Source organism: Notamacropus eugenii, chromosome 4 (genome assembly GCF_028372415.1).
Source record: "Notamacropus eugenii isolate mMacEug1 chromosome 4, mMacEug1.pri_v2, whole genome shotgun sequence".
NCBI classification, from domain to species: Eukaryota; Metazoa; Chordata; class Mammalia; order Diprotodontia; family Macropodidae; genus Notamacropus; species Notamacropus eugenii.
Window position 1 is genome coordinate 129,696,144 of NC_092875.1, and position 72,089 is coordinate 129,768,232.

At 36.8% G+C, this 72,089-nt stretch overlaps 1 long non-coding RNA gene across 1 annotated transcript; it reads right to left on the minus strand.

Annotated features, from left to right (window-relative positions):
- Nucleotides 1-11,773: 11,773 nt before the first annotated feature.
- On the minus strand, nt 11,774-51,594 carry LOC140498252 (uncharacterized). The gene is made up of 4 exons (XR_011965039.1): nt 51,415-51,594; nt 23,928-24,063; nt 20,852-20,959; nt 11,774-11,904 (listed from the first exon to the last, which is right to left on the minus strand). It is a non-coding gene; the product is annotated as an uncharacterized lncRNA (long non-coding RNA).
- Nucleotides 51,595-72,089: the final 20,495 nt, after the last annotated feature.

Genomic DNA, 72,089 nt, shown 5'->3' on the forward strand with positions numbered 1-72,089 from the left:
CCAGTTCATATCCTCCCATAACTCTTCTACTGTGGGGCTACTCAATTATTTACAGGAAACTTTAGATTATCTGGAAACCAGTCTTCCAGAACCCCCAAGCATCTGGAACTGCTTTGAACATGAAGTCTGATGGAAGAGAAGCAGGCCCTAAGGAGCAAGCAAAAGTGAAAACTACCAGGAATTGTTGAAGACCCAAAAGATTTTACTCAGTGGGCTATGATAAGTCAGTTTAAAGAGGAGCTAGCAAGAGGACAGTTTTCATGAGATTAACTAAACTGAGAAGTATGAAAAGAGTGGGAAGTAAAAGATATTTGGGAATCAGTAAAATGAATTCTCACATTGGCCATGTCCAAAAAAAGTCTTTTATTGTGAAGATTCAGTCCATCATATCTGTATCAGGAGGTGAATAATCTTCTTCATCATTGGTCCTCTGGAGTAATGGTTGTTAAAAAGAAGTCTATAAAATCTGTTTAAAATTTAACATTTCTTAAATGTCATATCCTCACTTATTTTGACAACTTATTTATCCAGGTGATTCCCTGGCAATGTCAGATAACAGATATTTGACTCTATTTATTACAGTGTGCCCATTATTTATTACTAGTATAGCAAGAAAAGTATGGGAAATATACTCTAGGAAATGCACACAGGGATGGGGATACTTTTTCTTCTGTTTAAGCCATTAAGGTTCCAGCCTTGTGAAATTTATACTATTGTGAATTTTATATACTACACACATGCAAATAATATGAGAAAGAGAAAAATACATGTGGGCCAGTTTATCATCTAAGACATCTCTGAATAAATGGTATGGAAGGTGGATGGTGACACAAACATGGATATCCTGCAAATAGAAAAATACCATACAAATAAATGGAAAGATGACTTATGGAGGTGCTGTAAGTGTGGGAAACACTTCACATATGGCTCTGGAGACATAATGCAAACCATCAGAAGAACACTTGCTTGCTTTGTGTGGTCCTTGAAACTCAAAAGATGTGTATGGTGAGCTCCATTCTTAATTTTCATGGGTTTTATGATGACAGATTTTTTTATTAAAATCAGGCAAATATTCCCCACCACCCATCCATAGGTTTATTTTTACATGAGATTAAGTTTGTTTTAAGAACACAAGGAAAACAGACAGAAAAATGAATGTTTTTAGTTTATTTTAAATTCAAAGCTTTTCAAAATCAAATGGAAATTATTGGGGTTGGGAGCCATTGTGTGCATGTGATTAAGGCAGCCAGAAACTTTGCTTTAATTTTGATATAGCTCCACAGAATTCTCTTCCTTTCCATTCCTTTTTGACCTTTGGCGTTAGGTTTAGTGCCTTTATTCAGCTACATCATCACATCAGTATGAGCTCATCTAGATTTTCCCACCATGCAGATGGCGTATTTTTTGTGCTTGCACAGCCCTCCTTCACTTCAGTCCAATTCACTTGCAAGTCATAGCATCACCTTCACAATGTCATGGTCCTCTTCAATAATGAAGGACAAACACCAGCAACTCAAAGACAACATTATCAACAGTGATCACTGTCTATGTATATGGCATATATGTATTTATTACAGCAAGAAAGTTTTGAAAGTGGAGCCTTTGATGGTGAAGGAAGTTGCCTTTGAACAGCAAGCAGCAATGGAAAAAAAACAAGGCTCCCATACCCAACAGTGATTCTTTACATGTTCTGATTGGCTAGTTGGCTAAACCCAAAAGAGTATGATCTATGATTGGCTGATGATTTCTATAAAGGGCCAATCATATGGAAAGTGCTTTCATAAGGAGAGCAGAAATATCAACACATTCTCTTCTATGCCATGTGTCTGACTCACAAAACTCATTGAATGACAACATAACCCAGGAATTTGTAGACTATTTAGTTCAACTTCCTCACTTTATAGATGAGCAAACTAAAGTAAAGAGTTGTCCATGATCATGAAGTATTTGGTTGGCAGAACCAGGAGATGGCTATCCCCTAATGTTTTGACTCTCCTCTGACATTAAGCTGTAGTCACTTTGAGCAGAGCTTGACACTATTTGTAACTCTATTTCCTTGATGCACTGTGTTCCTGAAGTAATTTCCCTTAATACAGCAGACCTTCTCCTGAGTGTTAAATGCCAGAATTATCTTTCTACCTCTTGGGGATAATGACATGAAGTTTTCCCTGTTTATTATTGACAGTTTGATACCATTAGTAATTAACTAATTAAGATATTTTTGGTTAACTCAGAGTATTTACTCAGATGAAACAGTTTATTCCATGATGACAGCCACAATGATCATTTGCAATACTTTGACAACATATAAGTGCTTTTTTGAAGGTAAGTTTCATTTCTGACAGTGAAGTCTTTTGGATTTTCTAGTTTGCAGATGGCATTATGTGGACAACGCAAGCACTGAAATACTACAGGACTCCCTCTAGGAGGACTTTCAAGAGATGGAGCTAACAATTCATGCAAGAACAAGAAAATGGGTGGGGAATGTCTATTGCTTGGACTATGACATGTGCTTGTATGGGCATTCCATTGACTTGGCACCCTAATACATACATTCACCTTAGAAAATATACATTGAATATATAAAGTGAAGTTGACCAGTAAATGAATAGGATGAGGACAATCTGTGACTTGCAATTTGAGAAATTTTCTCATATTTAGTAAATCTGAAATATTCATTGGCATATCTCCTAGCTCCTTCCCCCAACCTCCTTTGTGTTTTTGAAACTGGGTTTCCCGCTTCATCCAGGGGGAAAGTTCAATGGACACTCAATCTTGTAACTGATCAGTGTGGAAGCTTTGATTTGCAGTTTCTGATCTGGATCAGTTTATTCCTCCTTAGGCCACCTGGTGATTCCCCTACTCCTGAGAGCTCCCCACATTGATGCCAGATTTTGTACTGCTACCTAATCAGTTTAGCCCCATTATGGCTAAGTACTCTTGAGGGCAGGTGATCCACTCAATTTAGCTTCCTTAGTAATAGAGATTATAGGTATGTGCCATCAGGTGCAGCAAAAACACACACAAACATTTTTAATACGAGTATTCTTCCAATGATACTATCTAGCTATGAATTCTAGAGCGCCACCATGTCTGGAGCATCAAAATTGTAGGAGACTCAAAGGGACATGGAGAGACACATGGAGAAGGTAAGGATGCTAAAGTATATTAGCAATGATTACTTGCACACTATGAGTGGTAATCAATTCAATTAAATCAATAAACATTTGTTAAGTACCTACTTTGCAAGGGGATGAAAAGACAAAAATGCAAAGAGTGCTTCACTTCAAGGAATTGGCATTATACTGGGAGAGGACAACAGTACAAAAGCAAATAAATACCCATTATATATAATGTTAGTCAGGAAGCTAACAAGTATTAATAATAACTTACTATGTACCAGGTTCTGTGCTAAGCACTGGGAATAGAGAGAGAGACAAAAATCGTCATGCTGTCAAGGAGCTCAAATTATAATGAGTGAGATAAGATGCAAACAATCGTGTACATACAAGATATACACAGTGTACATGGAAGATTACCTCAGATACACCAGCAGTATGGTGGACGTGGAAGAAGTCTTTCTAGAGAAGTTTGAAATTGAGTTCAGTCTCGAAGGAAATCAGAGGAGCTTAGCAGTAAAGACGAGGAAGGAAATTATTCCAGGAATGAGAGTCAGTCATTAAAAAGGCTTGTGGTTGATAGATGGAGTATTGTGTTCAGGGAGAGTGAGTAGTGTCAAAATCACTGGATCATAGAATACATGAATGGGAGAGAAATTGAAAAGGATTATAAAGATATAAAGAGGCTATGTTATGAATGTTGTGAAAGTCTTTAGATGTAAAAAAGTCATTTTATATTTTATCCTGGACATATTAGGAAGCCACCGGAGTTTATTAGAAGAGAAAGATGAATCAGATCTGGACTTTAGGATCAATCAATCAATATTTATTAAGTGCCTATTACTATGTGCCAGACACTGTGCTAAGTGCTGAAGGTACCAAAAGAGGTAAAAGATAGTCCCTCTCCTCAGGGAGCTTACAATCTAATGGGGGAGACAACATGTAATAAAATACATTGAAAAGCAAATTATACAGAGGATAAATAGGAAATATACAGAATAAATAGGAAACAATTAGCAGAGAAAGCTCTAGAATTAAGATGGGAATTGAGAAGGCTTCTATTAGGAAGATGACTTTGGAAGATATGTGGAGAATGGGTGGGAGTAGGGAGAATTTTGAGGCAGGAAGACCCACTGGAAAGAAGGCAATTGTCTAGGCATTAGATGATGAGGGCCTGCACCATGGCTATGTGAAGAAAGAAAAGAGGGTGTATAAGAGAGACGACCAGTCACTGAGTTGATCAGAGTTTTGAAGTCTAACAACACTTTTATTTTATATTATTGGTGTCATTGTACAGATTATTGCTTGGATTCTGCTTCCTTTATTTGGAATATTTTGTATAAGTTTTCCTGAGTTTCCATGAAATTTTTCTATGCATTATTTCTTAGGGAGTGATAATATTTCAGCCATATTTGTTCAGATGTTTCTCCATCAGTGGACACTGACTTTCATGACAATTCTTGCTACTACAAAAATACTACTATAAATATTTTTGTATACAAGAAATTTTTCATATGTTTTCACTTCCTTTGGCAATATACTTAGTCATACTGTCATGAAGTCAAAGTGACATGGCATTTATATAGCATAATTACAAATTGTTTTCAAGAATGGTTGGACTAATTCGAAGTTTTGCCAATAGGACATTAATGTGCCTGTCTCCTCACAGCTCATAAAAAGTTGAGCATTTTCATCTTTTCTTATGTTTGCCTATCTGATGGGTATGAAATACAATCCCAGAGCCGTTTTGCTTTAAATATCTCTTATTTGAAATTTGAATCATTTGTTTATATGGTTATTAAAAGTTTATTTCTTCTTTTGAAAAATGTCCATTTATATCCTTTAACAACTAACCTATTGGGGAATGATGGTTCTTGTTCTATGTATATATTTCAATTCCTTGTATGTCTTGAATATCAGACCTGTGTCAAAGATATTTGCTACAGAGATTTCCTCCAATGAATCACTATTGTTTTTATTCTAGCTACATTGATTTTTCATCCAAAAAGCTTTTAAATTTTATGCCATCAAAATAGTCTTTTATTTTTTATAACCACCTTTATGACTTCTTTAGTAAGGAATTATCATCCTAAACATCATTGTGCATGAGCTGCTATAAATATTTTTGTACATTTTAGTTTCTTTTCCTTTTTCTTTGATCTCTTTTGGTATACAGACCTAGTGGTGGTAGTATTGGGTCAAAAGGTACACATTTTAATAGCCCTTTAAACATAGTGCCAAATTGCTATCTGGAATGGTTGAATCAGTTCACAAATCTACCAACAGTGTATTTAGTGTGCCAAGTTTTACACATTTCCTCTAACATTTGTCATTTTCCTTTTCTGTCATATTATCCAATTTAATAGGTATGGGGTTGTTTGTGATTTTAATTTGCATTTATTCTAATCAGTAGTGATTTAGAGCATTTTCATATGATTATAGATAGTTTTGATTTTTTTCATCTGAAAACTTCCTATTCATATCATATTCTTTGATTATTTATCAACTGGGAAAAAACTTGTATTCTCATAAATTTGACTAACATTCTTCATATATTTAAGAAATAAGGGCTTTATCAGAAAATCTTGTAAAAATTTTTCCACCAGTTTTCTTCTTTTCTTCTCATCTTGACTGCATTGGTTTTGTTTATGTAAGACCTTTTTTTAAATTTAAGGTAATCAAAATTATCCATTTAATATACCGTGATACTTTCTATCTCTTTTTGCTCATAAATTCCTCCTTATCCATTGATGGAATACCTAAATGGCACAGTGAATATGGTGCCAGCCCTGAAGTCAGGAAGACTCATCTTTGTTAGTTTATATTTGATCTCAGATACTTATTAGCTGTGTGATCCTGGGCAAGTCATTTAATCCTGTTTGCCTCAGTTTCTTCAACTGTGAAATGAACTGGAGAAGGAAATGGCAAACTAATTCAGTATCTTTGCCAAGAAAACACCAAATGGGGTCATGAAGAGTTGGACATGACTGAAATAACTGAACAAGTCCATAAATCTGACAAGTAAAATATTCCATGCTCCCCTAATTTACTTAGATTACCCTTTATTTCTAAATAATATACCCTTGACTTTCTCTTGGTATATGATGTGAGATGTTGGTAGTTTCTGAGACTTCCCTAAATGTCAACATCTTGTACTTTTGCACTACAAGAATATAATAATAGAAAAAATAAACATTTATTAATCATCACTTGTAAAGTCTCATTCTAGATTTTTAGAAACACCTTCTGGGACATTGCTGACAGGATAATTTCTGCAACGCTCCTCCCTCTTCACCTTTTTAGCTTCCTTTTACGTGTTTTTTCCTTCATTAGAATGTTAATTTCTTGAGGTCAGGGAGTATCTGTTTTAGTATATCTAACACTTAGCACAGTACCTGACATATAGTAAGCAATTAATCAGTTCTTATTGACCAACTGACTGAGACTGCTTCCCCTATACTGAGTAGGAAACTAGGCTGACTCATTACTCTGGATTTGTCTTCAGGTTGATTGTTAAAAAATAAAACTGGTTAGGGCTTGTAGAGAGCTGATTACATTAAATAATGAAAAAAATACTTTCCATTATTTCTGCTAATTTTAAGACCATCACATTTCAATGGATTTGTAATTTTATTGTGGTAGGTATTCCTTTGATTGAAAAAAACTTTTAATTTGATATTGGAAAATGAAAATGCAATAATTATGTGCGCAGAGCTCTGTGACTTCAGACTCAGCAGGAAAGCAATTTTCATTAAGTTTTGCCAAACTGGCCAATGACAAGAGACTTAACAACAAAAAATGATCTGGGCACAAAGTTAATCTTGGAAGAACTTCTTAGCACCTTGGTTGTTCTTTTATATGGATTATGTGTTTGCAATACTTTCGTAACTATATAAAATACACACTTTTCCCAGGAATCTTCTTTCCAAGGATATTCATCCTCCTGGAGGCAGGGGGTTGGACTAAAGTATCTCAAAGATCTTTGGAGTCCTGAAATCCTGGGTTTCTATAATTCAGCCTGTATTCAGATTATCAGGAAGCATTTCTTTGGATTCCTCTCTTGAAGGTTCCCCTGGGCAAACCATCAGAGTGCCACATTCTGTGGGACACCTTCCAGTATGTATAGAACAACACAGAATATAGCTCAGTGTCCAAGGTGGAATGATGAAACTGAAGGAGCTGAGAACAGCTTTGTGAAATGTCAGTCCCCCCATCATTCAGTGAGTACTTACTGATATGCCTACCATTGTGCTAGGCACTGTGGGAAGACTGAAAGAGGAATAAATAGAGCCTCCATCTTTGATGAGTTAAAACTTTGTAAGAAAGACACATCAAACAATTGAAGCATAAGATAGCACATTTTACACAAATGCTTGATTATGTGATTCAAAATATAGACACTGAAGGAATTCAGAGAAGGGAGACATCAATGTAATCTGTAGCTAGAAGGGCTTTACACAGTGGCTGGGTCTTGAGGTTGGTCCTGAAGTATGAGTAGAACTTGCATTGGTGGAGATGAAGTAACAGGATATTCCAGAACCAGTGTAGTATTTAATCTTTTAAAGGTATGGATGTCATCACTAGAATGAACCATGTAACTGCGCAATTCTATGAAATGCAAGAGAATGTTTGGATTTGGAATCAAGAAGACTTGAGTTTGAATTTTGCCCCAGATACTTCCTAGCTGGATGAACCTGGGCAAATCACTTAACTTCAGTTTCCTTATCTGTAAAATGGGGATAACAACAGCTCCTACCTCCTACAGTGGTTGTTAGGATCAAATAAGATAACCTATGTAAAGTGCTTTGTAAAACTTAATGTACTATGTAAATGCTAGCTGTTCTAATAGGAATTCATATTTGAAAGAGTTAGGAACACTATACTTCACATGTGGAATATGATTAGCTTGTAGGAGTGTTTTAGTCCCTAAAGAAGGATTCAAGTTAATAGTGTCCTGTGAGATTCACAGCCTTAAGCTTGGCAGAGTTCTTAAACCAGCTGCAATTGTCCTGACTGTGTGGTCCTTTGCCATCTTTTTACTCTTTTTCTTTCCCTCTCCCCCCACCCCCAACTTTATAATCAGTCCTCAATCTTCATCTGGCCACCAAATTTTCATGTGGATCTGTGTGTGTTGGTGTGTCAGTTTCTGGCAAATGGATGGTGAATGCTTTATGTGGCTGTATCCAGGAAATAAATGCAGAGTGGTGAGAGAACAAAGGACTTTTTAAACCTGGGATACCAATTCCTGTTCTGAGCTATACTATTGTCTTTTCCTGCTCAAAATCTACAATGACCTGATTGAGCACTCGTGATCTGAGTCAGTTTCCTATTCTTCAGCTTTTCTATTTGCAGACTGGCCGTGTAGTATTGTACAGTGGATAAAGTGCTGGACCTGGAGTCGAGCAGATCTGAGTTCAAATACTGTCTCAAACCTTTATTAGATGTGTTACTCTGGGCAAACCACTTAAACTCTCTTAACATGAGTTTTCTCACCTGTAAAGCTGGAATAATAATAGCTCCTATCTCCCATGATTGTTGTGAGGATCAAATGAGAAAACACATGTAAAACACTTTGCAAACTTAAAGTGCTGCATAAACTAGATATAATTAATGTTTTCTTCTCTTCCTTTCTCATTCCTCTTCCTCTTTCTTTTCATCCTCCTATTTTTATTTCTCCTCCTCCTCCTCCTCTTCCTCCTCCTCCTCCTCCTCCTCCTCCTCCTCCTCCTCCTCCTCCTCCTCCTCCTCCTCCTCCTCCTCCTTCTTCTTCTTCTTCTTCTTCTTCTTCTTCTTCTTCTTCTTCTTCTTCTTCTTCTTCTTCTTCCTCCTCCTCCTCCTCTTCCTCTTCTTTCTCCTTTAGTAGAAAGACCTTAGAATTACAAAGCTTCAGAAGTAGTCCAATCCATACATGAAAAAAGAACACCTCTAACATATTCGTGAGAAAGAATCATTTTGTATTTTCTTGAAGAGCTCCAATTAGGAAGAATCAGTGAGTAGTTACCTACTGAGTAAACCTGTTCTCCTTTGGAAGAGTATTACTTGTTAGGAAGTTTTTCCTTTCTTCTTCTTTTTTTTAATTGAGCCTCTGGCTTTGCAAATTTCTACTCATTGTTCATTGGAATGGGAGTTAGGAAAAAATATATATATAGTTATGATATATATATATATACATATATATAATAGTCATGATTCTGCACCCTGGTCTATTTGATCTTGGGCAAGTCACTCCTCTTTTCTGTACCTCGGTTGGCTCACCTGTGAAATGAGAATGAGGTTGATCTGTCTAGATAACAGGATGTTAGAACAATAAAGGACCATAGAGATTACTTAGTATAACCACCTCAATAGAATATAAACTTTGTGAGGAAAGGAACTGTAAAATTTTTATTGATGTATTCTTAGGTCATAGCACAATTCCTGGCACATAGTAGGTGCCAACAGCTAATAAATGGCTATTGGATTGAATTTAATCCTTTCAGTATACAAATAAAGAAACTAAGGCTTAGAGAAGGAAAGCTCCTTGAGTAAGTGACAGAGCCCAGGTTCAAGGTAGATCTTTTGACTACAAGTCCATAGTCCTTGACAGTCGTAACACTTGGTGATTCTTTTGAAATAGCAGTTTTTTGTTAAAAAAAAAAACTTAACCGAAAGTAGTGCTGAACTGCAAAGCCAAAAGCTTCTCATTGCTATGTTAATTTATGCAACATTGTAACATACGTTGTAATTTAATTACTAGTTAGGTTTCTAAATGTAGACTGTAATTTAATAAAATATCTGTAATGTAGGCAAGCTAATATAACTAAATACCCTTGACATTTGCTTATACATATTTTATACATATAAATGTATACATGCACACATATGGTAACCTGCTATCTGACTTTAAGACTTGTACTGGCTATAGGTGTTAGAGTTGCCATTTTGAGCAGTTACTTGCAGTGCAGTTACCTCTGAACAATATTTTTAAAAAAGTAATCAGAGAACTAGGATGATTTCCACAAGGTCTGATCTCTACTTCAGACGTTCATCAGCATTTCTATCAAGCAGCTAGGTTGCATCGTAGATAGAGTCTGGAGTCAGAAAACCTTGAGTTCAAATCTAGCCTCAGATACTTACCAGTTTTGTGACCCTGGCAAGTAACTTATCCTCTATCTGCCTCAGTTCCCTAAACTGTAAAATTGGTATTCCAATAGCACCTACCTCTCCGGTTTTTGTTAGAATCAAATGAGATAGTATTTGTAAAGCTATTTACACAATGCCTAACACAGAGACAGTGCTTAGTGAATGTTTATGCTCTTCCCCTATCTAACCCCAAACTAACTCCAGTCACTTGGCAAACTGATTTTCCTAAAGAACAGTTCTAAACATGGCACCCCCTCTCCTACATAAACTCCAGTGACTCCTTGTTGATTCCAGGATCAAATATGGAATACTCTCGAATGCTTTACAAACTTGCCTTCCTATCTTTCTAGTCTTGTACTTTAACTCATTCAAACATACTATACAACCCAGAAACACTATACTTTTTTTTTCTACTCTTCCCACAAACACCTCAACTCCCAAATCTGTTCGTTTTCACTGGCTATTCCCTTGACTAGAATGCACTTTTTCCTCGCCTCCACCTATTAGTTTCCCAGGTATCTTCTTTCAAAAACCCACCTTTTGCTGGAGACCTTTCCTGGGCCCCTCATCCCTCTTCCTTCCTTCCTTTTTTCCTTTCTTCCTTCCTTCCTTCCTTCCTTCCTTCCTTCCTTCCTTCCTTCCTTCCTTCCTTCCTTCCTTCCTTCCTTCATGAAAATACCCTCCCCCCTTTTAACACCATGCCAAAAAGTCCACCTGAAATACAATGCAAGGGCCTAGAACTGGGTCATGAGTTACCATCCTCTAGCAGTTAAATACTTGAAGAAATTGGTAAAGTTCCTTGACTGGAACCATATGGGCCATCAGCAGTGGCTGATATGAATGATAGAGGATACACTAGGGATAAAAATTCTCATTGGTTGATTATGGGCATTTCATTATAGATTTAAATGGGAGAAAATCAAACAAATAATAGTCTCAGATTCTGAGCACAGATAATCTCAGATTCTGAGCGCAGACTGAATTTTAGGATTATAGCATCAGATACTGTTCTCGAGACAGCTTTAGACAGAGGAGAGCCTAATTCTCTCTCCCTCTCTCTCTCTAATTCAGTGGTGTATTTTGTTTTTACATTCCTACATATAGGCACTCCACCAATATTCTCTCCTTATAATCTCTTGCTTTTCTGACAAGAGGAGGGAGGCACTTTACTATTTTTTTTCCAGGACCAAGATTGAGTACTACTGTTATGCAAAGTTCCTTTTCTTTTTGATTGCTTTTTTCATTGACATATTATAGCCATTGTCATTGCTTTCCTTTTCAATCTACTTATTTGATTCTGGATTGGTTCTGACAACTCTTCCAATGTTTCTCTGAATTATTTATATTTGTCATTTCTTAATTAACAGTGCCATTTATTGAATTTATGTGCCAGGTTGTTCATATACATTTATTCCAATCAGTGGGCAGTCTCTTTGCTTCCACGTCTTGGGGATAATCCAAAAGGTCATATTATGGATATTTTCACACTAAAAAATGAAGCCTTCTCCCTTTAACTTCTTTGGAGTATATAATATCTAATTCTTAAAGATTTTATAGGGAAAGAGAACTTATGGCTTTTTTCTATAAATTGTTCTACTCACCTGGGGAGAGGAAAGGGCAATGTCTTGCGGGAAGTAACTTGTATAAGATTAATTTTCCAAATCTGCAAAATGAGAATATTTATTATATTATTTATCTCTTGGTGGCACTGAATATTATTTAATGCTGCCTCTAGTACTTCAGAGAAGATAGAAGCTGCTTTCCTCCTTTCCTTACAGATAGATATGTGGATTCTGAATTAGAATGATAACTGATCCTAATTTTATTTTTAATCAGAGTATTGCTCTTCTCTCTCTCTCTCTCTCTCTCTCTCTCTCTCTCTCTCTCTCATTCTCTCTCTCTCTCTCTCTCTCTCTCCCAATCCTAAATATAGTAATGGATTTTCAGAGTGACTTTTAGTAGGAAGAAAAATAGTTAATTGATGGAGAACTCTTGCAGATGAACAATTAATTCATGAATAGGTTTTCCATCTGTCTCTAGGAGGACCAAGGGAAAAATTAACTGTTGGCTTATTCTTCCTAAGTGTCAAAGTCTGAAATTGTAATACGTAGATGAAGAATAAAAGATGTTGGGGAGATAAGCAGGAAAGAGAAAGATGATTTGGGATGAAAGAAGGTTTCAATCAGTGTTATACTTTTTGATCAAATGCCATCTGTTGAACTCTTCCTATTCCTGGAATTCTCTTCCTCTTTATCTTGGTCACTGACTACCTTCAAGTTTCCACTTAAAATCTCCTCTTCTTTAAAAAGTCTCTCCTGGTTCCCTTTAATGCTAGTGCATTCCTTCTGAGATTATCTTCAATTTATCCTGTATATATCTTCTTTGCATATCGTTTCTCCCTGTCTTTGCCTTTCTTTGTATCCCTTGTACTTAGCCTGGCACCTAGTTGTTGTTACTCAGTTATTTCAATCATCTCTGAATTACTGTGATTCCTTTTGGGGTTTTCTTCGCAAAGACATTGGAGTGCTTTGCCATTTCTTTCTCTACCTCATTTTATAGATGAGGAGCTGAAACAAGCAGGGTTAAGTGACTTGCTCAGGGTCACACACATACTAGTAAGTATCAGAAGCCAGATTTGAGCTCATTAAGATGAATCTTCCTGACTCCAAGCCTGGCACTCTCTCCATTGAGTCACCTAGATACCCCTGGCACATAGTAGACAATAAATTCTGGTTGACCTGCAAGACAAAACAAAACTCTTCACATTTATGAAGACACATGGTTTATTGGATAGTGCCCTGGATTTGGAATCCTAGAATTATAGAAAGAGCTGGAACGGACTTGAGAGGTTATCTAGCATAACACTCTCATTTTACAGATGAAAAAAAAAAACCAACTAAGGCTTAGAGTACTGCTTATAGTAAAAGCTAAAGGTGTCATTTGAACCCATATTCCACACTCCAAAGCTTATATTTTCTCAACAATATTCTCTCAACTTGTAGGAATTGAGAAACACCGGTTCAGATCCTGTGTCTCTCACTGTGCTATATGACCATAGTATGATGAAATGAGATAATATTTGCAAAGCACTAAGAGTAGTGCCTGACACATGAAAGGTGATTAAGAAATGCTTTTGTCCTTCCCCATCCCCCAGAGGCAAGTTGCTTAAACTCTCTTAGTCTCATTTTTCTCCAGATTTGAAAAAGGGAAAAAATAATGGCTGAAGTATCTACCTCACATATTGTTATGAGAATCAAATGAGATCACGCATGTAAAATACTTTGTCAACTCTGAAGTGCTATATAAATTTCAATTGTCTTTTCTGATGTATTTATGTTCTTTAAATTAAAGAAATGGTTTCTTTTAAAGGTTTTCCATTTTTTCTGTGTTTTTCACATATTAGGCACTACATAAATGCTTATTGCCTTTCCCCTCTTCTGTATCCAGCTAACTTGTGTTCAGAATCTGTAATGAAATCCTAGTTATTTTTTTCCTCTTCCCTTCTTGCTGTACATGTATGTATGCACACATGCATATATGGCTAAGTAAACACTCATGTATCTCTTACAAATATGCTTGTATTTATATAAACAAAATATGTGCCTCTATGTGTTGAATGACTGCGTTCCTTAGATATGATCAAATGAAAGACATCTTGGAGGTCAAGAAGTAAGAGATTCCATGTTTCTCTGTTCTACTCATTCAATAAGTAAAACCTGGCAGGGATTTCCAAATTCTTCATTTTAGTCATTGGAACACATCACCAGAACTCGAGGGCTCTGGGCTAATGGCAATCATTGAGAGTGTCCTTTCCTCTGACTGTGACTGAAGCAGAAACCACTAAGCATGGCCATTGCTTTTTCCCTCTGGCTGCATTTATTTTGACAAAAATACCTGGAGTCAGATTAACATATTAATCTCTTAACCCTACTAGGAAAAACTGAAGGAACAATTCATTTATTGCATAATTCATCACCCATTACTCCTTCAGGCTCTGGCTCCCTTCTCCTCCTCCTAGCAACTTCCCAAGGACCAACTCCTCCTACTAGATTGCAATATCCAAACATTTCAAGTCTGACCTACTTATTGGTGAACATGCTCAGGGAACGGATGCTATAATTACTCTCAGAATAAGCAGAGAACAAACACCCAACCACTCTCCTTCAGTAACTATTCAAAGTAGGACAAAGTAGAGAGAGTGACCTTTGATCAAAATCAAGGTTTGTTGTTTTTTTTTTTTAGAGAAATAAATAGTTCCTTGCCACATCATGAGGAGCCTGATGGTCTCCAAACGAATACAGATACATGCCTGGAGTGACTGCATTTAAACAATTAAGTCTTGTCTCCACCTTAACATTTTATTCATTAGTCACCATTGAACCTTTGTCCTTACTTGTCAGTAACTGAGAAAATATACACTTCAACTAACTAGGGAAAGACACATTCTCTCCATTACTGGGATAATACAGGTGACAGAATTATCAGACTGGAAGTGACTTTACCAACGGGACCAGACAAATTGATTTTAACGATATCGTCATTAATCATCCAGATATCAAAAATAAAACAAAAGAAAACTGAAATATTTAGTTGGAAATCAGGGAGATTCTGAGTGCCTGGATATTTTGGGTCTTGTTATCAAACATTGAATTTTTGCTACTCAATTCTCCGGTATTTATCTAGGTGCTTCACATGGTTTTACCCCAGATCTACTGTAAGTTTCATTGATCAGCATTCCCACATTCCTTTCTAGCTTTGGGTTCAGCATAATCCTGATGTAAGTATTAGTGATGGCCTTTGAAGCCCTCTGGGAAGAAAACATAGTTGTGATCCTTTGCTTAACAATACAGTGAGTAATTCCTTTAGGAAATGTGGAGGTCTCATACAGAAATAGAGAAGGTGATGACTATCCTGTCTCCCCCCACCAAAAACCACAATTATCCTATGCCAAGGTGCCATATTGTAGCTAATTCAAATAAGAGAGATTCCTTTTTTTAGCTTGACTTCTTCCAAAGATTTGCTTTCATAATGGAAACAATGCACATTAGTTTAATGAGTTTGCTTCTGTTTCTGAGAGGACAGACTCAAGATAGTGGACCCCTAAGGGAAGGGGGGAGGTGTTGATGAAGAGAAGTGTTAATAGGAAGGTATTTTTTGGGGGGAAGGGGCAGGAGCTAAGACAAACTTCATAGTTTTGCCAAGACTAATCCTGCTAAAAAGTAAGAGATAAAGATGGATCACAGTTGTCATGGATTTCTTGAGAAGAGCCCATTCTAATCTGGGAATATTGTACAAACTAGAACACATACATACACACAATATATATATGCACATGTACAATATATGTGTATATAGGCTATACTCTTTTAGAATACACAGGCAGAATATTAATTTTCATGACATGGTGGAAATAATATTGAATTTGGAGTCAAAAGATCTGGGTTGAAACCTGACACTATCTGCTTGGCGATGAGAGGTTTTTGTTGTTATTTGGTTGTGTCCAGTTGGGTCCAACTCTTTGTGACCTCATTTTGAATTTTCTTGGCAGAGATACTGCACTGGTTTGCCATTTCCTTCCCCAACTCATTTTACAGATGAGAGCTGAGGCAAACAGGGTTAAGTGACTTGCCCAAGGTCACACAACTAGTAAGTGTCTGAGGCCAGATTTAAACTCACGAAAATAAGCCTTTCTGACTCTAGACCTGGCAGGCTATCCATTGTACCATATAGCTGCCCTAATGAGAGGTTTGCTTATGTGTAAAAGTGGGGTAATAGCATTAGTACTACTGACTTTGCAGAGTTGTTAGCATTTGAGAAACTTAAAGGGCTAAGTAAGTGGGAGTGATTATTATCATTCCTCTCCGAAAAATGTGCCTCAGGAATATAATTGCTAATTATAGGATCTAAGTATTAATATATGCTGATAAATCACAGACTTGCTTCGTCTGCATTCACATTTAAGAGAGAGCTTCCTCTCAGTTACTTTTTTCCCTAAACATTTTCATGGAGCCAGTCAGGTGTTAAGAGTTGAGAAAGATCTCATGGTCACCTCCTATCCAGGGTCATACAGGATTGGTTTTAATAGTCTATTTCCTCAGTCATTGTCCAAACTTGTTTTTATAGTTCTTAAGTGATGTGGCTTCTTCATTTCCTTTGGAAAGACAATCCCATGACCCCAAAGCTCTCACTATCAAGAAAGCTTTCCAGACATTATGCACACATTTTCTCTTTCATAATTCTATCCTATTACTCTTTGCTAAATACCCTTTGTACCACTCAGAGTAATTCATTGCCCTCCTTGATGTTTGTACCCTTCAGGTATTAGTAGACTGTTATCATGTCCCTCTTTAATCGTCATTTAGCCAAGTTGCATGTATTTTTTTCTTTTAATCTTGCCCCATAAGTTAGTCCCTCCAGGCCTGTAATCATTTGGTTACTCTTCTTTGAGCCCTTTCCAATTTGTCTGCATCTTTCTGGTAATGAGGTTCCCAGAAATGACTGCAGTACTACGAATAAATGCATTCTCACTAGAGCTGCAAGGAGACTCCTAGTCTTCCTAGTCACCATATTTGGTGCTGAAATGCCCTATATAAGTCTTCCCAAATTGAGTTGATGATTTTTACTGCCTTGTTACATGGCTCAACTCATCCTCTACTAATGTACTGAGCTATCTTTGGGCAGGAATGTTTCCCAGGATTCTTTTTTTCTATTGCTTATCTACGTTTCTGATTCATGCTTTCAATTTTCTTGTCTGTGCTTTATCCTAGCAAAGATTCTCTCTCCCTCCCTCCCTCTCTCTGTCTCTCTCTCTCTGTCTCTCTCTCTGTCTGTCTGTCTCTGTCTGTATCTGTTTATCTCTGTGTCTCTCTCTGTCTCTTGCTGTCTCTGTCTCTCTCTGTCTCTCTGTCACTTGCTGTCTCTGTCTCTCTCTCTGTCTGTCTCTCTTTGTCTCTCACTGTCTCTGTCTCTTTCTGTCTCTGTCTCTCTCTGTCTCTCGCTGTCTCTGTCTCTCTCTCTGTCTCTCTCTCTCTGTCTCTCTCTCTGTCTCTCTCTCTCTCTCACCCTCCCCTTGCCAGAATTTCTAAATGATTTAGAGCTTTTGCATTATCCCTCTGATCTCAATGATGTCTGACAATTTAATATCACTAAGTTCTAAGTTTAGTATGACTCTCAAATTTAAGTATCACATTTTATAGCTTTTCATGTGTCTGTGAATGAAAATAAATAAACCTCTCATCCTGACTTTTCCCTCTCATTTATCAATTTCTAAAGCACCTGCCAGCATTTTAACATGCTGTTTAATAAGGTAGTATCTTAATTACACGCAGGTAACTGAACTTAACCATTATAGGCAGGAGCATAAGGCATAGGATAATAGAAAGCCAGCAAGGCGTAATGGATACAGTGTTGGAATCAAAACAACAACAAAGACCAATAGATTGAATCATGCCTTAGATAATGATGTTACCCAGGAAGTAACTCAGGGCCTCCATTTCTTCAGCTGTAAAATGGGAATAGTAATAGCACCTACTTCATAGGATTGCTGTCGGGCTACAGTGAAATAATATGCACCAAGTACTTTGCAAACCTTAAAGTGCCATGTATATGACAGGAATTATTATTTGTATCCTTTAGATCGTTGGCTAAAGTGTTAAAAATGAACCTTATACAGGAAAATGTTAAATTGGATGTCATTAAAGTGAAGTTCCATCCTCCTAGGGTTTTATTGGGGTTTAAATTGTATCAATAAAGGAATGAGGTTCATTCAGCATAAGTTGGTACCTATCCTTCCTTTTACCTGAGCCCTTCAATTCTTTGCTTTTAGCACAATTGAAGCAAAGGGGCCAAAATGCAACTCCCACAGCAAAACCACACAAAACTAGCGTTCTTCCCTCCTTAGAGAGGCCTTCCTTTTAGTTATGGCCAAGTTCTTTAAAGAAGAGTCTCTAGAAAATGGAGAGGAGATACCATCACAAAGGGCGCAGCTTGTCTGAACAAGCAATTGACCTTCAGTAAATATACATTCTTGTCTTGAAAATGTAGAAATTCTTTATACTGTGCTTGCACAAGACAGAATGGCCCCCAGGTAGCTCTAACTTTTGATTTCTTTGTCTTCTGTATCCTTCTCCAGTCAAATACTGGATGTTTGATGAAAAAAGGAGCAGAGTGTGCTTATGGATGCTCAGTATTCTCAAGTAATTGTACCCATTCTTTTGACATCAATTAAAAGTCTTAATTAACCCCAGTAGATGGATAAAAGTAAGTCCAAAGGATCCATCAAAGCGATCCAAAACACCTTATTGGTTGTGTACAAAACTCTTAGGATAGAAGGATCCAGAAGCAGATTCTCTTGCCACCTTTGGATTTTTTTTAAATAAAAGTAGAAAAATTTAAATGTGGAAAGGATGAGACAATGAAGATCATGCAGCCAAGTTGAAGGGCTGACCTCAGGATTGGAACAAAGCTTTCTTAAATACCTTTTCTATAATACATCAGTAATGCCTCTACTTCTCAGTAGATAAATGGGAGAGGGAAAGCATCATGTGTCTATTCTTTCAGAATTGTCACTAGCTATGGACACTCTCTTTTCCTGTCCTCCCTTTGGGATCCATGGTTACCTTCAAGACTCAACTACCTTCCTCATGAAGCCTTTCTTAGGTCCTATCTTGTGTTTATTTCACGTATATTCTGTAATACTCATACGTGCATATTTTGTCTCTTTTATTAGAATGTAAGGTCCTTGGGGAAGGCCCAGTTTCATTATCTTCTTTGTGTTCCTGCTGCTTAGTATGATGACAGGCATATAACAAAAGTTTAACAACTACTTGTTGATTAATTGATTGATTGACTGACACCAACTCCATGAAAAGTGGGGAAAGGGATATTTTCAATTTCTTTGAAAAAATGTATGGCATATTAAATATTTACTTGAATTCAACTAATTTGAATTTTGGGGCAATTTTCATAATGCTGGATTATTTTACTTTTGCTTGGTAGATGATTAAAAAGTTAATTGAACATATGAATGGTACAAAGAAGATTGTAGGGAATGATCTTCGATTTTACTTTATAATACATGATGCAACTGAGCACTTGAGAAGTCTCTATTAGAATGCTATTGTTGTTGTTCAGTTGTATCCGACTCTTTGTGACCCCATGGGCTGTGGTATGTCAGGCCCTTCTGTCCTCTACTATCTCTCAAAGTCTGTCAGTACTGTCCATGGGCTTTTCATGGCAAAGTCATGGGAGTGGTTTTCCATTTCCTTCTCCAGAGGATCACCTTTTGTCAGAACTTCTACTATGACCAGTCTGTCTTGGGTAATCCTGCATAGCATAACTCAGAGCTTCATTGAGCTATCCAAGCCCCTCTGTGATAACAATGCAGCGATCCAGAAAGGGTATTATATATAATGCTGCTGTTGCTCAAAACCTTTTTGGGACTGTCTGGTTTATAGTTCCCTTCAGAATCAGGGTTGCATTCTGTTGGATAGTCTCAATAATGGCAAATTATCATCCTTTGATGGTAGGTTTGATTTCTGGAAACAGCCAAAAATCATTTAGAGTCAAATTTAGAATATGATCAGTTTAACAGTGTGTGTGTCTATGTGTGTGTCTATGTGTGTATGTGAGAGAGAGAGAGACAGAGAGGGAGAAAGAGAGGGGGGTGGAATGAATACAATGAAATGAGACTGGCTCTGAAAAACACACATTCTCAAGCAAAATGAAATTCCCAAAGTGAAATGGTAAAACACTGAAACACCTATAGAACCTCTCCGGGCAACTATTTTAGAACACAACACTCATTTGAATAAGTAAGTTTTGACATATTTCTAAAAGTCTCATTGGTACAACAATGGATTTGGAATCAGAAGATTTAGTTTCAAATCACAGCTCTGCCATGTGTATGGCCAACGGCAAGCCATTTATCCTCTTTGGCCCTCAGTTTCCTCAACTGTAAATTAAGAGGCTCAATTATTGACCTTAAAGATTCCACCCAGCTCTAGATCTCTGATCTTGCGTAGGCATCTGCTTAAACTGTTTTTAAAAATGAGCATAACTGTTATACTTTGCTCCTCACAAAAAGCAAAAATAAAAAACTTTGAAATTGAAGTAGAAAAGAGGTGTATACTTTTAAGTTTGCCTTACCCACATAGAACTGGTTGACCTCAAATGGCAATGACATTTTAAAAGACTTTAAAAAGTAAACTATATGGTCTAATTCTCTAAAAGTCATCACAATTCAAAGAAGAAATACTAATTTTGCAGTGAAAAGCTGTCTTTTGCTTTTCATTAGACTTGAACATTTATTCATTGCCCTTATGTTCAGTTGAAAAACTAAACAATCTCCTATCTGTGGTGAAGGGGGAGGGAGATACTATGGGTGATTTGAATGGCCAGCTCATCTGAAAACCACTTTAACCCACTTCCATCCCCAACAAATCTTTTATTAGAGCTGAGAACTGTAGCTGACTTAGCTTGTACCCTTCTGCCAAGTCCGTTTTCCCATTCTCTGGAGAATGCTTTAGAATCCAATGAAATGGCAAAAAGGTGAGGCAAAGGAGGGTTTGCACCACCCACAGTTGGGATAATCAGTCTGGTGAATAACTCACTTGGCTGAATGTGGTTTCCTGAAGGTGGTGGCAATCTTAGACATCATGCCCAGGCTGGTTAATCAGCTCCTCCTCTTGAGTGTAGTTCCCTTTTGGCTCGAAGAAATCCTGCAGTCAATCATCAGACCTTTGGATGAGGGGCTTATTGGCCTTGTTAACCTATTGGCTTTTTTCACCAATTTACTTCTAGTAAAGTGTTTCAATGCTATGGTGATAAGCACTATAAACTTGATTACTGCAATAAAAGAGGTAGAGCGGAGGATGAAAATCAGGCCATATGTGAGGATAATGTCATACCTTAAAATACATACAACAGATTAACTGCACAACATATTTTTAATGCTCGCAAACATTCCACCTTCTGAAGACATTTTTTTTATTAGATTCCCTTTTCAGCCACAGCTTCAAAGCTTTAGTCCACAAGGATTTCTTATTTTCCAATTTTTCTCCCTGTGCCTGTGAACTGAAGCAACAGGCTGTATGTGGAATTTGCACTTGGTTTCCAAGATGAAGCATATCTAGAATGCCACTACTTATCTTGAAAGGAAGGAAACGCTCATTTTGTCCCAGACATGTAAAGATATATTGTTTTTTCTCTAAAATATTTATAAAATGAGGAATGAGATAATGGAAGAGATTATATGAAGTTGGTTTAATTGACAACCTAAAGGCAAAGTTGGGTGGGGGAAGGGAATAGGGAGTCTGTGGAATTTGGATCTCTAGGTCAACTTTAAGATGGAGTTTGCTTCTCTCCTGAGGGGAAGTTTTTTCTTTCATTCTTTGAAAAAAATGTATTCCTTACAGTGAGCTGACCTACCTTGGATCCTTCCTGACTTTTTACCCCTTCTTACTTGGGCAAGGCAGCTTTTGATTTTTAAGTTTGAAAGCGAAGAAAAACAGAGCATTCATGATGATTATATTGGTTTTAGACTTGTTGCTAAAGGTAGGGGTAGATTAGCTCACTGAGAGTAATCCCACTTGATTAGATGACTCTGTCAGTGATCACTGCTCCACTGTACATAACCAACAATGCACTCTGTAGGAATCTAGTACCCTGATTTCGTTTTATTATCCTCTTGTACCTCCATCATCAGTGAGGAATAGGCTTGGAATAGGTAGAGCTAATGGCATATGATTTGAATGGTACAGGTGTGGTTATTGTCTTTGCTCCCTGTCATTTTGTCACAATATGATCACTGTGATAAATTTTAAGGTTTGTTGGTCTCCCAGAATCCCCAGTTAAGATATAGATAATGGGAGGAACCATATCTTAAACCCTCAGAAGCTTGGTTATGTCTTGGTTATCAGCTAACATCTGAGCAGGGATTAACAAGAATGGGAGGCAGGATCAGGCTTGTGGAGATGGGACCGGGAAGCTAAGAACAGAGAGGAAAAGGATACTGACTGAGATAGGCACAAGATGACAAAGACAAAGTTATCACAATTTTGTTTTTGTTTCACAATGTTGCTTCATGTTAGTCCATAGTCCATTTCTAAGGGACTGTGAACTAATCATAAGCAAAACAAAATTGATTTCTTCTTTTTTTGACCTACTTCTGGATGCTCTCATCCTTTGATACCTTACTTCTTCAATATTTTTTTTCCTTCAAAGACATTCCTTGAATTTAAAGTTGGAAGGGACCTTAGAGGTTATCCAAAACCACTCTTTCCTTTTACAGGTGTGGAAATAGTCCCTGCAGAGGTTAATTCACTTGTCTAAAATAACAGCTAGGCAGTACAGTGGATAGAACAACGAATTTGTAGTCCGGAAGAGCAGAGCTGAGATCTTACTTCAGACATTAGCTGTGCGACTCTGTGTAAGATATTTGCTGTGTCTCAATCTCAGTTTCCTCATCAGCAAAATGAGGATAATGATAGCACCTACCTTACAGCATTGTTGTGAAGATCAAATAAATAATATATGAAAGCCCTTTGCAAATTCTAAAGCACTCTATAAATGTTAACTCTTGTGATTGTCCAGGATATTTGTACTGGCAGCAAAATGTTCTTCCCACGTTGAAATATTCTCTGTGACCCTTCTTTCCAAAGGAGGTTCAACCTGGATTCTTTGATGGAGATTTTTGCTCAGTGGTGACAGTAGACACTTGTGGAGTTTAGTGTGACTCTGTCTAGTTTACTACATCCCTTCAGAAACCATAAGATGTAAGAGACTGTGGCGACTTTGAATTCTGTTTATGTGAATTATTGTATTTAGCTTCAACATTTATTCTCTCTTTCTTTCTCTCTTGAGCATCTCCCCTTTGCCTTTTAGTTTCTCTTTTATAGACCTCACTCCTCCCTCTTATCACTCCCAATTCAAGCTCTGACACCAGCTACCCCTCTGAACATGTTCCATAACATGAACATGTAGCTTCTCTCCCCACTTTTTGTGATTGACAAGTTTGCCCCAAAGCAATTTTAAACCATGAAACAGTTTAGATGGTAACTAACAAGAGGTGGTAGCACGGGATTTGGTGCTGGTCTGAAATACAGAGCTAAATTAACTGCCGTACAGTAACCTCTTTGTTTGTAGTGGTAGCAGATAATATCAGTGCTTTCCTAGCTGTCTCCATTTGCCAGGGCTTTTCCCAGTATCGCAGAAGTACAAATTCACACTAGCCTGAAACTTGGAAGGGAAGGCAGATTTTCCAACCTGATTTTCAAATTATTCTGCTTGACCACTTGCCCTGTACATGTAAATAACAGATTTTTTTGTGAACAAACTGTGCAAATGAAATTCTTTTGATTCAAACACCTCAAGGAAAAAACAAAACCCAACACTGACCATTCTCCCCTCCCTCTGAGTTCTAAAATTAGTTGATAAATTTTAACAACTTTAAGGTTCACCTTGCTTTCCTTCTTGATTTCTTGGAGTGTCTACTTCCCTCTATCTCCATCAGCCTTTAGAAAGTGTTCTAACATTCAGAAGAAATTTAGAAACAATTCTCCACATACACAGAAAATTCCCTAGAAAGCTAGCTATTGAAATTTTGTAATGGAGAACATTCATCCAAAAATCCCAAGTGGCACTTGTCCAGTGAAGTGTGAGAAGGAACTTTAGGTTAAAGAAACCTACCACCTTGTCTCTGGTGACAGCATCTCTTCCCAATGCCAGGTTGTTCAATTAAGTCCTGCCTGGTCGTCTGAAATAACTCCAGTCTATGACTAGTTGTAGGTGCTCATGGGAAGTCTGAAGTAGAAGTAGTCCCAGCCTGAAATATTTAGGAACCTTTTTTAGAAAAAAATCACCTTATGATCACCCCTAAATTTTTATCCTGGTGAAATAGAATAAAAATGTACATTGTCAGCATCCCTCAAGGGACAGTGTGAGAACAAGCTGACTCCTTTACCTTGATGAGTTCATGCATAGAATCTGAATGTTTGCTAAGCATTTCCCCTAAATTATCATCATGAGCCTTCCATGAGACAGGTGCTATTATTATCACGTGCTGATTGAAACTCAAAGGTGTTAAGGGATTTTCCTGAAATCACATGAGGAAGTGTTTGAAGCAAGATTGGAATGCAGGTCTTTATGACTCCAAGACAAGTACTCTTAAACCCTCTGCCACTTTGCTTCTCTGCTGATGGGGACCAGGATTGGCTGTAATTGTGTATATTTGGACATTTTTAGCACCAGCTGGCTGAGCTACTTTACTCTTTCCTTTAGGTGAGTGCCCAGTAGCAGCACAGTATGAAGACCAAGGTGATCACGCCACCTCTCTTTGCCCTTCCTAGAAGGTTTTTTAACTACGACTTTGCCTGTGGCTCAAGCACCCTTGTCATGGATAGTTAGGTAAGCAGGTTTTTTTTCATGTGTATGTCATTTCTCTGCTCCCTTTCTCTCTTCAGTTAAATAACATTCCAAGTGATAGGTTATTTTAGAGGAGTTATATTCCCAAAGCAAAAGTCTGATTACATCACTTTTTTTGTAATATTCTATAAATCCCACTAGCTCCTCACTTGCCTCAAGAACTAAATATAAAATCCATTGTTTAGCATTTTAGTCTTTCACAAATGGGTTCCAGCCTACCTTTCCACAATAATTATATCATGGTCCTTTTCATACACTCTGTGTTTTAGCCAAATTGGCTTTGTGGCCATTGATCATACATGACTTTCTATCTCTCATCTCTAGTCTTTGCACATCTGCAGTGTCGTCCTTCCTCTCATCTGCTTCTTAAGCTCATTTCAGGTGCTACCCACATGAGGCCTTTTCTGATATCTTCAGTGTCTAGTTTCTCATCCCTGGCCCTTCATTTTACACTTATTTTGCACATGCACACATATGCACATATGTGCATATGTACTTATATACACACACACTCACTTTCTAGGCTAGCTTGTTTATTCTAATCTATCTTCTGATTCCCCAAAAAGCACTAACACAATTACACATTCAGACTCTTCCATATTCCTAAGGGTGACTACGTTGTAGTGGAATACACTTCCTCAAATCAATGGTTCAGTTCTGAAGCTCTCAACAGTGTGCCTTCATTTGCACAAAACTAAAAATGTATCATAGGTACCCCAAATTAAAGTAAATGCAGAAATGGTAAATATATATCAATTAACAAATAAACATGGGTCACACTTTCCCGTGGATACACATACCAATACTTAGATAAATCTGTCAAGGAAATATATGAATAAGGAGAACTTTTGTGCTTGAGGGTAATTCACAACTCTAGAACTGTATATTTCTGTGTCCTCATTCCCTCTTAGAGTCTATCCATAAAAGTTATTTGATGAGCACATCTTCCTTGTTGAACAGATGCTTCCACTGCTAAGTTGAGTTAATCCATCCTGTGCTTGATTAACATCTCATTGGGCACAATGTCTTAGCCAAACTAGTTAATGTACTGGGTGAGTTCTGTGATTCTTTACTTCCAAACTATTCTCCTGCTTAGCTTATAGTTAGTAACCAAATTCTCATAATTTTCTATGATAATATAAATTACCTTTGTCTCATAATCCCAGAAGATTTCTGATGTTTATGTTATCCCAGTAATTACCCTAAAAGTTCTTCAATTCTTCACATGTAACTTGCTGTAATATACTTTTTTTCATTCACTACAGTATTCTATAACTCATTCCACTAAAAAAAGCAACTACTATTCAAGTATTCTGAGTTAGACTTAACTTCAGTAACTGTTCCTCTTAGAACTCTAAGCACACCTATGCCCCAGATAAGTGAGTGGTGAAGTCAGACTAACTCAGGAACTGCTCTTTTAAAGAAACAGATATGCCCCAGACGAGTGAACTATCACTCTCTTACACTTATATAAACTTCCAACTACCCTTTGATAGTCCTTCTGCTGTCTTTCTCTATTGTTACAGATTTGAACTAAAGGCAATGTTGCTTCATCTCTCTGTTCTTCCACTAGTTTATATTAAAAAAAAGTCTGCTTCCTTTACCTCTGGCCTAAATGTGACCAAATACTTTAAAATACATCAGCCATTTGGAATGAAGAACATTTCTGTAAATTTTAAGAGAATGAACCCACAGATGGTACAAAAGGTATCAGTTAGGAGAGTTGGACAGCATCATAACTTTGAAGATTATCTTTTAAGATTAGAAAAATACTTTATGACTACCATGCCCTGTACATCAGATTATCTAATATTATTATAGTTCATTACAAGAAAAATCCTTGAAAAATTCCTGTCTTTCATATTTTACCACAAGTAAGAGGACAAGGAAAGCTATCTATGAAGAAGGAAGACAGTAGTTATTGGCTGACTTCCTCCCTCTTTGAGGTAACCAATAATCGCCTATAAAGCAAGATTTTGAACTGGTACTTCTAAGCTGCTCCCTGTACTACAGACCTGAGTTTTACTGTTGTGAAGGACTGCAAAAGAGTCACAGAAGACTTCTTTCTGACATGTATTATGCTGGGAAGTCTGATGAACAGTGTCACTTCCCCCATGAATTTATGTGTGTTTCCTTGTTTTGTGTGTGCCTTTAGTAAGTGGGTTGTATTAAAAGTTTTTGATCATCTTAAGGTACAGAATTAACAAACGCCTTGGGCAGTGGTGACATTATCTCAAGGTCAGTGAAAGATACATCCTTGATAATATACCTTTTCTCCTGGTTGGTTCCACAGGCCATAGTATTAGTATACCAGCACTGTGCTTAGCATCTAATAAGAAGAGAGTTTATAAGGCCTAAAGTTATCCATTTCTTGAAAGTTGAAGATACCCTCATGGAAATTCAATCTATCTGAGACATAAATGAACTTTTCAATAGGCGTCCAATCATCCTAAGTCAGCTGAATACAACCTCCATGAGGACAGTGACTATATTTATCTCAACAGAGCCAGTACCTAACATAATATACATACATGGAGTATAATCAATGCTTTTTGTATCCTCAATCCATCAACAAGCATTCATTTAGCATTTGATGTATATGGGGCACTGTGATAAGCTCTGAAGATAGAAGGAACGCAAAAATGTTGTACCTGCTTTTAAGGAACTCACATTCTAATGGGGAAGGCCACATGCAAACACCTATGTACATACCAGTTTTATACTGAGTAGATGAAAGGTAATTTCAGAGGGAAGGCATAAGTACTATGGGGTGTATGTGTGTGTGTGGGGAGTGTATGTGTGTGTGTGTGTGTGTGTGTGTGTGTGTGTGTGTGTGTGTGTATGTATTTAAGACTCTTCTAGAAGTGAGGATTTGAGCTTAATCTTGAAGGAAACCAGTAAAGCCAGGAGGCAAAAGTGAGAATTCTGGGCATGGGGGACAGCCATTGAAAAGGGACGGAGTCAGGAGATGGGATGTCATGTGTGACTAACAGCAGTAAATCCAGTAATGCTGCATCATACAATAGGTGAAGGAAAGATAAATGCAAGAAGACTGTAAAAGAAGGGAGAAGCCAAGCTATGATGGATTTGAAAACCAAACAGAAGGTTTTCTATTGGATCTTGAGGGCGATAGGAAGACATTGGAGTATGCTGAATGAAACCAAATCCTTCATTGGATCCTTTAATATTCATTGACACTGGATTCTCTAATGCTATTTTTACTAACTTTGCCCAACTGTTAACCTCAATTGATAGTGCTCATATTCCATTTAACTGACATCAATTAGCTTTTATAGAGGTATTTACTTCATAAGTATAGTAAAACCAAAGTACAAATATCATTCCCTCCCCCTCAACTCGTCTTAATCCCTAATATGTGGAGAGAGGGCTTACTCTATCCTCTACTGCTTCTGTCTTAGGGAGAATGGGCTCAAAATTAACACAAATTTCTAGATAAATCTGTGCATCATGTTCACTTATAAATCCAGCAGGCCCAGTGAGTAGGTGAGTCTAGAACTCTCTGATTACAGGGTTGGACCAGCAGGTTGCTTTAGTATTTAACTTCACAATTGTATTCATCCTTCATTGCCGAAGAAGACCATGCTATCAGAGAAATGATGACATGACTTGCACTTGACTTTGTTTTGAGTGAGGGAGGGTTGTGCAGGTCACCAGCCTCACTTCTCCTCCAGAGCCATCTGAATCCAGAGACCTGATATTCCTCAGGATGGCTGAAGATGACTCAGGATGCACTGGGAGACCTGGGCCCCTTTAGGCCAAGGTCTTCGCAGGTATTTCACAATATCTAATTTTTAAAGGAAGAGAAGAAGGTAGGTAGCACACTCGATAGAGCACTGGACCAAGAATCAGGAAGCATATTTATGATCCTACATTCACTTTCTATCTTTATGCAAATAGACATGTCATTAGTTTATCTCATAAAGATTATGGTTTCATTATTGTATTCCATGGAATATGACGATCTACTAATTGGATGACTATTCCATTGTCTTTCATCCTTGCTGCATAGCCCAACCAGAGTCTTGTGAAAGACAGTTTTCTAATCCAAGCAGATATCCCACATCTATGTTGCTGCAGATTTGTCCTGTTTTTTGAAAATTCATTCTTTCCTTTGACTACTGATTGAGCAAAATCCAAATGTTTGAATAATCATGAGTAAAACTGCAAACTTCAATATTTTTGCCATGATCTTTGCCCTGATCTTTTCACTGATCAACATTTCATAAACATGGATAAAAAGAATCAAGGAAGACTGGAGTCTTCTGATTAATTTTCTATCCACCTTGTTATTTTGCTAGTGCTTATTGTCTGAGACATGTGTGTGTCCCTGTGCATTCTACTACCTCTTGTCTTTAAACTGTGTAGATAATGAAATTCAACAAGCATTTATTGTTTGTCCTATGTATGAGGCACTTATATTGCACTGTGTATGCAGCATTGAATTTATATTTACCTATTGTATCAGGTTTCCTCTTTAAGATGAGAAGTTCAAATGCCCTTTTCAATTGCTATGGCTTTTCTTGAATATCTGGGCTGGTACTTGTATATAACAAGTGATTGTCTATGAAGAGCCAGTATATGAGGAGTTCACTATCAGTTTCAATAATTCAGTTAAACAAACATTTTTTAAGCACTTGTTACTGTGCTAGACAAGGGGAATACAAAGATAGATATGATCCAATCTAATCCTAATTATATCTTTCTAGTCAAGGTGATAGAATGCACCAATGTAGGCTGTAAATAGCTTTGTGAAGATTATTCCTCTTCACTGAACTCCTTCATTAGTATAACTCTGAAAACACTGTGTCCTTGATTCTATATCAAGGGTGTATTTTCTAAATGATATCAACCAATGTTAAACTTACTCTATTGACATGCAATGTACTTAGTATTGCTAACAATTCCATTAAGTTTTTTGTATCTCAAAAATACTATGTGGCGACTCAGTTTGTCTTGCATTTTTCTTCAAACTTTTTGAATACTATTGTAAATGATATTTCCCAATTCCCTAGGTTTGGGGTTTACCTGGACCCTGATGCTCAGTCGTGACCCTACACGTGACCCTACATTTACCCCCAAAATTTTGGGGTAAATTTTGCTTCTCCCTGACACGCTCCAAGTAACCTCTGAGAAATCTCAGAATATTGGTCGTGCACATGGTAGGTGATATCTGAATCTCCTTAGACATGGGCAAAATATCTCTAGATATTTGAAAAATATCAGTATATTAGGTGTATGATAACCTTTTTTCCCATCAAATTTTATAAAAATGAAAATTTTTGTGAAAATTTCCAAATGTTTATAGTTCCCCAAAATGCAAATTCAACATAAATGACCTACAAATGTTTGTCAATAGTCGGTATGACTTCCCCTTTCCCTGCTGACACTCATCTTCTCTCTAGGGTCCAAGTATCTCTCCAGACTTCTATTTCTCGAGTCAATCCACACTGTAGATTCAAGTTTCTTGGGAAAAGAAATGAACTTAGATTTTCTAAGGGATATGACTCCCAAATATTCAGATGTATCCCTTTATTATTCTAAAGAACTATACAAGCATATAGCCATGTGGTAATACCTTGAGATTTTGGATTCTTTGGAGACAAAACTTGGAGCTTCCAAGCAACAGTACCACCCCACCCCATCATATACACATTCTGGTGAATTTCACTTTCACTCCCAAAGAACTCATTGAGGAGTTCTATTTATGACCTTACCCAAAGGAATTGGACTCCCTTGAAAGGAAAGCATGCTGAAGATGGCTCCTTTACCATCAGAGCTGCATTGTACAAATAACTCATGGAGAGAATGAGTTAAGTCCAGTTCTTCTTTGATTTTATTTAATTATTGTTCTTACAGCTCTGGGGAATATTATGCATAATTTTTCTCTCCAAATGGTTATTGTGGTATGGTCTTTTCACTGTAGATTAATGGATTCCCAAGCTTGTGAAATTGTGGATGTTAGAGAGGCAACTCTGAAACCAGCACTGCCCAAGAGCTAATCCTCCTCTCACTAGCGGTCTAAATTCCTGAACTCTTTGGGAAATTTCAGCATTCATCTAGAGAGCAAGGATTCATATGCTTCTCTTCTTTATTGCTGCCATCTGCCATCTTAAGAGGCAATGCTGCTCCTTCTTTAAGGATGCAATTGCCAACTTGAAATTCAGGCTTCAGGTATGGGTGAGAGCATGTGCAATTCCCATATACTTTTGCCCCAAGCCAACCATTACTCTACATGGCCTCCCTGTTTCTTTCTTATTCCTGTTGCTTTCAAAATGCCTTCCCAAAAGAGATAACAGCAACAATGGTCTATCAGATCTATCGGCTCCTTACCATAAATCTTACCCAAAGAGTTGGCTCCAACCCAGCAGACTAAGACATTCAGTTGATTGCCACTCTCAATCGATAAGAGCCCAATAGACTCATCAAATTAGTTAGGGACCTCTGTTTATCTGCCTGCACATGTATGTTATCAGTATTTCAAAGATAAATAAATATCAAAATTTATCATTATTGTAATATAAATATAATATAAATTATAATACTGAAATATAAATATAAAATATTAAAATATATGAAAATGAAATATAAAATAGTTGAAAATTTTACACCTTTCCATTACTATATACATATGGTATACATATGTATATACATAGATACACAAATATGTATATCTATGTATACACATATAGATATGTGTGCTTGTATACACAAAGTAAATGCAGTCCCTTGCATTAGTCAGTCAATTAATCAATAATATTTGTTAAGCATCTATTGTGTGCTAGATACTTTGCAAAATGCTTTAAATAGTTGAAGATCACTATCCTATCTTAATTATTTTTCAAACTACTTTAAAAATCATAGAACACTTTGATCCTTTGTCCATTCTTATTAGGATATGGTTTCTAAAACTGTCATGCTGGTGTCTTTCACTGATCACAGTCTAGTTTATCAAAATCACTTTAAAGTTGTCTGTTTCTCAGAAGTTATCAAAATCCTCTATTGCTATCATAACCATCAGAAGATTTTAGAGCTAGAAGGAATGGTAGAGAACATCTACTGTAGCCCTATAGATACAAATATGCCCTGATCAGCATTGAATAAAATGGGGGTGGGGAGGGAGGATTATTACTTCTCTTGCCTTTGACACCATAATTCTGTTCATACAGTAAAAGATTACATTAGCTTTTTTTTTGGCAGCCTTGTAATACAATGGTATTTATATTGAGCTTTTAGTTAATTAAAATACTCAGCTCTTTTTCACATGAACTTCCAAGTCAGCTCTCCTTCATCCCGAATCAATGTAGCTTACTTAAAAAACATGTAAGTGCAGGACTTTACATTTATTAATTTTAAATTCAATCCTATTAATTTTGGCCCATTTCTTTGAACTAAGGCTTCTTAAGTCCTTCATGGGGCACCTAGGTGGTCCAGTGGATAGAGCACTGGGTCCAGAGTGAGGAAGATCCGAATTCAAATCTAGCTTCAAATCCTTGTATATCTATGTGACCTTGAATAAGTCACTTAACCTTTGTCTGCCTCAGTTTTCTCATCTGTAAAAGGGCTCCTACCCGCAAAGGTTAATGGGAAGATTAAATCAGATAATAGTTGTAAAAGCCTCATATAGTGTTTGGTACATAGTGGGTAATTAATAAATGCTTATTTCCTTCTTTCTAGCCTTAGATCTCTTGTACTGAAAACTTTTCAAATCCTGTTTCTGTAATCTTCCATATTAAATAGCCCTCCCAGCTTTGCGCCAATCACCAATTTGGTAAGTATGCTGTCTACATCTTCATCCTGGATCTTTATGGCTCATACTTTGTAATAAACCATCTTCACTCATTCATTCAATAAGCTTTAATCAAGCACTTACTATTCATTAGTCATTATGCTAACCACTGGAATAAAAAGAAAAGTAAAAATACAGTCTTTGTCAGGAAGGAGCTCATATTCTAATGGAGAGACAACATTCAAACAACCATTTACATACAAGTCATATACAAAGTAGATAGAAGCTAAAAGGTGCTAGCAATGGTGGTGATGGAGTGGTATCTACCACAAAACTGTGGTGCAAAAACTCACCATATAATGGCTAAACTTCAGGTCTTAGACAAAAGAAATGTAACTTATTACCAGTCCTATCCTCAGAGCCTTTCCTGCTTTTTGAAACTTACCAGTTCATAGTATTACACATTTCCATAGCCTTAATGAGACATCAGAAAAGGGTAAGTGGAGAAAGTAATTGATACACGTGTTGAATAGGACAGTACAGAGGACAGAATCTTGAAACATTTCATTAAAAACTTCTTCCTAATTGAGGTTGATTAGTTTTTTTTACCATATATGAATCCAACTAAATGTGGTATCAGCCAGCTCACATTTTTTTCCACATTGCCCAGGACAATAGCAAGATAGACATTATCAAATTTCTTGCTGCAATAAAAATTCAGCATTTTTATTTCCTAAATCTACTAGTCTAGTAACCCCATTCACAAAAGCAAATTATATTAATGCAACATGACTTGTACTTAGAGCATCCAACCTGGCTTCTGGTGATCACCACAAATGATATAAAAGTTTCTAGAATTTTTAGTATTAATGTCAGTTTTACTGAAGTTTGGATTTGATTGTGCAACAGGAGAGACATTGGCGGAGTACTGCTCAGCATGGCATGCTTGCATCATAAAGGGTGCTGTGCTCTATGAGGAAAGAAGAATTGAGACAGCACAAAGTAAACATAGGATGTGCAAATTTGGAGTACCCACACCAAATATTCACTCCAACTATCTGTGCCCAACCTGTGCTAGAGCATTCTGAGTTCATATTGGTCTGATCAGCCACAGTCAGACACACTGAAACTTCTCTTTATCGTGGTGATGTCATTTTGATCCTCTTTGAAAACTATGGACAACAGCCAACTGGTCTGTAGGATACAGGATGGACCTTTCCCCTCAATTTGGAAAGTAAAATCTTTGTTTTATCCAGGCTTGAGGCATCTCTTCTTTTTTCTGTAATTCTTTCAAGATAAATTGATGGGGTTCACACTGTAGGAGCTTCCTTGAGCTCCAACGTATCTCCCCACAGAATCTGGCTTTTCATACTCAAATCTGTGGCCATTGTCTGTTACCTCTTGACTGCCCCACCTGCTTCCCACCTAGGCGCTCCCTAGTCTGATGTCTCTTGATTGCCTCCAGCTGTTTCCAGCCTTTGATTCTCCTGGGATTCCCTCTTTGAACTCCTTCTTAGGACCCTCCCTAGACCCCTTCTCCTATCACTCTAGACTACCAGACTCCCCCTGACCCCATCCCTCCTATAGTCTTTTCTGTATTTAATTTCCATCTTGCCTCCATGAAGGCGCTCAGATACAATCCAGCTCACACTTTGTCTAGCTGAGATTCTATCTGGCCGCCTTGTGAATACAAGCGTCACAAATGCTTAGGTTCCCTAAGAGCCAACCCAAGATGGCGAATCTTTAATAAACTTTGTTTTCTTTCCCTTTAAGAAGGCTTGAGTCGAATTCATTTGAGCACGACCCGGACTGTTGGTATTTTGGTGTCCTTCAACCTCATCAAAATGATTTCACTGTTACATATGTAAATTCTTTTATTACAATGAAATATGTTATCTTGACCTAGAAATTTCCATTTGTTTAAATCACTTTGGTGTTGTTTTAATTCTTCACTTATAGTAGGGTTCAATTCCTTAACTATTCTGAACTTTAGTCATTCTGGCGTTAATATTATATTATGCTATGAATACTCTGTATTCATGTTTGCTTATGGGACATTTCTTCTATATTTTCAATATGTTCTTTAGAAAAGCTGATTTCATTGAACAGCCCCCTTTTATAAGTTAAATTTCTTTTTTAGGTAACTGGATTTTCTAGATTCTTCTTCAATTACTTTTGTGATCTTGCTATTAGAGTTTCATTAATGAGAGGCCCCAGTCCCTCTGGAAATATTGTTTCTTTTAAAAGATTTTTCTTAAACTCACCTCAAGATTTTGGAATGAGAAGAAGAGAGAGAATCCATTTCAGCAAAAAACAAACAAATAAAAAAAAAGAGTAAAAGATCAAGAAATGGTTAAGAAATTCAAGGAGAAACTACAATAAGCATATTTTACTAGCCCAGATCACAAAGAGAAAGCAGCAATGGGGCTATAGACAAAGGGCTGTAGATGTAGGGAAAAGGGGTCCAACTAGAAAATACATAGGGGGACAGAGTGCAGGGAAGCCTTCCAGTACACAGACCAGGGGCTAGCCAGAGCAGCCTTGAGCTTTCAGTAGTGTGTCAGAAGCAGATAAACCTAAACAAGATCCAGAACAAATATCCCTAGAGCTAGGAGCAGCTGTGTCATTCTGACACAGTTAAAAACTTCAGTTAAAAGGCTGTAGGGCTAGGTTTGGGAGGGCATAATCAAGATGTACCCTGGATCAGATTGCCCCAGTGCAGAATGTTTCTGGTAAACTACCATAGTACACTTCACTGAGGAAGACTTCTCCAACTCAATAGTAGGCACACAACTCTGTATTACTCTGCCCCAGGCACAGTGGGCTGACTGCAGCATCTTAAAAGATCCTTGAAGGATATACAACAAATAAAATAAAAAAGGATTACACAAATCTCAGATATCACAGATCAGCATCAAGAAAAGGTCTCACCATTACTTCAATAAATGCACAGTCCTTGATCTCACACAAAATCCTAACTCAGGAAGAAAGACTGAATGATATGTAAACATAAGGAAATATCAGTATTATGGCAGTACATATTCTTAAGGCTTTAACCCTGAATAAGAGGTTAGCTTCACAGCATCTACAAAGTTTCAAAGACAACCAGAGATTTGCTATAAGCTTTACTGGAATCCATGGAGGAAATTAAGCAAGAAGTTTTGTTTTTTTTAAGTGATAACATACATGAAATAGGAGCTCTAGAGAAAAAAAAGGGAAATGGAATGAGAGTTCTAGAGGAAATAATTGAAAGGCAAGTAAAGAATTTAATATTAGGGGGAACAAAATCCTTAAATCAAAGACTACTTAAAATTTATATTGTATCAGACAGATGCAAAATTGAAAGACTAAAAAACAGGTCAGAAAATACAGAGTATCAAGAACAACTGACCTATAAAAAAATATAATGGCTAGACAATCTAAGATTCATTATAAGACTACTTGAAAACATTAAATATAAAAAAAGCATTTACACCATATTTCAAGAAATCATAAATAAATGATTTATTTGAATTCAGATGCATTAAAATCAGTAGACAAAGTGAAAATAAAAACAATCCATCAGTAACTTTCTGAATAACATGCTCATATGGTAATTTCTAGAAATATCATAGCCCAAATCTAGAGCTTCCAGGTAAAAGAAAGAAAAATACTGCAAGCAATCAGAAACAAAGAGTTTAACTACTGAGGAGCCACTGTTAGAATAACACTAGGCTTAGATGATACCAACAATAAAAGAACAGAGCTTGTAATATGTATTTGTTTTTTTTTCCCAGAAGGCAGAAAATAAAAGCTTACAACCAAGAATAACCTACATGGAAAAACTGAGAACAATCTTACAGGGCAAAAAAGTAGACCCTTAATGAAATAGAGAACTTTCAAATATTTAAGAATCATGATTATGGCTTAAACATCAGCACTGAGTTAATACTTTAAATTGCAAATATAGGAGTTTACATTTGCAATAGAGTTATAGAAAGGGAAGTGAATTTAACGATTAGAAGGGACTATGGGTAGTAAAATGTCTGTAGTCTAATAGGGGAAAGGAAAAAAAGTGTCCCTTCAGAAACTTAATGTGCAAAGGTCACAGATGAAGTAAATACAATAGAAACAGATTTGTTATATTTTGATCTGAAGAGAAGAAAAGGAAGGAAAAAGTAAGATATGCTGAGAAAGAAAGAGGAAGGATGTGAAGCTTGCTATCTCAAATAATTCGAGATTTTGAGAAGACGATAATATAAATGTCAAGGGAGGGGTTGGGGGGAGTGGGTCGTAAGTGAACTTCACTGATATCTGAACTAGACAAAAGAGAGCTAAATACACACATACGCATGAAAGTTTGATGTGGAAATGCATTAAACTCAACAGGGAATTAGGAGGGACAAGGAGAAAGAAGGGGATTAAAAGGGAGAGTAAAATCAGGGAAGGATTAGTCATGTGAAAAGTAAATATAAATATTGTCTTTATGTTGTAGTTATTGTATAAATTATTCTTCTGGTTTTTCTCACTTTACTTTGCATCAGTTTTCTGATCAATTAAATGGAACCGACCATAGTTCCAGAGGACTCATAATGAAATAAAAATAAAGAAAGAAAAGGTAAAAAACATTTGATTTAGAACTGAGCAAAAGGGAAGAAAAGAAAATAGTGAAATGGAAATGGTCTATATAATAGGATATCTCGAATACTGAGAGAAGAGAGAAATCAATATTAGTGATAGATGTCGGATGGAATTTTACTTTTTTTTCTATTACACTATACTCCTTGCTTCCCCTTTTCTTTGCAAATGGTTGTGGGGGAGTGTATGTAAGAAGATGCACAAAATGCTGGCATGGAGAGAAATGAACAATTAATGACTATAACTATAATTGTGAATGTGATGGATTCACCCATAAAATGGAAGAAGGTAGTAGATTGTATGAGAAATCAAAATCTAATAGTATCTTGTTCACAAGAAATACACTTGGAACAGGAGGATTTTAGCAGAGTTAAGGATCTGGGGCAAAAAACTTCTCTACTTCAGTAGCACTTAAAAAATTGAAGGTAGCAATCCTGATCTCAGAAAAGTCAACAGAAAAAACAGCCTTGATTAAAAGAGAGAAACAGAAGCTATATTATTGATAATGTCAATATAGTTAATGAATTGATATTGATATATTAAACTTCATAGCATCTAAAAATACAGGAAATGAATCTCCATAAACAAATCCAATGTAATTAAAATTAGAAGGGAAATATTTAATTGGGTTTGAGGGAGGGAAGTCTTTGTTTCAAGCTTCTCTGAGATATAATGAATCAACTCCAGTGACTTCCTATTCCTAAACATAAACTCTTCCATTTATCATTTAAAGTCTTAGGCAATTTGGTCTCAATTCATCTTCCCTGTCTTATGGTTCCCCCTCTTATACACAGAGATCCAGTCAAACTAGCTTTCTCACTGTTCCTCACAGAGTAAATTCCATTTCTTATCTCTTTGTCTTTTCACTGGCCATCCCACATACCTGAAAGTCATGCCCTCCCTTATCTCTGCTTGGAGGAGTCCTTTTGTTCATTTAAGATATAACTCAAACACCAATCTCTTCATAAAGCCTTTCTTGCTTCTTTCCTCCTCCTAAATGTTACTCCTCCCAAATACTATTTCTCTTTCTCTCTCTCTCTCACTACATTTTGTATATTTGAATTTATTCTCCATAGATTTATACTATGTGTATTTATATATGTATACATATGTATATGTATATATATCTTTAAATCTTTACTTATTGTCTCCTCAGTTAAAATGTAAGTTCCTTGCCAGTAGGTATTATTTCATTTTTTGTACTTTGACTTCTATTTCCTAGCATAGTACCTGGTACATAGTAGGTTCTTAAGTATTATTGGATGATTTTGTACACACACATATGTTTACATATATAATATATATTTATATGCGTATACTTATATGTGTATGTATATATATATATATATATATGCATGCATAAATACCAGCCATTCTCTCAGAAATAAATGGTCAAAAGAAATGAACAAATGATATTCAAAGTAAAAAAATGAAAATATTCGCAGCCATGTGAAAAATACTCCAAATCACTAATAATTAAAGAATGTAAGCAAACATAATTCTGGAATTTCAATTCATATCATAGTGGAAAAGATTACAAAAAAAAAGAAAAATATGAAGAGAAGCTCCAGGAAGACAGGTACACTGGTGCACCAATGGTGGACTCATGAATTGCTTCAGCCATTCTATGATGCAGTTTAGAACTATGCCCCAAAGAGTGATTAAATTGTACCTATTCTTTGACCTAGCAGTACTACTACTAGAACTATATAAAGAGATGATAGAAGGAGACGAAAGAGTTATATGTACAATCCTATTTGTAGCAGTCTTTTTGTTTGTCATTACAACAAAAAAGGACCCTGTAAAATGGTAAATGGTTAAACAATTTATAGAATATAATGGAATAATGTTGTAGTATAGGACACAATGAAAGGGATAATTTCAAAGAAACTTGGAAGACTTGTATGAACTGACCAGAGTGAAATGATCAAAACCGGGATAATGATTGATTCAGTAAGATCAATGTAAAGAAAATTAATTGAATTATGGAAGATTTAAGAGCTCTGGTCAATGCAATGAACTATCATGACTTCAAAGGATTGACAGTAAAACATGCTATCTATCTCATAACAGAGGGAAGATGAATTCAAGGTGCAGAATTAGATATAAATTTATGAACAGTGTTGATGAGTGAACTTGTCTTGTTTCACAATGCCTATATGTTATAAAGATTATTTTTTTCTTTTTTTTTATTGGGAGTGTTCTGAATGAGGTCTGAGAGAGGGATTTGGGGTAGTGCGATTGCCAAAAAAGATTAAAGGAAAGGAAAGATGTTCATGGAAGCATTTTTTAAATTAAAAATTCAGAGAAGAGAACAGGAGGAAGTAAAAAAGGAAACACAACAAGCAAGATAATTTTGAAAATAACACATTGAATTTTTATGTAATAAAATAAACTACATGTAATAAACACTCACATTTTCATATGTAGTTGTCTTTTTTCATTCCACTTTTTGGAAATGCTTTTCTTTTTTGTGTTTATAAATTAAGGATATAAATTAAATTTTAAAACTCATTGGTCATGAAATAATGTATTTTTTCAATCAACTATTTTTGTGACTTTGGGTACATTTCAACCTTAGGGATTTACTCTGAAAACATCCCTTCCTCTCCTTTCATCTCTTTTCCCCCTCTCCATTTTCCTTTTCTCCCTCCTGTTTTGTTTTCTCAGTCTTAGATTGTTTCATTGGTATAGAGAACTTTAGATGAAGAAAACTCTACTACCAATGTAGAAAAGCAACTACATTGTTACTTATAGTTTTAGAGCACTGAGAAATTAAGTGAAATATCCAGGGTGACATGGACAGTATTGCAAAGGTGGTACTGTAATCTAGGTCATCTTGATTCTGAGGTCAGTTGTGGCAATACTCCTATGAAACATTAAGTCTCATTTGCTTTCCAAAATGTTTTATAATATTTTGTAAGATATACCTGTATTTTATTATGACATCAATTTTAGAATATATTGAACTGCACGTTGACAGAAGCCCCCAGTTTTTCTTTGTTTCCTGCATCTACATTATCAAAAATGGACTGGTCATAGCACTAAGTGGTGGGAGTATCCATGATCTGCTATAGTCTCTTGACTTCCACACTGAAAACTTTCCACGACTCATCTCAGCTTTTTGATGACAGCATTTCTGGAATCTTTGCCATGAGTAAGAGCAGAGAAAAATCAAGAACCAATTGAAATAAATTCTGGCAGTGCCAATAAGGGTAATGAGATGGAGACAAACTAGCTGGCAGGATGAGAAACAATGACTATTATTGCTCAAGTAAACAAGCAGATCTAAGTAATTAGTAACACATTCTCATGATTTGTTTCCCAAATGTCTAAGGCATTTGGTTTTCTTAAACAGTTTTGAAAATTCCAATACATATGCTATGTGACATGTCTTCATCCATATACCCCATTTATGTTATAGTTTTCATACATGGTAAATTTATCTTTCTGTTTTTGTGTGTGTGTGATTTTTCACTTCTTTTCTTTTTGCCAGTCTTTTCTTTCTTACCTTTCCAATTTAGGTCTTTAAATAATTTTCTATTGCTGGGATTCAGATTCTATCATCTCTGCATTTCTTTTCTGTTTTGTGCCTTTCAGAGGAGAACCTTCACATTTCCACCAGGAATGAAAAACACATCAGGTGGAGTCAAAATCCAAAAGAACCTTGTGGATCATGAAGTTTGAACTAACTTTGAAATTTAGGGGAATATATTTATTCATATATGTATACCTGAATATACATATATACATACACACTGACATGTGTAAAACAGTAAAATAAAATAGTTTTCTAAGGGAAAAAAGTGGATCCTTCAGAAAGACCCATAAGGCTTCTTGGACCCCAAGTAACTCTTACAAAACAACATTTTGATGAGTTAAGTGTAAATGAATCAGAAACATATGGATTGAATTTCCCTTAAAATACACATGGGTTTAAAAATTAAGGGGAAAAGTGCTTGGCAAAATCCTTTTTGGGTTTGGACAAGCTCAAGCTCTTTGAAAAATAGTTCAAGACATTATGCCAATCTCAAAATGCTTCTGGGTTCACACATTCCTAGTTCAAAGCACTCTCCTTTCCATAATTCTCTTTTTTCCTTTCTGTCTTTGTTCACAATCATCAGAACCATGACCCCTTAGTAGTTCCAATCAGAATGACATCTAAACATGTCAGATTCTTTTAGAAATCTCTCTTTTAGGAATTACCAGTAAGTTATTATATATAGTATACTTCAAGAGACCTAGATGATTGACACAATATATTTCAACCCCTCATTTCAATGGCTATTATCATCACCTCCCTAATACTAGGTATTGTGGTACATAAGAAGTCATATTAAGACATGGTCCCATCCTTTGAAAAGGAAGCACGGCATGCTAGATTTGTAGTCAGGAACACCTAGGTTCAGTTCCTACCTTTCACATTTTTTAGCTGAGTGAACATCAGCAAATTGCATAACTCTTCCAAATTTTTTCCCTCTATTTGTAAAGTGAGGGTTTTGTACAAGACAACTTCTTAAGTTGATTTTCGTCCTGAAATCTATGTAGGATCTTTTGATCCTAGGATGCATTAAAGAATGTATTATCTGGTAAAGAAGTTAAGACACATTCACAAATATTTAAGTCTGGTGGAGAGTCAGGGAGATATGATGATTGTCTGCTTACTGCCTGTTTGACCTTCAGTATCCCAACCTTTGTGGGCCTCAGTTTTCTCATCTGTAGAGTGAGGAAGTTGGACTATGTGACTTCTATGATATCCCTGCCATTTCTAGAGCTATGATTTCAGTATTTGACGGACTCATAAAATTAGGATTAGACATTTTGCTTGGCCCCAAGAGGGAGAGCTAAGAGCAGTGGAAGGAAACTGAAAAGAGGATGTAAAATGTTCAGTGTAGGAGAAACCTTCTAATAATTTGAGGTGTTCAAAATTGGAAAGGACTACTTTAGGAAGTACTGAATTTCCCCGTTTCTGTAGATATTTAGGTAGGTGCCGACTGGCCATTTTTCAGGGAAGTAGAAATAATTCCTAAGTATGTATTAGACTATATGACTTTGAACGCCCCTTTCAACTCTCAATATAAGATCATGTGACATAGAAATCAAGGAATATATAATATACTTTAGAAAAATTATGGAAACTCATGTACTATACATGACATTTTAAGTGTAATTGCCTTTTAATGTGGACAGTAGAAAAAAATCTCTAAGATACTTTAAAAAAAATCAGGAAGGCCAATTAAGGCAAAAAGTGGTATGTAATTCGGAAGACATATAAAGGATGACAGAAAAATATTATTTAAATGTTCAGAGATATAATCCTAGAATCATCAGAAATGAAAGGAAACTCAATAGCAATGTAATCAAGTCTACACTCAAAAAAACCATGGCAATTCACTGGAAAAATGGTCCACCCAACTTTTGCTTGAAGATTTTTCAATGAGGAAGAATTTATGATTTCTGAGGTGACTCATTACACATTGGGACAGCTCTTATTTCCTTCTATTAATTAAAATTTGTCTCTTTGAAACTTCTAACCATTCCTCTTTTATTCTTTAAGGCTAGGAAAAATGTTTACTTCTCCTACATAACATCTATGAAATATTGAAGATAGGTATCATTTCCTCCTCAGTCTTCTTTTCTACAGTTTCTTTACCTAATAGTCATATAGAATGGACTTGGGGTCCTTTGCCATTCTATTTGGTCACCTCTGGACAGCATCTTCCCATTTTCCAATGTGCTTCTTAAACTTTAGTGCCCCCAAATGAATACTGTTAGCCAGGTGTGATTTTCCTAGGGTAAAATATTATTTTTACCTCCTTATCCCTGAAAGTTATGAATCCCAAGATCACATTAGCTACACTATAATATAATATTAAATCATATAGCTCTTCATGTTCATTAAATTTCCTAGATTTCTTTCTGGATAAGCTTATCTAACCATATCTCTAACATCTTGTACTTATGAAGTCCACTTTTTTAGCGCAAGTATAAGATTTCACATTTATTCCTAATATTTCATCTTAAGAGAATTTGCCTTCCAAAATCTCCTCAAATGCTGATATTGGTTCTCTTAGCTTTGTGAAATCTACAAGTTTGATGAGTAGTCCATCTATCCCTTTATTCAAGTTGTTAATAAAAATGCTAAATGGCACAAGATCAAGTAGAGATTCCTGGGGCATTCCACTGGAGGCCTTCTAATAAGTTAAGATCTGTTACTGTTTTTTGAGTCTTGCAACACACACATATCTGACTGTCCATGTTTCTCCATCTTTTCCACAAAATAGCATCAAATAGCTTATCAAGAACTTTACTATAATATATGTAAACTATACCTATAGGATTATAGATCTTAGGACCAGAAACTTACAGTAGGAAGAAGAAAAACTTTAGGATCCATCATTTCTGATCCCATTATTTGTGTGTGTTTGTCCTTCATTGTCGAAGAAGACCATGCCATCAGAGAAATGATGACATGACTTGCACTTGACTTTGTTTTGAGTGAGGGAGGGTTGTGCAGGTCACCAGCCTCACTTCTCCCCCAGAGCCATCTGAATCCAGTGACCAGATATTCATCAGGATGACTAAAGATGACCCAGGATGAGGCAGTTGGGGTTAAGTGACTTGCCCAAGATCACACAGCTAGTGAGTGTCAAGTGTCTGAGGTGAGATTTGAACTCAGGTCCTCCTGATTCCTGCACTGGTGCTCTATCTACTGTACTACCTAGCTGCCCCTCCCATTATTTACAAGATGAAGAAATGAAGGCACAGAACAGTTAAAAGACTTGCCTAGTCTTAATCAGCTAGTAAATATCTAAGGGTAGGGTTTGGTCACAGGTCTTTCCAACTCCAAGGCCATTGTCTTATGTACTACATAGCTACTAAATGTCTGACACTAGATCTCAACTTAGATTTGATTCCTGACTCCAGGCTCACACTCTAAGCTGTACCATCTAAGAAAAAAGTTCCATTTTTGTCTTTGTAACTCTGGTAACTAGTACAGTGCCCAGCACATAGTAAGTATGTGCTTCGTAACTATTTATTGAATGATGATTGGTGTGACATTCAGCAAGTTGCTTAATTTCTCAGTGCTTCAGGTAAGTGTTTAGACCTGTAAATTATGGAGCAGGTGCTGATTTGCATAGGCAGGAGGTATAGGTTCCCGACACTAATGAAATCAGAAATCCTATCAAAATATTCACGTTGTGCAAATGTTTTCTTACTATTGTACTGTGGAATTCATCCCTAATGCTGCTCCCCTCACAAATTATTTTTGAAGTGGAGCATTAAGAAGTTAAGTTGTATAGTATTAGGACGTATTCCTACAAATCTAAATTTAGAACTTGAAAAAGACCATCATGTACCTTTGCCTTCATCTTTCTCCTTGTATCTTTGCTGCCAAGCAAAACCAAGGCCCTTTTAGTGTCTCCCGGACACACTGACTACAGAATTCATTCCTCCTCTTGAAAATAAGGGTCCTAGAAGCAATGATGATTCCTTGTTCATACTACAAAAAGATTCTCAGTAGGGTTTCTTTAAAAACACCTCCTCTGGTACTTTTTAAGTGCTAGTTTTCAGATCATTAATTATATATCAAGAAAGGTCTAGGGCAGAGGAACTTATATTCAGAGCTACTGGAAACTCAAGGTCATTTAGAGATAAAAATAAGGTATCTCAAGAATGATAACTATAATTCTAGAGGAAAATATGAATTAATTTACAAAATTTTCATGTGGACTTTTTACAGTAAAATATCTCCTGTGGAAATTAAGGTAGCCTCTCTAAAAGGAGGAGTTTTCTGCTTAGGTGGTTAGATAACACACCAAATTATCATTATGGAGGAAAAAAGTCTCTGAAAAGCAAGAAAACTAAGAAAAATAGGATTTATGTATTGTAAAGAAAAACAAAGTTTCCAGAAGGCATAGTTGAGATCTTATGTATGTTTGGACATGACTTTGCTCATTCTTAGACTTTGAGTGATAACAGGATCAGCAGTTCTGAGCCTACACAGTAGGTTCTCCTTACATCCTTCTCCTCTACAATTAAACTCATGGGAGGCATTAAAGAAGAATGTGGTAAATTAATACAGCTATTGATAGATAGAAGTTATTAAGGAAGTGTGATGTAGTGACTAGAGAACTGGCCTAAAAATTAATTATAATAGCTGGCATTTAGATAACAGTTTAAAATTTGCAAAGTGCTTTATCAATATTATTCCCATTTGATTCTCATGATGCCTCTGGGAGGTGAGTGCTATTCTTATATCCTCATTTTACAAATGAAGAAACTGAGGAAGACAGAGGCTCAGTGATTTGCCCAGGGTCACAGAGTTGTTAAGGCAGGATCTTCTGATTCCGGGTCAAGTATTTTATCCATTGTATACCTAGCTGCCTCAGTAACACCTGTATTCAATTCTCAACTCAAACACAGAATGGCTGTGTAGCTTAGATGTGTTGCTTAACCTCTTGGCAATCCAGGAATCTTTCTAAGACCATAAGATATAAAGAAAGTGTTAACCTGTATTAGTGAAAGGAGCATCTTCATCTAGAAATTTCCTTTGCCAGTGATATCATAGCTCCATCTCCCATTGTTCTGGACAAAAGAGCTTTGCTGCAACACTTCATAGCTTTCATGAATAGACTTTATTGATAGTCAGTATGCAAGCAGTGAAATTATCAGTCATATATGACAATTGGCTCTGCTACTGCTCCTTTTAGGAATAAATAGACTCTGTATAGTATTCTGTATCAGGAGGAGGGAAGGAATAATTGTGTACGAGTGTATAGCTTTAACTTTTGTTATTGTTGAGTCATTTCAGTCATATCCCACTTTTCAGGATTCCATTTGGGGTTTTCTTGCCAAAGATACTGGAGTGGCTTGCCATTTCCTTCTCCAACTCATTTTACAGGTGAGGACCCTGAGGAGAACAGGGTAAAGTGACTTGCCAAAGGTCACTCAGCTAGTAAGTGCTTGAGGCCTGATTTGAAGTCATGAAAAAGAGTCTTTCTGATTTCCTGCCCCATACTCTATCCACTGTGCTACCTAGCTCTGACTAGCCTGGGATAAATAGGACTTTGTTCCGAAATGCAGACATGGGGGTGAGCACAGAGGGCTATCTCTGTGTTGCGGATTCTCTGTACTCTGGAAACCTGTACCTCCTTCCCCCATCCACAGGATCTTGTCAATATAGTATTCCTCTCTCGGGATGCCCTGCCCACAACTTCCTTCTCACTGAAGGTTGGTGCTATCTGTGGGCCTGGCAATCCTCTCCCAGAAAACTTCCCTCAAAGTGGGATAATTTTATATATTCACACCTATTTGTATTAATGGTAGCCATCTCTAGGACGTGGAGGAGAAAAGAGAAAAAACGAAAAAAGAAATTTACATGATAACCTTATTATATATTTAAAAGGAATAGCAAGTTACATGTAATAGAGTTGCAGTTTCATATGCAGTCATCTTTTTTATTATATTATATTATAGAAATGTTTGTTTTATTCCATAAATTAAAGACATTTTTTTTTTAAAAGGCAGGACTATTTTCTGTTTATCTTTCCTCCTGCTGCCTTTGTTTTGCTTCCTCTGTGTCCCCTACCATAAATATTCCCCAGGCACAGTTTAGCTAGTTCACTGACCACTTCTCTGTCGACTATTTCTTATTTTCATCCTGTATATATCTTGCTTATTCATATGTAGCTGTTTGCATGTTATCTCTTACTTAGACTATATACTCCTTGAGATCAGGGGCTGTTCCTTGTCTTTCTTTGTATCCCTGGTGCTTAGCAGAGTACCAGGCACACACTAAGTACTTCCCTTTTGCCTTAACTTCTCTGAGTTCTGAGGCAGAAGCATAGAAGGGGAAAGATGTGGATTTAATATTTCTTAGCAGCCAAATGGATCACTTGTTTGCTACACAGTTCCTGGTATAGTTCTTGGCTCTCAGTAGTAGTAGTCAAAACAACTGACTGTTATGAACACCTTATTAAGAAAATCAGCGTGATATAGTGGATAGCTTGCTGAATTTGGAGTCAGGGAGACCTAGATTCAAATCCTACTTCTGTCACTTGCCAGTTGTGTGTCTCTGGGCAAGTCCCTTAAGCTCCTTTGGCTTCAGTCTTCTCATTAGTAAAATGAAGGGATGTTGGACTCGATGAACTTCACGGTCCCTGCAACTCCAAATCTATGATATACATAAATACATACATATACATATATACATATTCATACCTACACATATATGTACACAAACATTTCAGATTCCATTGTATGACAAAGACTTTTTTTTTTTTAAACCAATGTTGATTACACATCCCTGTGTCTTCTGAATATGTGGCATAAAAAAGAATTCTTCATTAATATTTTCTCCCAAATTCAGTTTCTAGTGTATCCTCTTAAGGGTACTTGATTAAAGAGAATTCTTTCTCTTCCCTCCAATCTCCCCACCCAAGGCAGATCAATGCATTAGTGTGCAATAATAAATACCTTCTCCTTCTAATAAAAGCTTCAGGTTTTTGCCTCTGTTCTAAGATTAACACTATCCTCCTCAGAGTTTTGCTGAGCATTTCTGCATCTTTTCTCTGCTGGTCTTTGCTACTGAGTAGGAGGTAGAAAGAAAAATCACCTTGTAAAGTGGGTAAGATCTCCCAATAAAATGATAAGCCCATTCAAATGCTCAGGGGATCTGACAAGAACAGAAGTGACTCATTCTTCCACCGGGGCATTTTTTCCTCTTAAGGGAAAAAGGAAACATTCCACACACACACATGTGTATGTATATGCACACATACACACAATACATATATACATTTTGTTTGTGCATACATGTATATGTGTATGCATGTGCATATATACACATGTGTGTATATACCTATATATATATAGGTATATACATACATACATACACACAACTGCTAATGTAGACTTTTGAATATGGTTTATTCTAGCAACAGTTCTTTGAGCCTAAATAACCTGCCCAGAGTTATTGGTATGATAAACCCCAGTGGTCAGTCTCAGATTAAGTGCCTTCTGTTTGCCTCTGAGTGTTAATCAGGGCTATTAGCCACTGGCAATAGATGATTTCTTCAGGAATACTGCTAACATTTCTGCTATAATCAGGAGGGCTTTTTTTTCTTCTTTTCTTGGGGGGTAAGTGGGGGCTGAGTTCATCAGGGAGTAAAATCTGTTGCTGATCCAATGTGTTTTTTCTTACATGCTGAATGTCACTGGGATTTAATAGGAGAGGGAAGATTTACTCTGCAAGAACATTACTTTAAATCAACCAGCCAGAAAAGTATTCATTTAAATATTGAAAAGGGAAAGTGAAATGCTGGGGCTTCTGTCTAATAGTCCTGGAGCATACGTTTTTCTCCATGGCTGCCCTAGTTTGTAAATGCTGCCCGATGTAAATGAGAAGCTGGAGACTGTAAAATTCAAATCTGTTCTTTTCTGTCCTTCCAGTAATTGCCTGTTATCTAATTTAAAGGAAGGAGTTGCCGTGTCGAAGGAAGTATCCCCCAAAGAGCTGGTCCTCTGAACCTTGGAAGTTTATTGTTTTCATGTTTTTCTTTTTTATCTGTGAATATTTGGCTCTGTTTCTTTCGGTACACTTTGGTATCACCTTTGTTACAGTAACCTGTGATTTATCCTTTACTGGGGTCATGGTGACTATTATATGGCAAACCATGGAGGCCTGAAGGAGGGGTGAGCAGCCACTCTTAGAAACACTGCTTTTCAGAGAGAAGAGGCCTACGAGAGGAACTGTAGATATAAGGTAGCCAGCGGAAGGGGGTCATTTCCTACACTGGCTGGGTTCCTCCTTAAAGAAATGCTAGATACGTATGCAAGACTGGACATTCCACACTAGCACCTTTAACCTCCACAACTGGTCAGGCACTGAGGAATTTGTTACAGCTTGGTTTATTCCTTCCTCTCCCTCTGGCTGGATGTTCTGAGCATGGTAGATGGAGCCATTCCCTAAAGATCATTCAAGGGCAAGTTTCTATTTTCAAAACCTCAGTAAGCAAAGGTTCAGAACACCATTAATTTCAGTGAATTGGCTACTAGTGGCACGGCAGATGCTGATGTTGTTGGTGTCTTCTCCTGGGAACATGCGAATGGCTAATTCCTAAGAATTTCCTGGTATTTTTCATTCAGAACCATCCATGTTTGTATGGGTAATGAGAAAGATGAAACCAATGAAAACCTGTAAAATGACATTTTCACCCCTTGTTTTAGTATCCATGTAATATGCTTTTCTGGATGGTATGTTTAGGTTTGAAAATCCAGGAGGGATACATAAAACTGGTTTCGGGACAGATATTTTTATGTTAGCCACAGTGACCATTAAATTGTAAACATTAAGTAAATATTATTAATAATAAATCAATGAGAAGTCCATAAGAAACAAACATCACATTGCATCTAGGGCATTTTTTTCTGGCCTTTAAATTTGGAATTAATGTTACCAATTGGAGATAAGATTAATAATAAAGAATGAACACCAAGGCACTTAAGAAACTCACATAAACATGAAACATAATGCTTATAAAAGCACAGCATGTCCACAGCTGGAAGAGTAAAAGGGGGAGGGGGAGTGAAGGGAAAATGAGTATCTAATGTCTTCTATTTAGATGCCTGATGTCAACAGCTGTAGTTTAAAGCAAACGTACCAACTTGCTTCTTCTGTTGGAAGGGAGTACTGAATTGACCCCTAAGGGCACAGAAGAAAGGGGCAGATTGTTGAGTGGGAGTTGAGTAGCCCAAGAGACTAAATTCTCAATGCTACTGAATTTTTATTATCCAAAGGCCATTTACCTGGTTGTTAATTTATATAATCCACTAAAACTGTGTGCCTTGGTTGACCCATCTGTAAAACAATGATAGCACTTCCAAGTGAAATAAATGCATGCAAAGTCCTTTGAAAACTTTCAAGTGTCATATAGTTGTTATTATTATTATTTACTTTTGGGGGGATGGGGAGATTAGACCTTTTATTTCTTTGCCATAGAAATCATCTAATGAGGAAATTTCTATCAATATAGAGCTTTGTTTTTGTAATTTATAATCTTAAAGAGGTAGCTTTCCAATAGAGGCAGCATAGGTACAGTGGTTAGAGAGCCTGGAGTCAGGAAGACCTAAATTCAAGTTCTGCCTCTGACACGTGGACCAGTCCCAACCTCTCAACGTCCTAGAATTTTAAATAGTAATAATAATCATTACTATTGTTGTGGACTATGCAAGCATAGTGATTAGGCTAATATCTGAGTTACATCTACAAAATGCTTTAGAAAACAAAGCGAAACTAGGCACTATACCTCTGTAGAGGTCTCTCTCTCTCTCTCTTCCTCTCCCTCCCTCCCTCCCTCTCTCTCTCTCTCTCTTTCTCCTTCTCTCTCTTTCTCTATCTCTCACTGTGTCTGTCTGTCTGTCTGTCTCTTAGCTCTATTTTGGCATTTCCTTTTGGTGCTTCTTGTGGCAAAGTGTCTTTGCAGGGCATATAAGTATTATGTCTTTCATCAGCTTCACAGTCATAAAACTTTATAGCAGTAACTTCATTTCGATTTAAGAAATTTTACCTTCTGCACTTTGAAAAATCCGACACAAGCATAGTAGGAAGCCTGTTTGAGTCAGTTGGAGGGTTGATCAAAATTAACAGAGGACCTCAGTCTTTCAAAAGTTTTTTTTTTAAACTACTTGATACCTCTCTCAAATATGGTTTACTATATTATATCTCCACTGGACATACAGCTTATATATGTCAACATTTTAAGTGATTTGGCATGTTACTGATACAGGTATATTCTACCCATGTAGGAACTCATCCATGCTTTTTCGTCTTCCATCAGTCAGTCAGTCACTCTCATTCATGCCTTTACAGAAATTCTCAGCAGAGGATAAACCCTGCGTTATAATTACTTAAGCAATTGGAGATAACAAGCAAACAAAACAAAATAAAACTAAACAAGGTGAACAATTTTTAGTGGTGGCCTTCATTCATTCATTTTGTGAACATTTACAACAAAATAACAAAGGATTGTAAAAGAAAACTAATGAATTTCCTCCTAAGCTCTCTGTCTCTCCTCTTCCAAACTTCTAAATGCCTGCTTTTGACTCTGGAAGGAAAGCTTCTAGCCACAATCTGGGCCATTCCTCAAATTTGCCTACTCTCACTTCTCCATTGCCTCCCCACCCAATTTTTTGTCTGTTTTATGGAGTGTCTGGAATCTCTCCTCCCACCTTCCCTATGGCCCTCTGTCCCCACTCCCATGCCCATGCTCCCAATTTTAATTATTTGTTTTTTCTTGAAATTAAATCTTCAAAATCCATCCAATCAAACTCTCTAAAACTTCCAAAGTCAGATAGCTTCAGAGACCCCCAAGAAATCTTGCTTACCAAGAGACTTCATTTTTCATTTCTTCAGCAGCTGCATTTTCACCTTCTCTCTGTACATTTAAACGGGTTTTTTTTCCCATCCCATCTCATCAGAATGACTTTGTCTCCCGGCTGTGTTCCCTCCAGCCAGTAGCTCATCATTCCTCAGAATACATAAACCAGCTCTTGCTACATTCCCTATCAAGGCCCGGCTGGTCATTTGTGTCTCTACCTTTGGCTCTTGCTGTCGGAATGCCTGGCATTCTTCTTCTAGTGCATCTCAAGTGGTCACGCATATAAGTGGAAAGTTTGGGCGAAGTTTTGCTCTGTCCTTTGGAAGCACATTAAAGCTTTTCCCAAACTCTGCTATGTTTAAAAGTCCTTTCCAGAAAAGTAAGATAGGGGCCTAGTTCAGCACTGTGGCTCTGGTTAAATTAATTTTTCACCGGTTTCTTATTTCAAACGTTAATCTTGCTCTTTAATAAAAGCATCAAATGAAATGAAATATGAACCAATTATACTTCAATAAAGAAAAAAATTATAATATTATAAATATTTGGCCATTTTGCTGCTGTCAGATTGCTTTCTAGGGAGGCTGGGATAGAGTATACTGTTTCCATTTGCCCCCCTTTTCAAAGACGTGGCAAAACTCATGTTGTTCCAGTAGAAAAGAAATTTTATTGTTTTAGTTTTCCCCGTTCTCTTCCTACTTGTCTTTAAAAGTTATGATAATAATTTTATTTTATTTTCAGTTCTAAATTCTCTCCCTACTGCCTCCTCCTGCTCTGCCCATTGAGAAAGCTAGAAAAACAAAAACCATTGCAAATATGTGTAGTCAAGCAAAACAAATTCCCACATTAGCCCTGTCAAAAAAAATGCTCCAATTTGTACTCTGAGTCCATCATCCCTTTATCTGGATGTGGATAGTATGTTTCTTTATGAGTCCTCTGGAGGTGTGATTGGTTCCATTGTGTTGGTCAGAGTTCCTTTCTCTCAAAATTTGTTTTTACAGTATTGTATAAATTGTTCCCCTGGTTTTCCTCATTTTATATTACATCAGTTCATATAAGTCATTCCAGGTTTGCCTAAAACCATCTTCTTCATCCGTTCTTACATCACAATAACATTCCATCACATACATACATACATACATATACATACATATATATATACATACATATATTTATATATATACACACATATTATATACACTTTAGCTTTTCCAACCATCCCCCAACTGATGGGTACCCCCTATTTCTAACTTTTTTGCCACCATTAAAAGAACTACTGTAAATAATCCTATTCACATGGGTTCTTTTCCTCTTTCTTTGATGTCTTTGGGTTATAGACCTAATAATGATACTGCTGGTTGAAAGGTATGCACATTAATAACTTTTTGTATATAATTCCAAAATGCTTTCCCAAAAAGCAGGACAGATTCACAGCTCCACCAACAATGGACTAAAGTACTTGCTTTCCCATAGTCCCTCCAGTATTTGTCATTTTCCTTTTGTTGTCAATTTTGACAATCTAATGATTGAGAAGTAATATCTTAGAGTTGTTTTAATTTGTGTTTCTCTATAATTGATCTGGACCATTTTTTTCTTACTGTTGTTGATAGCTTGGATTTTTTTTCTCTGAAAATATTCTCTCTTTTGACCATATTTCAAATACCAATGACTCTTATTCCTATAAATTTGAATCAATTCACTATATATCTTAGAAATGAGACTTTAACCAGAGAAACTTGCTGCAAAGGTTTCCCTCCCCACAATATCTAGCTCTTCTTCTAATTTTAGCTACCTTGGTTTTGGTTGTGCAAAAGTATTTTATCTTTATGTAATCAGAATTATTTATTTACTTTCCATGATCCTCTCAATCTCATGTTTGATTATAAATTGTTCCCCTATCTGTATAGATCTGACAGGTAATTTTTCCATGTTCTACTAATTTGTTTATGATGTCACTTTTGCGTCTAACTCATATACCTTACTTTGAACTTATCTTGGTATATGGCATGAGATACTGGTTTATACCTAGTTTCTGCCAGACTATTTTATAACTTTCTTAATAGTTTTTGTTGAATAATGAGTTTTTACCCCAGTGGCTTGAATCTTTGGGTTTATCAAATATTAGACTTTTATTCATATTGCTTTCATGTGTTATGTACCTTATTTATTCTACTAATCAGCCTTTCTATTTCTTACCCAGTACCAAATTGTTTTTAATAATTATGGTTTTGATGTGTAGCTTGAACTCTGTCACTGCCAGACTCCCTTTCTTCACATCAAAAAAAAAATAATTCCCTTGGTATTCTAGGCTTTTTGTTCTTCCAAATGAATTCCTCCTTCAGGTTCAAGCACTCCAGTCTCCTTTGCTGATTCATCATTCCTATCATGACGTCTAATTGCGAATATTCTCCAAGGTTCTGTTCTTTTATCCCCCATTTTTCTCTTTCTACTCCTTTCAGTGACTTTGTCAGCTCCTGTGAGCTTAATTACCATTTATATGCCAATAACCTAACCATTTTCTTCTCAGAATTTTAATACAATAACACTGAGGGGCAGAGCCAAGATGGTGGAGTAAAATCAGAGACCTACTTGCGCTCTCCCCCAAACCCCTCCAAATACCTGTAAAAATGACTCTAAACAAATTTTAGAGCTGCAGAACCCAGAAAATAACAAAATGAAACAAATCTCCAGGCAAAGACTACCTGGAAGATTGATAGGAAGGGTCCATAACACTGGGCTGTGAGCAGAACACAGTCCAGTGTGGGCTACACCTGCACAGCAGGACCAGAACAGGCCTCAGGGATCTGAGTCACTGGCAGTTGTGGTGGTTTCCACACTTTTGGGCCTGCAAATGCCAAAGACAGCATAGAAGGTCAGGAGGAAATCTCTGTGGCACCTGGGTGAAAGAAGAACGTGATCCAGCCCCAGCCCCATTGTGGCAGAGGTGGGGATTGAGCAGCTGATCAGAGGTCAATTGCAGTGATCTTTCTGCTGGTGCTGAGGCAGAATTATCTTGTTTTGCCATTCTTGAATCTGGGTTGCAGTCCTGGGTGGTGGTCCTGTGGTGAGGAGGAGCATTAGTGTGGTGGAGCTTGTGGTGCAGTGAAGAGGGAATCCTCCTTGCAGTTCTAGGACAGAAAAGAGAGCTTGTTTGTGGTCACTCACAGACTAGAGCACAGGCCAAGAAAAGAGTAAACACCTTTCTTTTGATCATACCACCTTGGAGGAACTGAAAATTTACAGGTGCCTTGAAGTATCTCTGAAGAAAGCTGCACAGAACCCCTAGTTTGGGACAGTATACTGTTTCTCCCCACTGGAAGCAGAATACTATCTTGGCAAAGAGTTAGCAAATTAATGAGCAAACATCATAAAAAAACTCAGACTACAGAATTTTACTTTGGTGACAAAGAAGATCAAAACATCCAACGAGAAGAAGACAACAAAGTCAAAGCTTCTAAATCCAAAACCTACAAGAAAAATATGAATTGGTCACAAGCCGTGGAAGAGCTCAAAAAGGATTTTCAAAATCAAGTAAAAGAAGTAGAGAAAAAATTGGGAAGAGAAATGAGAATGATACAAGAAAATCATGAAAAACAAGTCAATAGCTTGCTAAAGGAGACCTGAAAAATACTGAAGAAAATAACACCTTAAAAAATAGACTAACCCAAATGCCAAAAGAGGTCCAAAAAGTCAATGAGGAGAAAAATGCCTTAAAAATCAAAATTGGCCAGTTGGAAAATGAGGTCCAAAAAGTCACTGAAGAAAATAATTCCTTCAAAATTATAATGGAACAAATGGAAGCTAATGACTTTATGAGAAATCAGGAAATTATAAGGCAGAACCAAAAGAATGAAAAAATAGAAGGCAGTATGAAATATCTCATTGGAAAAACAACTGACCTGGAAAATCAATCCAGGAGAGATAATTTAAAAATTATTGGATCAAAAAGGAACCTAGACATCATCTTTCCAGAAATTACCAAGGAAAACTGCCCTGATATTCTTGAACCAGAGGGTAAAATAGAAATTGAAAGAATCCACCCATTGTCTCTTGAAAGAGATTCCAAAAGGAAAACTCCTAGGAAAATTGTGGCCAAATTCCAGAATTCCCAGGTCAAGGAGAAAATATTATAAACAGCCAGAAAGAAACAATTCAAGTATTGTGGAACACAATCAAGATAACACAAGATCTAGCAGCTTCTATGTTAAGGATTGAAGGGCTTAGAATAGAATATTTCAGAGATCAAAGAAGCTAGGATCAAAAGCAAGAATCATCTACCCAGAAAAACTGAGACATTCAATGAAATAGAGGACTTTAAAGAATTCTTGATGAAAAGACCAGAGCTGAATAGAAAATTTGACTTTCAAATACAAGACAAGAGAAACATACACACATACACATATACATACATATGTATGTGTATATGTATATATACACATGTGTGTATACATATACCTATGTGTGTGTGTGTGTGTATATTGAGAGAGAGAGGGAGAGAGAGAGAGAGAGAGAGAGAGAGAGAGAGAGAGAGAGCATGCACAGGGTGAGTTGAATATGAAGGGATGATATCTAAAAAAAAATTAAGGGGTGAGAGGAATGTAATGGGAGAAGGAGAAAGGGTGAGATAGAGATAGAATAGGGTAAAGTCTCACATAAAAGAGGAAAGAAAAAGCTTTCACAATGGAGGGGAAGAGGGGGAAGGTGAGAGGGAATAAATGAACCTTACTTTCAGTGGATTTGGCTTATGGAGGAAATAACATACACACTCAATTGGGCATCAGGCTACAGGAAAGTAGAGGGGAAGAGATAAGCAGGTTGGGGGAATGATAGAACATTGATGGAACAGATTGGGAGTGGGGTAGTGAGAAGCAAACACTTTTGAAAAGGGACAGGGTTAAAGGAGAGAACAGAATAATTGGGGGGTGGGATAGGATGGAAGGAAATATAATGTTTCACAACATGACTGTTATGGAAGTGTTTTGCATAACTATATATGTTTAAACTATATTTAATTGCTTGTGTTCTCAATGAGGGTGGGTGGAGAGGGAAGAAGGGAGAGAATTTGGAACTCAAAGTTTTAAAAACAAAAGTTAAAAATTGTTTTTACATGAAACTGGAAAATAAGATGTACAGGCAATGGTATATAGAAATCTATCTTGACCTACAAGAAAGTGAGGGGTAGGGGAATAGAGGGGAGGGAATACTGGGGGAAGGGATAACAGAATGCAAGTTATCTTTGGGTGGGAGGAGGGGAAGGATGGGGAGAAAATTTGGAATTTAAAATCTTGTGTTAATGAATGTTGACTAAAATTAACTAATTTTAAAAAAAGTTGAACTGGGGAAAAAAATACCATAACATTAATTGCCTGTTTGACATTTCAAATTAGATGTCTTAGAGACTCCTTAAACTCGACATGTGCAAAGGTAAGCTTATCCCAACCCCTCATTGCCCCTTCCCGAATCCCCCTTTTTTGGGCTAACACACTACCATTCTTTCAGTCTCACAGATTTGGAACCTTGACATTACCTTTGATTCCTCCTCATTCTCCCTTAATTCACTTATTCAATCAGCTGATCAATCTTGCCATTTTTTACTTCTACAATATATTTTGCATACCAGCCCTTCTCTCTATTCACATTGCTACCACCTATCTCCCCTTATCACATCTCCCCTAAATTATTGCAAAGGTCTCCTAATTTGACTTCCTTTCTCCAGGCTTTCCCCTCTCCAATCCATTATCAGTAGCTGCCAAAGTGATTTTAAGTGTAGATTTTACCATGCCACTTCTTAATAAACTCCAGTGGCTCCTTATTGCCCTTAAGATCATATAGAAACTCCCAAATTCTGTTTTGAAAGGTCTTTACAATTTGACCTGAAATTATATTTCCAGTGTTATCCGGCCATGGATTAGGTTACCCCTTCCACAATCTGAGATCTGAACATATTCATTTTACCCTGTTCCTCACATATGACATTCCAATTCACTCCAATTCATGTCTCAGTGCCTTGGCACTGGTGACCATCTTACCTGAAATGACTAGACCTTCCTCACCTCTGCCTCACAGAATACCTTTTTATCATCCATCTACACAAGCCAAGTTACCATCTTCTACACAGAACCTTTCCTGATCCCAAATGCCAGTACTTTGTTTTGTATTTGCTTGAAGTTCAGATGTATATATATAATCAATCTATATATACTGATATATGTACTTGCAGTCTCCCCTGTTAGGTTAGGTCCTTGTGAGCAGGCATTGTCTCATTCATTGGATTTTTGTGGCTAATGTTAAGCGAAGAGCCTTGCACATAACAGACAATGAACACAGGCGTGTTGATTGATTGAGAAAGCTACATTAAGAAAAGGATTCTGTCTTAAATAAAAGTGCTCCAGTTCTGGGAACCACATTTAGGAAAGTAAAGAAGCAACCTTTCTGTTGCTTATACTATGCCACAGAATATCTGCTGACAATGGTTGGGCTTTGCTTTTTTCAGCCTCTATAAGATAACAGACACATTACACTATTCCAGGATTTGCACAACCAGGTGGTGAGGGTTGAGGTTTGGCAAGGGATGAGCAATGATAGGGCATGAAGGCAAGGAATTTGATAATATAAGGGACTGTAGAGTTTAATTTAATTTAATTTAATTTAATAGGGTCAAGAGTGGAGAGGGAATGAAGTGAAGTTAGGGTAGGAGTGTGTGTGTGTGTGTGTGTGTGTGTGTGTGTGTGTTCGTCCTTTGTTGCCAAAGAAGACCATGCCATCAGAGAAATAATGACATGACTTGCACTTGACTTGGATTTGAGTGAGAGAGGGCTATAGGGTAGGAGTAATGGCCTAAGAAATTACTGACGAGTTGAGGGTTTGGAGATTTCAATAAGGATGGAGAAAAGGCTCTGGAAGCATGAAGCAGAGGGAGAGAAGGAATAATAAGATGTTATGAGAACATTGTTGATGTCAGAATTTTTAATTAGGGTGATGATATATTTGTAGATGATGATGAGATCCAGTGTATTACCATCCCCATATGTGAATAAGATGGAGTAAAGGAGCAGTTAATGGTATTTAAGGAGGAATTGTGAGTTTAGGGAGTTTGAAAGAACATTGATATGAATGTCAAAATCCTCTATTATTAAGGCAGGAATTGAAGAGGGGGAGAAGAAGCTAGTGTGTCAGCAAGGATGCCAACATACACAGGAAGGCTGATTGTACAGGTTCTTAAATATGCATTTCTAAAAGAAAAGCAACTTTTGAGGGGTCAACAATCATTTCATCAAGCACATATATTATTCACTTAGTTCAGGGGAAAAAGTCAGCACCCTGAACTTCAGAGAAAATACAGAGAAACAAAGATCAACCAACAGACAGGACTTCCAACTGTCTGACTCTAAGCAATACACAGATACAACTAGTTCCCTGACCATACATATATAGTTACCAGAGAGAGAAGTACCAACATCTGAGTTTTCAAAGCCAGGGGACTCCTTAGTAGATGCCCAGAGTTTTGTCTGGCCAAACACTTTCATTGAGTAAACCCCAAAATAAACCTCACCTCAGAGTATACACTTTTCAGAGTCGGAGGGTCTCACAACCCTTGAAAACCACTGCTTCATTAGAAATTAACAAAACCTACTTGAGGCCTATTAATGGGCAGGGAAGATCTACTTAACATTACAGCTAGGTGCTGATTTCCTTGATTATTTGGAAAATAGTATGCAGCAACCATCGTAATAAGTATGAGGTGGAAAAATTTCTTACTGTGAACATTAAAGGAGAAATCTAAGATCATATGTGGTTTTTGGCTGTCATCAAACATGGTTAACTGATATTGAACTTGCAGTTCACAGAAATTTGTTTTTCATTAAAGAAATCAATGAATTGCTGCCATGATTTAAAAAGAATTTATTTTCAATTCATAAAATAAAACAAGTATTTCCATAACAGTATAATAAAAAGATCATTACATGTGGAACTGAAAATCTACTATGTACAACTTGCTATTCCCTCGAAATATAGAACAAAGTTATCATGTAAACTTATTTTTAAACTTTTTTTCCTTCCCCTCCCTCCCACTCTAGAAATGACTACCATTAGACATAACAGGTATATGTATGTGTGTGTATGTATATATGTGTGTATATATATGTGTGTATGTATATGTATGCACATATATATATATATATATAAAATTATACACATACTTCTATTAGTTCTTTTTCTGGATGCAGTTAGGGTCTTGATGAAGTCTGAAGTGAGCAGAGCCAAGAAAATGTTGTATTCAGTAACAGTCATATTGTTGCAAGAATGACTCTGAGCAACAAAGTCTTTTTGACTATTATAAACACACAAATAAAAATAAAGGACATATACTGCCATGATTTTGTCAGAGAGTACTTCGGTAGAAATCACATAATGGTAGTGGCAATACCACCATCACTTTTGTGATCTGTATCCTGAGTTCTTAACCTAATTCCTCCTTCTGTCTAGGTCAGGGATGGGGAACCCGTGGTCTTGAGGCCACGTGTGGCCTTCTAGGTCTTTGGGTGTAGCCTTTTCACTGAGCACAAGTTTTATAGAACAAATTCTTTTATTAAGAGGATTTGTTCTGTGAAATTTAGTTTCAGTCAAAGGGTCACATTTGAGGACCTAGAGGGCCATGTATGGACTCACGGCCACAGATTTCCCACTCCTGGTGTAGGTAATCCATTGTATTCTTACAAGACAACATTAGTATTGTTTCCACTATACATGCTATCCCTCATTTTTGTGTAATGTGGCTTTTGGATTTCCTTGCATGAGCAATATACAATAATACTCCTTCCTTCACCTCCTTTACGAATCTTGTTCCTTTTGAAAAAATCAGAGCTATATTCCACTACATCCAGTGATGTACCATAGTAGGCCAAATTTATCTCATTGCCTCAGGATCTCTAGTTCACCTTTTCCTTGACAAGTGTTGAATATAAACATACAAGTCAATGGATTTTATTGCTTGCTCTCTACTTGGACATTGTTTCCTATCCTTCACTAGTCCTGTGATGGGGACTAGTGAACTTGTGTCCCTAGGGCTCCAGCAATGTTAGGAATAGTGTTTCAAGCTTACAAGATTTATCTTCTGTCTCATTTCATGTCCAGGCTATGTCCTATCACCTTTGCCATCATTGGGAGTAATGGAGAGCTAGTGAGCTTCTATAGTCAGAATTCTTCTTTGGTTGTATGCATGAGACACATGTGGATGAATTTTCTAGATTGTGACCTGGATCACAAGAGCTTACCACCAATAGTCTCTGCCATTAAAAGGGTGATTCTGGGTCAACATGAATTCCATAAGATTACTGGATTGCCTGGATTGATAGAGCCAAGAATCAAGAGCTTCAACCTGGTATTCTGGGTGGTCTAGCAACTCTAGCTCAACAAGTATAAATAGATGCTCTACCTAAATATTCCCTTAGGGTGGAGCCAGGAAGTGAACTGGCTCCTTTGAGTAGCACATCCCAGCAAATCTTCTATTTTCTTCTTTCTGTCACTGTGAGTCCCAGGCAGAATAGTTTACCCAGTTGTGGTTGAACTATCCTCACCACAAACACAGTCTCCCTTCTAGTCATCTTGTCCATTCCATAAGGGTCAGGTAAGGTTAGACCTAGAGTGTCAGCACCAGTTCATAGAATCCAAAGCAGGTGCCTCCATTAATATTTAATTTTGGGTGGGTGGGGGTAAATGGACCAATTTCTCCAGAATTCTGAAAGAACAGGAATTGACCCTCAATTCTATACTCTATTATGTAAAGACTGTCAGGGATTGGACCACTTCCACACTGGCCAATTGGTTCTGGAGGGCGCTTACAGAGATGAGATATTGGATTTGGAGAGCAACACATAGGCAAGTTTGACTAAAATGTAGAGTATGTTGGGGTGGGCACTGGACCTGTAATTTCATTTATACAAGGAACTCCTATTGAAGAATTCCTCTTCCAATGGATTGGCACCTTGTCTGCAATTTATAGACTTAGAGAGTTGTCTGGTACAATGAGAGGTTAAATGATTGTCACATAGCTAGTGTGTATCAGAAAGGGGACTTGAATTCATGTCTTTCTGCCTAAAGCTATCTCTTTATCCACTGTACCATGTTGCCTCATGTAACCACCATTGTAAAGGTGAATAATGTAAAACAGATATGGTAAGGAAAGATGGAGCCAGATTGTGAATGACACTTTCTTTTGAACTTATCGCTCTCTCTTGTAACACAGTCATTTAGGTGGATGTCATTTCCCCCTGTTAGACTGTAAACTTGCACTCTCTTAGGTCACTCCAGATATCAGGATTTATGTCCTGCCTGTCTTTACTGTTTTAAGCATCTAACATAGTGTTGAATATAATAAGTGCTTCACGAATGTTTGTCAAATTTAATGCATGAATTCAGTGAAGGTGCTTCTTTACTAGGCAGTCTGCCTATAATCCATGCAGTTCTGAGGAAAAATTTACAAAGCCTTAAAAGCAGCTTGCAACCATGCAAGTGCCTGGTGACATTAACTCTACTGAAGCTATTAATAATAAAATAAGGATCAATGGAAAATAGGAAAGCATGCCATTCCAGAGGCTGCTTTTAGAGTAATCTGCCCATTACATAACAGAAAGAAGCCTAGATACACTGAGTAACAGATATTTGTGGGATTGACTTGCCCACTAGAACACTTATTCAACTTTTGAGAAACGCCATCTGTGTTATCTGGAGAAATGGCATGAATGCTCTGTAAGAGAAGATGCCCATAAGTGTGACAATAAGCCCATGTTAATCTTCCATATTATTCTAGGTTGGACTAATGCCACCACACCTGTTGTCCCATATATTCATCTTGCTATTTTCTATTTTGAGAATTTCAGCTCAATTAATTAATCATTAAAGAATTAAACTGTGTCTTAGGTACTCAACATGCCTTTTAATACTATGTAATTAGAATGTATTGCCCCATACTCAGGCCATTTCTCTCAATCCTGTGGTCAGCATTCCTGGGCTCCTGTCTACATGGGGAGATAATTTTAGCCTGCATACATTCTGAACAACTCCCTAGCTTCTTGTCTTCTTGGGAGTGACTCTTAGCTTGTGGTTACTGTACTTATACCATTTGGTGGTTCAGTTATCTGGATTGATCACTCTGATACCTGCTATTAAGATGCCCCACATCACTTTGTTCCCTACCCAGGAACTACTTTGAACACAATTGTTTTGTACATCTATTCCTGCTTACCTACAGGATGTTTACTTTGACTGTCATTGATATCTCAGACTCAAAATATCTAAAACGTTGAGTTAGTTATTATATCTCTACAACTTCTTCTAATTTTGTTTCTTCTCTTTTAAAATGATCTTATTTATATTTATATCACATTTATTCCCAAATATATTCTTCTGCTATTCTCTAACCAGTAAAATTTCTCTTTTCTTTTTAAGTTTCAAAATGACAAGACAGAAGAAAGACTAACCTTATTATTTACATCAGTGCAACATGTTCAAAACCTGGATGCTATCTGACTCCATTTCTCCCCTTTCTCCTGTATTTGATAAGTTGCTAATTCCTATCAATTCTAATTGATTTTTTTACCTTTTCTTTTTTCACATCTTAATAAAATATCTTATTAACATCTGCCTGATCTATTGTCCTATTCTACTAATTGATCCTATCTCTTCAACTCTCTCTTCTTCCATTCTTTATACTGCTCTCTTCCTTTGCTTGTATCTGGTCATATCACTTCTCAGCTCAAAATTCTTCAATAGGTCATGATTACATACTGAGACAGTTGTCAAGCTCTCTCTCTCCTCTCTCCTCTCCCCCCTCTCACATTGGTAACTTTGGTTTCTTAAGAGAATTAAGAAGAGAATGAGAGGAAAGGAAATATAGGTATCAATTGATATCTTTCTCAAATTTAGACACCAAAAGGAGACATATGGGACAATAGACAATAGTGGTGAGGGGCAGATAAAGTTTGAAATTTTCAAGGACATTGGAAATGTGGAGATGTTTGTATGTAGTGGGGTAGACAGGGAGATATTTAAGATAAATGAGAGTGGAGGGACTCCCTCTTCATTTGTGTGTGTTCATCCTTTACTGCCAAAGAAGACGATGGCGTCAGAGAAATGATGACATGACTTGCACTTGATTTTGTTTTGAGTGAGGGAGGGCTGTGCAAGTCACCAGCCTCACTTCTCCTCCAGGGCCATCTGTATCCAGTGACCAGATATTCATTAGGATGACTAGAGGTGACCCAGGATGAGGCAATTGGGGTTAAGTGACTTGCCCAAGGTCACATAGCTAGTGAGTGTCAAGTGTCTGAGGTAAGATTTGAACTCAGGTCCTCCTGACTCCTGCAGTGGTGCTCTATCCACTGCACCACCGAAGGAGCAGATAGTAGCAAAAGGCATCTGGGTCACATGAGATGAGAAGGGAAGAAGAGGAAGTTCTTGGCAAATGACCTCACTTTTTTTCCAGTGAAATATGAGGCAAGTTTCTTAGTTGAGAGGTGGGGGGAAAGGGAGAACCAAGGGAAATTTGAGGAAGAATAAAAAGTTTTGGAAAAATCATTGTGAAGTGAGTGGAATTGTGAGTTAATTAGGAAGGTGTGAAAGGATTTTCTTACCATAATCAAGACCCAGTGATAATTACATAATGTAAATTTGTAGTGGATCCAATCAATGAGCACAGTTTCATGACTTCCTCTAGGTTCTTTAAGAAGTAAGCAAGTTGGAATAAAGACCACAGATGGTAAAAGTAATTCAAGGCTGAGGCTTGGCAGGCCAAAATGGATGATAAGATAAGGGGCCAAGGTACTAGAAGGAACTAGACAGTGGAGAGTTGAAGTGGTTCAGCAAGAGTCAAAATAGGGAAGGAAGGGGAGTGTAAGTAGTACAAGGTTGATGGCCTGGGAAAGACTGAGGGGTCAAGGGATTGAATGTTATAGTGATGATGAAGGAAAGAGTTTAGGGTTGCAAGGCAGAGAAAGAGGTGAAATGATAATAGATTGTGATCAGATAACAGAATTCCAGAATCCATAAACATGGAAAGGGTATATCTGTGGGTGATGGCAAAGTCAAATATATGACCATCATTGTGTGTGGATGAGGTGGAGAAGGTCATGTGAAATGAATAAGTTAAAAAGCTCTGAAGTTGCATTATTTGAGGAACTATCAATACATACATATATACACACATACATTCATACATACACATATGTGTATGTATGTATGTGTGTATATGTTACCTAGTATAAAGGTAAGAATTGGGGAGAAGTGAAAGATTATGAGCCAGGTAATGAAGTCACTGAGGAAGGAAACAGAGTGTCCTAGAGGTCACACAAGAACAGCCACCAGAATCTTGATTGGGTGATCAGTATAGATTGAATAAACTTCAAGGAAGGAGAGGTTGCAGGGTCTCGAAGAGGTAACTGGGATCAAGTATTCTGTCTCCACTACCTTGAGCTGGAAGTATGAGCGAAAGTACAACCAAGGCCTGCAAGTGAGGTGAGGGAGTCTGCATCATGGAGGGTGGGTAAATGGGGAATGGGGAGCCAAGAGTTCAAAAAGATAAAATGAGGGAGAAAGGAAGAGCTTTTAGGTGAAAGTTTGTTACCTATGGAGCAGACATTCTAGAAAGCACAGTAAAAAGTGTGGTTGAGAAGAATGGGAATAAGGGATCAGGTAGAGAACATATATGAATGTTGATAATTGGGGATTTGAAAGTCACTGTAAAGGCAAGTATATAAAGGGGAGGGAGTGAAGATGTTAACCACTGAAGAATGAGTTCAGGTAGGTTATCAATATCTCTAGCCAATATTTGGCCCAAAGATGAAGTTAGGCAGCTCAGGGGAAGGGTCAGGTGGGGGAGCTGATGGAAAGGTATTTCTCCCCTCACCTCATAAATAAGAGAACAGACAACAGACCTGGTGAGATGAGATGGCAAGGCATTTCTCTTTTTCAAAAAGCCAGGAAACCATATACCTCCATTATTCTCCCTCCCCCCCATTTTGGCCTAATGAAATGGTACCATTTGCCAAATAAATTGGTTCTTCCTCCGTTAAGGTTCTTCATTATCAATGGTGTAGTGACATTTTCCCCCTTCAATTTCACATAGTACTTTTACATTTTTTGCATGTACTTAGCATGTGTTACTTTGCATTATAGTTGTCTACACATATATCATACTCCTGTACTAGACTGGAGGCTCTATGGAGGTAGGAAGTAAGTTTTACAAAACTGGTATATCTCTCAGCCCCTAGAATAGTGTTCTAGTAGGTGTGTGAGGCCATATTTGAACCAAGAAAGATGCATCTTCCTGACTCTGGGCCTGGCAATCTATCCACTCTACCATCGATTCCAGAGGTAGGTATATAAGAGATGGCTATTGAACTGAATTGTATTAATTCCCCTTAAATCCTACCCCCCTCTCTAAACTTCTCTATTACTGTTAAGGGTGCTATTGTTCTCCCAGTCCCTCACCCTTGCTACCTAGATGTAATCCTCAGCTCCTCACTGATTCTCCCTCCCCCTATCCAATCTGTTGCCAAGGAGGTGATTTCCCTTCTGTATCATCTCTCAAATATGCTTCTTTGTCTCCTCTTGCAATAGCCAGCTGGTTGTACTGCCTCATACACTCTAGTCCATTCTCCACTCAGCTGCCAATGTGATTTTCTTAAAGCATAACTCTTACTATGTCACCCCTCACAAACCTCTGTGGCTCCCTATCACATCCAATTCAAAATATAAACTCTTCTGATTCTCAAAGCCCTTCACAACTTTAGCCCTGCTAACCCCTTGTATTCTCTCCCTGTTGCACGCTTCAGTCCAGTGACACTGGCCTCCTTGATGTTCCTAAAACAAGAAACTTCATCTCCTGATTCCAAGGAAAAGAGAAGGTAGTACACATCTATATAGTGCCTACTATATAACAGGCCCAGCACCTCACAAATATTAATCTCAATTGATCCTCATAGCAATTCTTCTACATAGGTGCTATTATAATCTCTATCTTACAGAGGAGAAACTGAGGCACAGAGAGTTAATCCAGCTTCAGATAACCAAGTGTCTGAGGCTGGATTTGAACTCAGATCTTTCAGACTCAAGGCCTAGTACTCTATCCACTGATAAACAATTTGCATAAAATTCTCTCCCTCTTTGTCTTTGCCCTTTGACTTCCCTGGCTTCCTTTCTTAATTTCAATTAAAATGCCATTTTCTACAGGAAGCCTTTTCCAAGTCCTTATTTAGGCCTTCCTTCTGTAGATTATTTCCTCTTTATTCTCTTTGTAGCTTTTCTGTACATAATTATGTGCATGTGGTATACCCATTGGATGGTGAGTGCCTTGAGGGTAGGTCTTGACTGGCTTTTGCCTTTCTTGCCTTTCTCTATATCCTCAGTGCTTCGCACAGGGCCTGGTACATGGCAAGAATTTAATAAATCTTTCCTGACTGATAGAATTATTAAACTGAAAACAAAGCATATAGAAAAGAATCTTTTGTTAACTCAGTTCATCCTGTAACACAAGAATCGTTACTACAAGATAATTAGCAGACTAAAGTGGAGAGTTACTGCAGAGAAGGAAAAAGGGAAACAGTGTGATGTTATTGTTAGACCCAACTTCCCTATAGGTACAAATGAATGATTCAATTTTAGTGTGAAAATCTGTTACTCAAAGAATGATGGAAAAAGATGAACTGACTGTCACAGACTCATTTGGCTGACTGGAATCTCTAAAGGTTCTTTAATACCTGCTCCCGTGGCCAAGCACTACTGCCCTTAAGTCATCTGGAAGAAAGGGATGTTTAGCTGGTATTTCAAGATCTCCAAGTAAGGACATTTCACAGCACTCTGTTCTTGGTTGAAACATTTTCTAGACCCTAAAGAAATAGCTTTTTAAGGAAGATTCTTGCTTATGGCTATTCTAAATAACTTGATGCAATTTAAGCACATTTCCTTTTAAATTCCATCTCAATGGAGATGGAAAAAAAAGTTAATCACTGATCTCTAAGGACTCTTCCAGCTCTAATGATCTATGACTTGATGATTATCCTTGGCAGTTAAACTTGGAATTCCATCTGAAAGGCTTATTTTGAGATCATTCTTCTCTTCTCATCTTCTTTGCCATCTCCCTTTTCTTACCTTTTAATTTTTATTCCAATAAAACCTTTCCTGTGAGCTGAACATTCTCATCTTTTTCTCTTCCTGACTTAGTCCTCAATTTCACCATTCTGTTCGGTGATCTTTCTGAACACAAATGAGTTTGTAGGCTGGCATAGACTTAGTTGAGTTGATTGCTTTACCTTTGATGGGCTGAATCAATATTTATTTCTGGGTAAACTGAGCTCAGTCATCTCGATTTTTTTCTTCTGCCATTAGTCCTGCCTTATTTATATTAACACTTTTTCACAATGGCTAGTTTATTAAAAAAATATACCAAAGTATAATCAGGTAGGCTTTCTTGTTGGGCCTGATTGATAGACTGGCATTGGTGTCTACAAAATCCTTGATACAGGTATTGGAATAGGGAAAAAGATGAGAAGTCTACAAAATTATTAGATTTTTGATTGGATGTGATCTATCTGAGTAGTCCTTAAATTTAGGGCAGTGTAATTTGAAGGGGAGAAGATATGATTAAAAACAACCAGTTGGACTAAAATTAATCACTTTGTATTACGTAATTTCTCTTCCCATTAAGTCATTCCAACTTCATTTCTAGTTTCTAGGGATTACTGCTAGTTTAAAGAAATGTAAAAAATGCATTTAAAGTATAACCTTTTATATTTAAGTCACATTTCTTTTGGCGGTTATCTTGGTATAAGGTGTGAGGTGTTGGTCTAAATATAGTTTCTTCCATACAGCTAATTTTTCGAACAGTCTTATCAGACAGCAACTTGTTATCTTATTAACTTGAGTCTTTGTGCTTTTTTGAACATTAGGCTACTGGGTTTGCTTCTGAATTCTGCATACATAATCTGTTCCCTTGATTGATCTATTTCTTACCCAACATCAAATTATTTTGAAATAGCTCCTTGATGATTTGCTTGAGACCTGGAAGGTGCAGGGGTAAGAGTAGGGAAGGCCACTTTAGTTCTTGCTTCTTTTGTTATTTCTCTTGGGATTCTTGACCTTTTGAGCCTCCCTAATATATCTATATCTATATCTATCTATATCTATATCATCTATATCTATCTATATCTATCTATCTATCTATCTATCTATCTATCTATCTATCTATCTATCTATCTATCTATCTATATCTATATCTATCTATCTATCTATCTATCTATATCTATATCTATCTATATATATGCATGTGTGTGTGTATGGTAATCCTCTAGTTTGATTGGTGTGGCATTGAATGAGTAAACCAGCTTATACTGTTATTTTTATTATATTGTCTACACATGAACAACTGATATTTCTCCTTTTTAGGTCTATCTTTAAGTTAACTGCTTTGTAGTTGAAGTTATATAGTTATTATTGCTTATTGGTAGATAGACTCTTAAGTATTTTATACATTCTGGAGTTATTTTAAATAAAATTTCTCTTCCTAGCTTTTTGGTTATTGGCATTACACAGAAATGCTGATGACTTTTTGTGGATTTATTTTATAACCTTTAACTTTGCTAAAATTGTTGACTGTTTTAATTAATTTTAGTTGATTATCTAGACATTTTTAAGTACACTATCATATTGCCTGCAACAAGTGAAAGTTTTACTTCTTTAATTATGTTTATTCCTTCAATTTATTTTTCTTGTCTTATAGTCATAACCAGCATTTCTAGAACTATGTCCAATAGAAATGGTGACAATGGGTGTCTTGTTTTATCCCTGAAATTACACCAACAAGGAAAATTTATTTATCAGATCTATAGAAAGAGAAAGAATTCATGACCAAAAGAGGAACAGTGAGGATCATAGAAGAAAAAATGGATAGTTTTGATTACATATAATAAAAAATGCTTTTTTTTTGCACAAATAGATCAAGATCTAAGATTAAGGGGGAAACAATTGACTAGGGAAAAATCTTCACTCAAATCTCTGATAAATGTTTCATTTCCAAGATATGTCAAGAACTGATTCACTTTTATAGAATAAAAATTATTCCTTGATTAATAAATAGTTTAAGGATATGAACGAACAGTTTCCAAAGGAGGAAGACCCAGCTATCCATAGCCATATAGGAAAAAAAAAGCCCCAATTCACCAATAAATAGAGAAACATAAATTAAAGCAAAGCTGAAAGTCTGCCTTGTACCCATCAGATTGACAAAGGTGACAAAAAGAAAAGAAAATGGCAAATTTTTGAGGGGCTAGAGGAAAATAGGAGTACTGATGCACTGTTGTTGGAGCTATTGATGGGTCTAATTGCTCTAGAAAGGCATTTGGAATTATAGGTAAAAAGTAAATAAACAATGATCAAGCTAGGCTTATATTCCACAGAAATAAAAAAAGAGGAAAAAAGATCCTTTATGTACAAAAATATTTATGTCAGTTATTGCTCATCAGTTCAGAAAGAGTTGACCAAACTGTGTGGCATGTGTGACACTGAATACTGTTGTGCTTTAAGAGATGAGGAAAAAAATACAATTTTGAAAAGAAACACAAAGACTTATATGAACTGATGCAGAGTGAAGTGAGCAGAACCAGAAGAAGAATTTAATAACACCAATATAAGAGTGAACAATTTTGAAGACTTGTATGAACTGATGAATGAAAGAATAATTTAAACAGTAAAAACAATACTATAAAAACAGACAACTTTGAAAGTTGTTAGAACTCTGATCAATACAACGATCATCTAGGATTCCAGAGGACTGATGATGAAGCATGCTATCCACTTCCTAATAGAGAGGTGATGGAGTCACAGTACAGAATGAAACATAGGTTTTTAGGACAACCAATGGGAAATTTTCTTTTACTTAACTATTAGCTTTACTTAACAATTCATTTTTATTACAAATATTTTAAATAGGCATTTTTAATTTTTTCCAGTTAAATAAGTAGTTGGAGGGAAAGAAAATATATTTTTGTTGCCTAAAGAAATAAAATAATTAAAAATGCATTTAGGGGCAAGAAACTCCCCCCAACGATATATTATTCTTATGTAGTCATTATTAACAATTAGTCATAGAACAAAACATATGTCCAGAATTTCTTGTACACAAAAGGTGACATCTCTGCCTCTAGTTTAGAGTCAGACGACTAGGAAACAGGAAACTTGAATTATGGGAAGATGAATGGACAATCCTGATGTTTCAGTAGAGGACCTCTCCTTGGCAATGCTTTTCTTTATTCAGAATAGCTTCATTTAAAGTATAGCACTAGAGATGCTTTGAGTGTCCCAAAAAGAAATGTGAAAACCAATACCTGTGTGGAATTGAATAGAATTTTCTTCTGAGAATTATTAGTGGACCACTGGATCTCATCATCATGGGAGAATATACCAAAAAGAATGCTAGATGTGACTCTGCCACTTACTACAATTATGATCTTGGGAAATTCATCTCTTTAGGGCTCAGTTTCTTTATCTGGAAAATGTGGGCATTGGTGGAGAGGCACTCCTAAGATCCCTTCTCATCTAAATCTATGTCCCTTTGATATTTGCCACCATCATCACCTGAACAGCAAATATTTACTCAGACCCTACTTTGATTGTAACTCTGTGGTTGGTGTCAAGTGCACAAAAGACATATGAACCTTGATTTTAAAAGGCTTGCAAAATTAGAGAAATGGACATTATCTACCTGTCTATGTACACACACACACACACACACACACATATACATATATAATAACAATAAAAGAAAACTTTTACAGTGCCAACTGAATTTCAGTATTTAGTAAGAATAAATGCTGTAAGAGGAAGTAAGCAAGGAGGGTCAGGGAGGTAGGAAAGGTTTCATGGAAGAGGTAAAGAAGTCTTAACTAGCCACTCCAGAAATTTTTAATAGCTTTGTTTAATCTTTTAACATCTTTCTTTTGACTTACAAGGTATGGCTTATTCTTAGTCACATGTATTTTCGTGTTCAAGGAATTATTTTAATGTAATATTTTATTTTTCTTCCAATTACATGAAAAAACAATTTTTAGCATTCCTTTTTTAAATTTTTTGAGTTCCAGATTTCTCCCTCCCTTCCTCTACACACCCCTCCCCACATTGAGAAGGTAAGCAATTTGATATAAGTAATACATATACAGTCATGCAAAACATATTTCCATGTTAGTCATGTAATGAAAGAAAACACAGACAAAAAAACAAGAAAAATAAAGAAAAAGTATGCTTCAATCTGTTTTCAGACTGCAGTTCTTTCTCTGACGATGGATAGTGTTTTCCACCCTAAGTCCTTTGCAATTGTCTTGGATCATTGCATTGCTGAGAATAGCCAAGCCACTCACAGTTGATTAATATAAAATATTGCTTTTACTATATACAATGTTCTTCTAGTTCTGCTCATTTCACTTTGCATTAGTTCATGTCTTACAAAGTTTTTCTGAGAGCATCCTGCTCATCATTTCTTATAGCTAAATAGTATTCCATCACAATCATGTGCAATAGCTTGTTTAGCTTTACCCCATTGATGGGGCTCCCCTCAGTTTCCAATTCTTTGCCACCACTAAAACAGCTACTATAAATAGTTTTGTAAATATGGATCCTTTTCCTTTTTTAAAAATCTCT